Below are 72,089 nucleotides of genomic sequence, written 5' to 3' on the forward strand. Positions count from 1 at the left end.
GTGGAGTCCCAGGTGGACTCCACCTAAGGTGGCCGGCCACCCCCTCCCAAGGGAAGGTGGGAATCCCACCTCTAGTGGGAGTCCTAGCTTGGGTAGGTTTCATGTGATATGGAAGGTTTTAGTTTGGGGTCTTATTCGAAGACTTGTAGACCAACTCTTGGGTGTTCCACCTATATAATGAGGGCCAAGGGGAGGGGGCCGGCCACCACAAAGCCACAAGCTGGCCGCACCCCATAGAGGCCGGCCACCCCCTCTCCCCAAACCCTAGCCGCCCCACTCCTCCTTCTTCCCCGCACGCTTAGCGAAGCTCCGCTGGGATTCTCCACCACCACCGACACCACGCCGTCGTGCTGTCGGATTCAAGAGGAGCTACTACTTCCGCTGCCCGCTGGAACGGGGAGGTGGATGTCGTCTTCATCAACAACCGAACGTGTGACCGAGTACGGAGGTGCTGCCCGTTCGTGGCGCCGTGATCAAGATCTTCTACGCGCTTTTGCAAGCGGCAAGTGAACGTCTACCGCAGCAACAAGAGCCTCATCTTGTAGGCTTTGGAATCTCTTCAAGGGTGAGACTCGACAATCCCCTCGTTGCTACCGTCTTCTAGATTGCATCTTGGCTTGGATTTCGTGTTCGCGGTAGGAAAATTTTTGTTTTCTATGCTACGTTATCCTACAGTGGTATCAGAGCCGTGTCTATGCATAGATGGTTGCACGAGTAGAACACAATGGTTTTGTGGGCGTTGATGCTTTTGTTATCTTTAGTTTGAGTACTTTGCATCTTTGTGGCATAGTGGGATGAAGCGGCTCGGGCTAACTTTACATGACCGCGTTCATGAGATTTGCTCCACGCTCGACATGCAACTTGTATTGCATAAGTGGCTTTGCGGGTGTCTGTCTCTCCTACTATAGTGAAGATTCAATTTACTCTTCTATTGACAACACTAGTATCACCGTTGTGGTTCATGTTCGTAGGTAGATTGGATCTTACTCGAAAACCCTAAACCACGTAAAATATGCAAACCAAATTAGAGAACGTCTAACTTGTTTTTGCAGGGTTTGGTGATGTGATATGGCCATAATGTGATGATGACTATGTATGAGATGATCATTATTGTATTGTGGCAACCGGCAGGAGCCTTATGGTTGTCTTTAATTTCATGTTGAGTAGTATTTCAAAGTAGTTGTAATAGTTGCTACATGAGGTAAACAACCATGAAGACGGCGCCATTGACCTTGACGCTATGCCGACGATGATGGAGATCATGCCCGAAGATGATGGAGATCATGTCCGTGCTTTGGAGATGAAGATCAAAGGCGCAAATACAAAAGGGCCATATCATATCACATATGAACTGCATGTGATGTTAATCCTTTTATGCATCTTATTTTACTTAGATCGCGACGGTAGCATTATAAGATGATCCCTCTCACTAAAATATCAAGATAATAAAGTGTTCATCCTTAGTAGCACCGTTGCCAAGACTTGTCGTTTCGAAGCATCTCGTGATGATCGGGTGTGATAGATTCAACAAGTGCATACAACGGGTGCAAGACAGTTTTGCACATGCGGATACTAAGGTGGCCTTGACGAGCCTAGCATGTACAGACATGGTCTCGGAACACGTGATATCGAAAGGTAGAGCATGAATCATATGATTGATATGATGAACACTTTGAGTGTTCGCCATTGAAGTTACATCTTGTCTCGTGATGATCGGACTTGGTGTGGTGGATTTGGTTCGTGTGATCACTAAGACAATGAGAGGGATATTGTTTTGAGTGGGAGTTCACCTAGTTTTTAATTATGTTGAATTAAAATTTGAACTCAATTTGTCATAAACATTAGTCTAAACTATTGCAAATATGTTGTAGATATGGCGTCCTCAATCAATTTTAACCAGTTCCTAGAGAAAGAAAAGCTTAAGAGCAACGGTAGCAACTTCACCGACTGGTTCCGTCATGTGAGGATCTTCCTCAATGGCGGAAATCTGCAATATGTGCTTGATGCACCGCTAGGTGACCCTCCTGCAGAAACTGAAACCGATGAAGTAAAGAATGTTTACGCGACTCGGAAAACTCGGTACTCTCAAGTTCAGTGTGCCATCCTATGCGATGCAGAAGCCGATCTTCAAAAACGTTTTGAGCACCACGATCCACATGAATTAATCAATGAGTTGAAGACTATCTTTGAAACTCATGCGGCCGTGGAATGCTATGAAGCATCGAAACACTTCTTCAGTTGCATGATGGAAGAAGGCAGCTCCGTTAGTGAGCACATGCTCGCCATGACCGGGCATGCGAAGAAACTCAGTGACTTGGGAATAGTGATTCCTAATAGACTGGGGATTAATCGTGTCCTTCAATCACTCTCACCTAGTTACAAGAACTTTGTGATGAACTACAATATGCAGAACATGAACAAAGAGTTACCTGAACTCTTCTCCATGCTGAAATCTGCTGAGATTGAGATCAAGAAAGAGCACCAAGTGTTGATGGTCAACAAGACCACCAGTTTCAAGAAACAGGGCAAGTCTAAAGGCAAGAACAAGAAGAGTGGCAAGAAAGCTGCCACACCTCCTGTGAAACCTAAGACTGGCCCTAAGCCTGATGCTGAGTGCTATTACTGCAAGGAGAAGGGACACTGGAAGCGTAATTGCTCCAAGTATTTGGCAGATCTGAAGAGCGGCCTTGTCAAGAAGAAGAAAGAAGGTATATATGATATACATGTTATAGATGTTTATCTTACTGGTTCTCGTACTAGTACCTGGGTATTTGATACTGGTTCGGTTGCTCATATTTGTAACTCGAAACAGGAACTAAAGAATAAATGAAGACTACTAAAGGATGAAGTGACCATGCGCGTTGGAAATGGATCCAAAGTCGATGTGATCGCTGTCGGCACACTTCCTCTACATCTACCTTCGGGATTAGTTTTAAGCCTCAATAATTGTTATTTTGTACCCGCGTTGAGCATGAACATTATATCTGGATCTTGTTTAATGCAAGACGGTTATTCATTCAAATCTGAGAATAATGGTTGTTCTATTTTTATGAATAATATCTTTTATGGTCGAGCACCTGAAAAGAATGGCTTATTTCTGTTAGATCTCGATAGTAGTGATACACATATACATAACATTGATGCTAAGCGAATTAAATTGAATGATAATTCTACTTATATGTGGCACTGTTGTCTTGGTCATATTGGAGTGAAACGCATGAAGAAACTCCATACCGATGGATTACTTGAATCACTTGACTTTGAGTCACTTGATAGATGCGAAGCATGTCTAATGGGAAAAAATGACTAAAACTCCATTCTCTGGGATTATGGAGCGAGCTACTGACTTATTGGAAATCATACATACCGATGTGTGCGGACCAATGAGTGTAGCATCGCGCGGTGGTTATCGTTATGTTCTAACCTTCACAGATGATCTGAGTAGATATGGGTATATCTATTTCATGAAACATAAATCCGAAACTTTTGAGAAGTTTAAGGAATTCCAAAGTGAAGTAGAAAATCAACGTAACAAGAAGATTAAATTTCTACGATCTGATCGCGGAGGTGAATATCTGAGTTATGAGTTTGGCATGCATTTAAAGAAATGCGGAATACTTTCAAAATTGACACCGCCGGGAACACCACAACGAAACGGTGTGTCCGAACGTCGTAATCGAACTCTCTTAGATATGGTTCGTTCTATGATGTCTCTTACTGATTTGCCATTATCATTTTGGAGTTATGCATTAGAGACAGCCGCATTCACTTTAAATAGAGCACCATCAAAATCCGCTGAAACGACACCGTATGAATTATGGTTTAATAAGAAACCTAAGCTGTCATTCCTGAAAGTTTGGGGTTGCGAAGCCTATGTAAAAAAGTTACAACCGGACAAGCTAGAACCCAAAGCGGAGAAATGCGTCTTCATAGGATACCCTAAGGAAACTATAGGGTACACTTTCTATCACAGATCCGAAGGCAAGATCTTTGTTGCTAAGAACGGAACCTTTCTTGAGAAAGAATTTCTCACTAAAGAAGTGACTGGAAGAAAAGTAGAACTCGATGAGATTGAAGAATCTCTGCTCGTTGATCAGAGTAGCGCGATGCAGAAGATGTTCTGTACACTTTGCAGAGCAGCAGAGGAAGCTAATGATAATGATCATGAAACTTCAAATGAGATAGCTACTGAACCTCGCAGATCAACAAGGGAACGTGCCACTCCTGATTGGTATGATCCTTGTCTAAATGTCATGATTGTGGACAACAATGATGAAGACCCTGCGACATATGAAGAAGCGATGATGAGCCCAGATTCCAACAAATGGCAAGAAGCCATGAAATCCGAAATGGGATCCATGTATGATAACAAAGTATGGACTTTGGTAGACTTACCTGATAGCCGCAAGGCTGTCGAGAATAAATGGATCTTCAAGAGAAAAACAGATGCTGATGGTAATATTACTGTCTATAAAGCTCGACTTGTCGCAAAGGGTTTCCGACAAATTCAAGGTGTTGACTACGATGAGACTTTCTCACCTGTAGCGAAGCTAAAATCTGTGAGGATTTTGTTAGCAATAGCTGCATTTTTCGATTATGAGATTTGGCAGATGGATGTCAAAACGGCGTTCCTTAATGGAGACATTGAGGAAGAGTTGTATATGGTACAACCCAAAGGTTTTGTCGATCCTAAAAATGCTAACAAAGTATGCAAGCTTCAGCGTTCAATCTATGGACTGAAGAAAGCATCGAGAAGTTGGAACCGACGTTTTGATAAGGTGATCAAAGACTTCGGGTTTATACAGTGTCATGGAGAGGCCTGTATTTACAAGAAAGTGAGTGGGAGCTCTGTAGCATTCCTGATATTATATGTAGATGACATATTATTGATTGGGAATGATATAGAACTATTAAGCAGTGTAAAGGGTTATTTGAATAATAGTTTTTCAATGAAAGACCTTGGTGAAGCATCGTATATATTAGGCATCAAGATTTATAGAGATAGATCAAGACGTCTAATAGGGCTATCACAGAGTACATACCTGGACAAGATTCTAAAGAAGTTTAGAATGGACGAAAGTAAGAAAGGATTCTTACCTATGTTACCAGGCAAGGTCTTGAGTAAGACTCAAGGTCCGGCTACGGCAGAAGAAAGAGAAAGGATGAGTCAGATCCCCTATGCCTCGGCGGTAGGCTCTATCATGTATGCCATGCTATGTACAAGACCGGATATAGCACATGCTGTTAGTTTAACTAGCAGATATCAAAGTGATCCAGGAATGGAACACTGGACAGCGGTCAAGAATATTCTGAAGTACTTGAAAAGAACTAAGGATATGTTTCTTTGTTATGGAGGTGACCAAGAGCTCGTTGTAACAAGTTACACCGATGCAAGTTGGAACACTGATCCCGATGACTCTAAGTCACGATGCGGGTACGTGTTTATATTGAATGGTGTTGCGATGGTGGGCATGCTCGAAGCAGTGCACGGTGGCGAAATCCTCAACAGAATCGGAGTACATAGCGGCTTCAGAGGCTTCATCAGAAGCGGTATGGATGAAAAGGTTCATTGTAGAGCTCGGTGTGGTTCCTAGTGCATTGGACCCATTAGTCATCTACGGTGACAACATGGGTGCCATCGCCAATGCACAAGAACCAAGGTCACACAAGAGGCTGAAGCATATCAAGCTGCGTTATCATTCGATTCGCGAGTACATCGAAGATGGAGAAGTAAAGATTTGCAAAGTACACACTGATCTGAATGTAGCAGATCCGTTGACTAAAGCTCTCCCTAGGGCAAAGCATGACCAACACCAGAATGCCATGGGTGTTAGGTACCTTACAATGTAATCTAGATTATTGACTCTAGTGCAAGTGGGAGACTGTTGGAGATATGCCCAAGAGGCAATAATAAAAGTGGTTATTATATATCTTTATGTTTATGATAAATGTTTATATACCATGCTATAATTGTATTAACCGAAACATTGATACATGTGTGTTATGTAAACAAACAAATGAGTCCCTAGTAAGCCTCTTAACTAGCTTGTTGATTAATAGATGATTAGTTTCATAATCATGAACATTGGATGTTATTAATGACAAGGTTATATCATTATATGAATGATGTAATGGACACACCCAATTAAGCGTAGCATAAGATCACGTCATTAAGTTATTTGCTATAAGCTTTCAATACATAGTTGCCTAGTCCTTATGACCATGAGATCATGTAAATCACTTATGTCGGAAAGGTACTTTGATTACATCAAACGCCACTGCGTAAATGGGTGGTTATAAAGGTGGGATTAAGTATCCGGAAAGTATGAGTTGAGGCATATGGATTAACAGTGGGATTTGTCCATCCCGATGACGGATAGATATACTCTGGGCCCTCTCGGTGGAATGTCGTCTAATGTCTTGCAAGCATATGAATAAGTTCATAAGAGACCACATACCATGGTACGAGTAAAGAGTACTTGTCAGGAGACGAGGTTGAACAAGGTATAGAGTGATACCGATGATCAAACCTCGGACAAGTAGAATATCGCGTGACAAAGGGAATTGGTATCGTATGTGAATGGTTCATTCGATCACTAAGTCATCGTTGAATATGTGGGAGCCATTATGGATCTCCAGATCCCGCTATTGGTTATTGGTCGGAGTGAGTACTCAACCATGTCCGCATAGTTCGCGAACCGTAGGGTGACACACTTAAAGTTGGATGTTGAAATGGTAGAACTTGAATATGGAATGGAGTTCGAATATTTGTTCGAAGTCCCGGATGAGATCCCGGACATCACGAGGAGTTCCGGAATGGTCCGGAGAATAAGATTCATATATAGGATGTCATTTTATGTGTTTGAAAATGATCCGGTGCATTTATGGAAGGTTCTAGAAAAGTCCGGAAGAAAATCACTTTGGAAGGCGGAGTCCCGAAGGGACTCCACCACCATGGCCGGCCAACCCTAGGGGGTGGAGTCCCAGGTGGACTCCACCTAAGGTGGCCGGCCACCCCCTCCCAAGGGAAGGTGGGAATCCCACCTCTAGTGGGAGTCCTAGCTTGGGTAGGTTTCATGTGATATGGAAGGTTTTGGTTTGGGGTCTTATTCGAAGACTTGTAGACCAACTCTTGGGTGTTCCACCTATATAATGAGGGCCAAGGGGAGGGGGCCGGCCACCACAAAGCCACAAGCTGGCCACACCCCATAGAGGCCGGCCACCCCCTCTCCCCAAACCCTAGCCGCCCCACTCCTCCTTCTTCCCCGCACGCTTAGCGAAGCTCCGCCGGGATTCTCCACCACCACCGACACCATGCCGTCGTGCTGTCGGATTCAAGAGGAGCTACTACTTCCGCTGCCCGCTGGAACGGGGAGGTGGACGTCGTCTTCATCAACAACCGAACGTGTGACCGAGTACGGAGGTGCTGCCCGTTCGTGGCGCCGTGATCAAGATCTTCTACGCGCTTTTGCAAGCGGCAAGTGAACGTCTACCGCAGCAACAAGAGCCTCATCTTGTAGGCTTTGGAATCTCTTCAAGGGTGAGACTCGACAATCCCCTCGTTGCTACCGTCTTCTAGATTGCATCTTGGCTTGGATTTCGTGTTCGCGGTAGGAAAATTTTTGTTTTCTATGCTACGTTATCCTACAGTGGTATCAGAGCCGTGTCTATGCATAGATGGTTGCACGAGTAGAACACAATGGTTTTGTGGGCGTTGATGCTTTTGTTATCTTTAGTTTGAGTACTTTGCATCTTTGTGGCATAGTGGGATGAAGCGGCTCGGGCTAACTTTACATGACCGCGTTCATGAGATTTGCTCCACGCTCGACATGCAACTTGTATTGCATAAGTGGCTTTGCGGGTGTCTGTCTCTCCTACTATAGTGAAGATTCAATTTACTCTTCTATTGACAACACTAGTATCACCGTTGTGGTTCATGTTCGTAGGTAGATTGGATCTTACTCGAAAACCCTAAACCACGTAAAATATGCAAACCAAATTAGAGAACGTCTAACTTGTTTTTGCAGGGTTTGGTGATGTGATATGGCTATAATGTGATGATGACTATGTATGAGATGATCATTATTGTATTGTGGCAACCGGCAGGAGCCTTATGGTTGTCTTTAAATTTCATGTTGAGTAGTATTTCAAAGTAGTTGTAATAGTTGCTACATGGAGGACAATCATGAAGACGGCGCCATTGACCTTGGTGCTTCGCCGACGATGATGGAGATCATGCCCGTTGATGATGGAGATCATGTCCGTGCTTTGGAGATGAAGATCAAAGGCGCAAAGACAAAAGGGCCATATCATATCACATATGAACTGCATGTGATGTTAATCCTTTTATGCATCTTATTTTACTTAGATCGCGACGGTAACATTATAAGATGATCCCTCTCACTAAAATATCAAGATAATAAAGTGTTCATCCTTAGTAGCACCATTGCCAAGACTTGTCGTTTCGAAGCATCTCGTGATGATCGGGTGTGATAGATTCAACAAGTGCATACAACGGGTGCAAGACAGTTTTGCACATGCGGATACTAAGGTGGCCTTGACGAGCCTAGCATGTACAGACATGGTCTCGGAACACGTGATATCGAAAGGTAGAGCATGAATCATATGATTGATATGATGAACACTTTGAGTGTTCGCCATTGAAGTTACATCTTGTCTCGTGATGATCGGACTTGGTGTGGTGGATTTGGTTCGTGTGATCACTAAGACAATGAGAGGGATATTGTTTTGAGTGGGAGTTCACCTAGTTTTTAATTATGTTGAATTAAAATTTGAACTCAATTTGTCATAAACATTAGTCTAAACTATTGCAAATATGTTGTAGATATGGCGTCCTCAATCAATTTTAACCAGTTCCTAGAGAAAGAAAAGCTTAAGAGCAACGGTAGCAACTTCACCGACTGGTTCCGTCATGTGAGGATCTTCCTCAATGGCGGAAATCTGCAATATGTGCTTGATGCACCGCTAGGTGACCCTCCTATGAGAAACTGAAACCGATGAAGTAAAGAATGTTTACGCGACTCGGAAAACTCGGTACTCTCAAGTTCAGTGTGCCATCCTATGCAGTCTGGAAGCCGATCTTCAAAAACGTTTTGAGCACCACGATCCACATGAGTTAATCAATGAGTTGAAGACTATCTTTGAAACTCATGCGGCCGTGGAATGCTATGAAGCATCGAAACACTTCTTCAGTTGCATGATGGAAGAAGGCAGCTCCGTTAGTGAGCACATGCTCGCCATGACCGGGCATGCGAAGAAACTCAGTGACTTGGGAATAGTGATTCCTAATAGACTGGGGATTAATCGTGTCCTTCAATCACTCTCACCTAGTTACAAGAACTTTGTGATGAACTACAATATGCAGAACATGAACAAAGAGTTACCTGAACTCTTCTCCATGCTGAAATCTGCTGAGATTGAGATCAAGAAAGAGCACCAAGTGTTGATGGTCAACAAGACCACCAGTTTCAAGAAACAGGGCAAGTCTAAAGGCAAGAACAAGAAGAGTGGCAAGAAAGCTGCCACACCTCCTGTGAAACCTAAGGCGGCCCTAAGCCCGATCTTGAGTGCTATTACTGCAAGGAGAAGGGACACTGGAAGCGTAATTGCTCCAAGTATTTGGCAGATCTGAAGAGCGGCCTTGTCAAGAAGAAGAAAGAAGGTATATATGATATACATGTTATAGATGTTTATCTTACTGGTTCTCGTACTAGTACACAGGTATTTGATCTTTGGTTCGGTTGCTCATATTTGTAACTCGAAACAGGAACTAAAGAATAAACGAAGACTACTAAAGGATGAAGTGACCATGCGCGTTGGAAATGGATCCAAAGTCGATGTGATCGCTGTCGGCACACTTCCTCTACATCTACCTTCGGGATTAGTTTTAAGCCTCAATAATTGTTATTTTGTACCCGCGTTGAGCATGAACATTATATCTGGATCTTGTTTAATGCAAGACGGTTATTCATTCAAGTCTGAGAATAATGGTTGTTCTATTTTTATGAATAATATCTTTTATGGTCGAGCACCTGAAAAGAATGGCTTATTTCTGTTAGATCTCGATAGTAGTGATACACATATACATAACATTGATGCTAAGCGAATTAAATTGAATGATAATTCTACTTATATGTGGCACTGTTGTCTTGGTCATATTGGAGTGAAACGCATGAAGAAACTCCATACCGATGGATTACTTGAATCACTTGACTTTGAGTCACTTGATAGATGCGAAGCATGTCTAATGGGAAAAAATGACTAAAACTCCATTCTCTGGGATTATGGAGCGAGCTACTGACTTATTGGAAATCATACATACCGATGTGTGCGGACCAATGAGTGTAGCATCGCGCGGTGGTTATCGTTATGTTCTAACCTTCACAGATGATCTGAGTAGATATGGGTATATCTATTTCATGAAACATAAATCCGAAACTTTTGAGAAGTTTAAGGAATTCCAAAGTGAAGTAGAAAATCAACGTAACAAGAAGATTAAATTTCTACGATCTGATCGCGGAGGTGAATATCTGAGTTATGAGTTTGGCATGCATTTAAAGAAATGCGGAATACTTTCACAATTGACACCACCGGGAACACCACAACGAAACGGTGTGTCCGAACGTCGTAATCGAACTCTCTTAGATATGGTTCGTTCTATGATGTCTCTTACTGATTTGCCATTATCATTTTGGAGTTATGCATTAGAGACAGCCGCATTCACTTTAAATAGAGCACCATCAAAATCCGTTGAAACGACACCGTATGAATTATGGTTTAATAAGAAACCTAAACTGTCATTCCTGAAAGTTTGGGGTTGCGAAGCCTATGTAAAAAAGTTACACCGGACAAGCTAGAACCCAAAGCGGAGAAATGCGTCTTCATAGGATACCCTAAGGAAACTATAGGGTACACTTTCTATCACAGATCCGAAGGCAAGATCTTTGTTGCTAAGAACGGAACCTTTCTTGAGAAAGAATTTCTCACTAAAGAAGTGACTGGAAGAAAAGTAGAACTCGATGAGATTGAAGAATCTCTCGCTCGTTGATCGAGTAGCGCGATGCAGAAGATGTTCTGTGCCGCACCGGCAACAGAGGAAGCTAATGATAATGATCATGGAACTTCAAATGAGATAGCTACTGAACCTCGCAGATCAACAAGGGGACGTGCCACTCCTGATTGGTATGATCCTTGTCTAAATGTCATGATTGTGGACAACAATGATGAAGACCCTGCGACGTATGAAGAAGCGATGATGAGCCCAGATTCCAACAAATGGCAAGAAGCCATGAAATCCGAAATGGGATCCATGTATGATAACAAAGTATGGACTTTGGTAGACTTACCTGATAGCCGCAAGGCTGTCGAGAATAAATGGATCTTCAAGAGAAAAAAAGATGCTGATGGTAATATTACTGTCTATAAAGCTCGACTTGTCGCAAAGGGTTTCCGACAAATTCAAGGTGTTGACTACGATGAGACTTTCTCACCTGTAGCGAAGCTAAAATCTGTGAGGATTTTGTTAGCAATAGCTGCATTTTTTGATTATGAGATTTGGCAGATGGATGTCAAAACGGTGTTCCTTAATGGAGACATTGAGGAAGAGTTGTATATGGTACAACCCAAAGGTTTTGTCGATCCTAAAAATGCTAACAAAGTATGCAAGCTTCAGCGTTCAATCTATGGACTGAGGAAAGCATCGAGAAGTTGGAACCGACATTTTGATAAGGTGATCAAAGACTTCGGGTTTATACAGTGTCATGGAGAGGCCTGTATTTACAAGAAAGTGAGTGGGAGCTCTGTAGCATTCCTGATATTATATGTAGATGACATATTATTGATTGGGAATGATATAGAACTATTAAGCAGTGTAAAGGGTTATTTGAATAATAGTTTTTCAATGAAAGACCTTGGTGAAGCATCGTATATATTAGGCATCAAGATTTATAGAGATAGATCAAGACGTCTAATAGGGCTATCATGAGTACATACTGGACAAGATTCTAAAGAAGTTTAGAATGGACGAAAGTAAGAAAGGATTCTTACCTATGTTACCAGGCAAGGTCTTGAGTAAGACTCAAGGTCCGGCTACGGCAGAAGAAAGAGAAAGGATGAGTCAGATCCCCTATGCCTCGGCAGTAGGCTCTATCATGTATGCCATGCTATGTACAAGACCGGATATAGCACATGCTGTTAGTTTAACTAGCAGATATCAAAGTGATCCAGGAATGGAACACTGGACAGCGGTCAAGAATATCCTGAAGTACTTGAAAAGAACGAAGGATATGTTTCTTTGTTATGGAGGTGACCAAGAGCTTGTTGTAACAAGTTACACCGATGCAAGTTGGAACACTGATCCTGATGACTCTAAGTCACAGTCTGGGTACGTGTTTATATTGAATGGTGTTGCAGTAAGCTGGGCATGCTCGAAGCAGTGCACGGTGGCGAAATCCTCAACAGAATCGGAGTACATAGCGGCTTCAGAGGCTTCATCAGAAGCGGTATGGATGAAAAGGTTCATTGTAGAGCTCGGTGTGGTTCCTAGTGCATTGGACCCATTAGTCATCTACGGTGACAACATGGGTGCCATCGCCAATGCACAAGAACCAAGGTCACACAAGAGGCTGAAGCATATCAAGCTGCGTTATCATTCGATTTGCGAGTACATCGAAGATGGAGAAGTAAAGATTTGCAAAGTACACACTGATCTGAATGTAGCAGATACGTTGACTAAAGCTCTCCCTAGGGCAAAGCATGACCAACACCAGAATGCCATGGGTGTTAGGTACCTTACAATGTAATCTAGATTATTGACTCTAGTGCAAGTGGGAGACTGTTGGAGATATGCCCAAGAGGCAATAATAAAAGTGGTTATTATATATCTTTATGTTTATGATAAATGTTTATATACCATGCTATAATTGTATTAACCGAAACATTGATACATGTGTGTTATGTAAACAAACAAATGAGTCCCTAGTAAGCCTCTTAACTAGCTTGTTGATTAATAGATGATTAGTTTCATAATCATGAACATTGGATGTTATTAATGACAAGGTTATATCATTATATGAATGATGTAATGGACACACCCAATTAAGCGTAGCATAAGATCACGTCATTAAGTTATTTGCTATAAGCTTTCAATACATAGTTGCCTAGTCCTTATGACCATGAGATCATGTAAATCACTTATGCCGGAAAGGTACTTTGATTACATCAAACGCCACTGCGTAAATGGGTGGTTATAAAGGTGGGATTAAGTATCCGGAAAGTATGAGTTGAGGCATATGGATCAACAGTGGGATTTGTCCATCCCGATGACGGATAGATATACTCTGGGCCCTCTCGGTGGAATGTCGTCTAATGTCTTGCAAGCATATGAATAAGTTCATAAGAGACCACATACCACGGTACGAGTAAAGAGTACTTGTCAGGAGACGAGGTTGAACAAGGTATAGAGTGATACCGATGATCAAACCTCGGACAAGTAGAATATCGCGTGACAAAGGGAATTGGTATCGTATGTGAATGGTTCATTCGATCACTAAGTCATCGTTGAATATGTGGGAGCCATTATGGATCTCCAGATCCCGCTATTGGTTATTGGTCGGAGTGAGTACTCAACCATGTCCGCATAGTTCACGAACCGTAGGGTGACACACTTAAAGTTGGATGTTGAAATGGTAGAACTTGAATATGGAATGGAGTTCGAATATTTGTTCGAAGTCCCGGATGAGATCCCGGACATCACGAGGAGTTCCGGAATGGTCCGGAGAATAAGATTCATATATAGGATGTCATTTTATGTGTTTGAAAATGATCCGGTGCATTTATGGAAGGTTCTAGAAGGTTCTAGAAAAGTCCGGAAGAAAGTCACTTTGGAAGGCGGAGTCCCGAAGGGACTCCACCACCATGGCCGGCCAACCCTAGGGGGTGGAGTCCCAGGTGGACTCCACCTAAGGTGGCCGGCCACCCCCTCCCAAGGGAAGGTGGGAATCCCACCTCTAGTGGGAGTCCTAGCTTGGGTAGGTTTCATGTGATATGGAAGGTTTTGGTTTGGGGTCTTATTCGAAGACTTGTAGACCAACTCTTGGGTGTTCCACCTATATAATGAGGGCCAAGGGGAGGGGGCCGGCCACCACAAAGCCACAAGCTGGCCGCACCCCATAGAGGCCGGCCACCCCCTCTCCCCAAACCCTAGCCGCCCCACTCCTCCTTCTTCCCCGCACGCTTAGCGAAGCTCCGCCGGGATTCTCCACCACCACCGACACCACGCCGTCGTGCTGTCGGATTTAAGAGGAGCTACTACTTCCGCTGCCCGCTGGAACGGGGAGGTTGACGTCGTCTTCATCAACAACCGAACGTGTGACCGAGTACGGAGGTGCTGCCCGTTCGTGGCGCCGTGATCAAGATCTTCTACGTGCTTTTGCAAGCGGCAAGTGAACGTCTACCGCAGCAACAAGAGCCTCATCTTGTAGGCTTTGGAATCTCTTCAAGGGTGAGACTCGACAATCCCCTCGTTGCTACCGTCTTCTAGATTGCATCTTGGCTTGGATTTCGTGTTCGCGGTAGGAAATTTTTTGTTTTCTATGCTACGTTATCCTACAATGCACCCGTCTCAAAACAACGGGCCAGGCTCCACAGCAACGACCGATTTGGCCGTTCCTCCCGGGCCTGGCCCGGAGGTGCTTTAAATACCCGGTTCATGTAACAACAAGGGAGAGTCCAGAAAACCAAACGGCCCATTTTTCGTACCACCACATGCAAAAAAAGAGAACCACAGGCTGCCAAACGCGCCCTAAGTTTTCCGAGGACCTAAAATGTGCGGCGGCAACAAGCGCGGTGCAAGAATTGATGAAGAAATAACGATGTTAAAGTGGTATCAAATGGAAAGAGATGGGACATGAGAGAGAGAGAGATGAGCTCTTCAAGAGCTTCATGGACATGCAAAAGGAGAAGCTTCCAATTGAAGCAGAAATTGCAGCATCCACCAAGACAGATGCAACAACAAGGGCAAAATTACTTAGCTTTTCACCGAGGAGGTCTGGGTTTTGATAGCCAGCCTAACCCTTATGGACACATGATGAGGGGATGGTATGAAGAAAATGAAGAAAATCATCTTGTCTCGATAAGATTGTCACTTGATGGCATGTGTGTTTGTATGAACCATATGCGATTTGTGATCGTTTTGATAGATGACCAGCGCCTGTTAATTTGAATTTCTAAGTTTGGTGTTTATTTTAACATTGTGCTAAAATATTTGTTATTTTGCGGCTGGAGAGTTGTGGTAAAGTGGCGGTAGTGGTATGCATGCACCCAGTACAAGATTTTAGCGGCCAAAATTTGAGCGATAACTGTTCGTACAAGCTTCGCCGATGATCAAACTTCAATAAGAAAACCACCTGGGGGTAACACTGCTACTGATGCTAATATAAACTGGATCAACCATCAATCACAATAATCAGCCTTGAAATTGCACTTTTATAGCTACAAAATTACACATGTGACTGCATGCTTCATCTCCCTAGCTACATGTAACAGGAATTTCGCTAGTGTGGCGGCGGTTGTGCCGCGTTTTCCTTCTCCCCATGTTCCCGCGGCCGCGCGATCGCCGCCGACACCGCGGCGTCGTAGCCATCCGCAGATGCCGCGGCGAACTCGGCCATGGCGCCGGTGACGGCCGCCATGCCGGCGCAGAGCACGCGTCCCGCCATGCCCTCCATGCCCGTGGCGGCGCCCGTGCACACCGACCCGACGCCGGCCACGAAGAAGTCCAGCCCATCCATCACCCGCGCCTCGGACGCCGCGTCCACCGCGAGCCCCCACTCCATGCACACGAGGAACGCCGGCGGCATGGCGCGTGGCGCGGCGGCGCCTGTGCCTATGCCCAGGCAGCGTCGCGCCCAGGCGGCCAGGGCGCGCGCGTACGCGCGCTGTGCCGACAGCCAGGCCTCCATGGCACCGCGCCAGGCTCGGACCTCGCACTCGAGCGCGACAGCGGCCGGAGGCGGCGTATTCGGCTCCGGATGACCGAGAGCTACGGCGGTCGCAGCCGATGCGCGATGGTGGAGGAAGAGAAGCTTGGCGTCGTCGATGGTACGCTTCTGTGCTTTGTGGCGTTCACCCATGGCTCGCCACATCCGTGATAGTCTGCACGATGCAAGAACAGCTGTGTTATTATCGAAAGTTGCAATCCTGTACTAGAACAGTTTTGGACACTTTTTCATTGTGCGAGATGCGATTCTAACCGCAACGTGTTATTATGCTTACACGATATGCTAGGAAAACACTAAAACTACAAGCAATAGTTTTTTTCTCAACGGTAATGATGGCCTTGTACCTGATTTTATCTGAGAGAAGACAACATGATTAAAATTTCAGCCTTTTTGTTGCCACTACAAGTTATGTTCTGAATAATTATTGTGCCTGCTGTTAATGCAAGTATACTGATGGCAGAACAAGTTTTGAAGCCTACTACTATAGTATTGTAAGAATTCGACCTTGAAAAGTTGAGTTTCTATGATACTCCATCCTTCTATGTTTAAGCTTTGATCTAAATGATCTGGAAAACTGTTCTCTGTCCAAGATAACTGAACATTAAAATCAGCCTTGAAACATTTTTCTAGCAGGTTCTCTCGATCAGGTTAACCAGCCAATGAGTTACTCAAGGAACTATATATATGGTCATTATATCATTCAAATATGGCACATCACTTAAATTTACATGCATTCCTTCATCGATATGCCTACTATAATCATTACCCAAACAGATATTTACCTTATGTTTGCTGGAAACCATCAGTAAATTCCAAGTATGTCAACTGTGAAAACTCTAAGTTCTAGCTGGCTATCAACTACTCTTAGTTGATATGCACATTGTTTAACCAATTAACATACTATTTATGAAATCTTGAACTAATGTACAAACTCAATGGTGAGCAGAAGCATACCCTTGGACAAGCTCCATAAGTTGAGGATGCAACTCCTCATCTCTTAGAACTTCTATTCTTCTTGAGATTGACTGAACAGTGTGTATTGAGACCTTCATCCGAGTATGTAGGCTTCTCAATGCTGCACGAGTCTTATCAACAGAGGTAGGCTCCTCCCCTTTCTCATCCTGGCTCCGCAAATGTGCCATCCTCTTTTCATACTCAAGTCTTAACCGCTCACCCGCCTATAAGTGAAAAATGCAGGCATGACTTCCGTTAATCACTTAGATTGCTCTGTTGGTACAAGTTTGTGACTGATGAGAATGATCATACCTTTACTTCTTTGTACAATTTCTTCTCCCATGTATACAGTCTATCCAGAGTTGACTGATGACTTCCAGACATTGTACTGCAGGATTCTTCAGAGTAACAGCTGCTCGTATCATTGTCAAAGAGATCATCTATTGAGCTCGAGGAAGCAAGAAGGAACCGCGAAGATGATGACCGGGATGATGCAGATCGCAAAAGTGCGACTGGGTTTAGCATCTTTACTGCATTACAAATTTCATGGGTAAGTTGAGTGAATGGAATCTGAAATATTTTAAATAACTTCAGTTTTGGTTTGTAAAAGTGGTACCAGAAAGATCATTTGAGGTTGAATATTGAGCTCGACTTGCCTCCAACATCCGTGAGACTTCCTGAGCAGCACTACAGATCCCCAAGAACTGACTGTCAATATCTTTCATAGCCTCGACCAGACTCGCTGGCCTTCGGTTCAGATACACAGTGAAACCGGGTGTTTCTTCTGCATTTGCTACTTTGTTCCTCATCAGTTCTTTCTTATGTGTCTTGATCTCAAGGTCTACTGCATTACGGGGTTCGGACAAGTCTGCACATTGAACACCTTTGGATTGAAATGCCTTTAGATCTTGCTTGACATTGACCTCAGAATTCCCAGGGCGAGCACCTTCATTAGAAGCCATACATCTTTGATCATCTGAATGCTCACATTCGTCTTCTTCATCATCGTCATCATCCTCGTCAGATTCATCATCTTCTTCTTCCTCCTCCTCCTCCCCCTTTTTGTTGTGCATCCGTGCACGTTCTTGACACTCATCATCTTCCTCTTCGAGCTCTGGGATTCCTTCCTCCTCTCTTACCCTCTGTAACCGTGCCAATTCATCATCGGTGACCACATTGTCATAGCCACTCCGAGGCCGCGGATACGGATAGCTGTCCAGCGACGAGAACGGGTTCCAGAAGGAGTCCCACTGTGATGATTCGGGTTCCTGGGGTGACGGAGGCGGGTAGTTTGGCCTATCATGAGATGCGTAATAAGATGTCCTCATTGGCTCCTGGGGTGAAGCAGGTGCATAGCTTGGCCTGCCATAAGGTGGCGTGTAATAAGAATTTCTCACTGGCTCCTGGGGTGTTGAATAGTTTGGCCTGTCATAAGGTGGCGTGTAATAAGAAGAATTCCTCACTGGCTCCTGGGGTGTTGCATAGCTTGGCCTGTCATAAGGTGGCGTGTAATAAGAAGAATTCCTCACTGGCTCCTGGGGTGCTGCATAGCTTGGCCTGTCATAAGGTGGCATGTAATAAGAAGAATTCCTCACTGGTTCCTGGGGTGATGGAGTTACGTAGTTTGGCCTGTCATAAGGTGCATTGTAAGAAGATGGCCTCATCGATGAGGAATTCTCCGCGAAGAATCTATCTGTGCCACCATAGCTATCCATGGGATAATGTGATTCAACACGGATTGTTTCCACAGGCCGTGGAGCCTCTTCAACTGAGACTGATGGGTTTGGACCTGACCTCAGGTACTTTGCAACATGAACAGTCCTCTTCTCATATGAACCATAAGGCAGGCCAAGGATCTCTGGCTTGTGTTTGACAGGAGAGATGAATGGGTCAAACATGAGCTCAAGGTGATCATCTGTGGCAACAAACCTCTGCAGGGCCATCGAAACACATTTCATGGACTCGATGTAGGCAATGTGAGAGGACGCGAAACGGTTGCGCTGCTCCAGTGCCTGCTTGATGAAGTCCCTCCTGTCCCTACACATCTTGACAGCCTCCTCATCTTCTAACCTGGAAGCAGCACATCCCATGTCTCCAGAGTCTTGCAGTTTCAGGACTATGTCATGCCCGGGTCAGAACTTCTGAGTCTAACATGTGAGAAACAAAAAAGGAAGGTAACCGGTAAGTTGCTGCTTCAAGAAACCAGGTATCATGTGTTAGTTCAGGAATTACCTAAGATTGTAGAATGATCGATTGTTGGTAACCTGTGCATTGCAGGCTTGCGGCTGAAGCCAATGACCGGGTAGGCGACTCGTACCAACCGACTATCTGGCAAGTTTCAGAGATTTCAGAAGCAAGCCCGTACTCACTGTATGAAATCAAATTTTGCATCAGAAGGGAATTCAGGCATAGGCTATTCAGAACCAACAGGCGATCAGGAGTGTTAAGATTGACTATTGGGATCTTAAATCAACGACTTAACAAGCAACAAAATCAGGCTGCAACTACCTTATCACAAGCCCCCAAAAAATTCTCTACTGAAAGGGGGGGGGGGGGGGGGGGGGGTGAGAGCTACAAGACTACAGAAAGATGCTCCTTTGCGAATGAAATACCACACTGCAAACCATACCCTACACATTTTTTCTGTTAGAAGAAACATTCTTCCCTCCTAAAAGAGGGCTAAAAAGCAAGAAAGTTATTAGGAATATAATCCTTGGCCCAGCAAGACATGAACGGTCCTACTGTCTCCACCCGCAGAATCATGGTTACAGTAAATCGACTGGGCAACGACACTACATTCAGTTCAGTGCACTGTGAAGATAACAGAGTGAGGACGGTGGTGGGTGAAACCAATGAACCATCCGAGCTCCGAGCAACAGTATTCTTTAAGTGATAGTAGTACAAACAGCAATCTTAATGTCTATAAATCATAAGCAACAACAGCAGAAACAGAAAGTAAAGGGAACTTGGAGGTGAAATGAGGGGTCAGCTTCCGAGGAAGTTGCATAGCTTTACATCACAGGCGAACGAAGCTGTTGGCTTTGGACGGAGTAAATTCCTAGAGCTCTACGGCGGACTAATTTTATGTGTTTAAGCAGCTGGGCAAAGGTAAAATGCAGTGATAAGAACAAAATAGCAGGCGCAGGCTGAAATCTCGGACGATGATAATGGGTAAATCCTGATATAATAACACTAGCTCTTGGCAAACTATCCAGAAGGGGACAAGGAGACACTGGAAGCATAGAACTAGTTCCGGTTCTCCAACCTAATGTTCAACCACTCTTGCTAACCAGAGGCAGGCACAAGAGTGCTCATTGCATCCTGGTTCACCAAGATACGGAAGAAACGGTGGAATTTTGGGCCCCAGCTAAAAATGAACACTCGCAGGCACGGCAATTCCCACTCTGAAATTTTGCAGAACCGACTGAACTGAAACAAGGAGAAATAAAATCATGGGCCAGAAATTGGAAGTGCAGAAACTGAAAGAGGCTAGAACAGAGTATCCGATGCATGAGGAACCAGGGAAGAAAAAAGACAGAACAGTACAACAGGTGCAGTAAAAAAAGGCAGAAAATCACAACGGTCGCGGCAATAATCATCAAGAAACGGCTCAATTCCCATTCTGCCACATTAAAGAAGAGGCAAAAAATCTTATACGGGAAAGATCAGGTGTACAGTACAGGAAAAAAACACATCATTCTGAAGTGTGGAGGAAGCAAAGGCAGGGAAACAGGGGGCAGAGAGATGCAGAGATGGATGCGCGGGGTGCAGAGGGGGAGAGAAGGAACCGTGGCATACATGCGTAGATGTTTTTGGGAACACCCGGAATTCCCTCTCTAGAGATCAAGAACAGCTCCACAAGAACGAACCCTTTCTCTCTCACTCACCGAGGCGCAGACACTTTCTTTCTCTCTCTACTTTCGCCAGAGCAGGAGGAAGAGGAAGAGAACCTCTCATCCAACGAAATCAATTCCAAACATTAAACAAAACGAAACGAAAGGGGGAGGTGGGGACAAAAGGAGGAATGCGAAGTTCGCAGCAGCAGCCTACATACACATACAACCCAAAGTTACCAAACGCAGAATAAAAATTAGGATCAGGGGGCGGCGGCTATACCTGAGAATGAGATTGACTGAAGAACTTCTCTATCCCCTTTTTTTCTCAACCAAACCCCTTGGCGTCTCTCTCGCCTGTTCCAGTGTGTACAGGAACAAGGAGCCGAGGAAAGATTTGTGGGGAGAGAGACTGGGAAGGGGAGGAGTGTGGGTGACTGGGTGGCAGTGGCAGAGAGGGAGGAGAGGGCCAGAGGGGGAGTGAGGCAACAACGGTCAAAAGGCTTGAAGGAGGAGGAGTCACCGAGAGGGGAGAGAGAAAAGCGGAGGGTGAAGAAGGGCCCCGGGTAGGGCGGCCGAATTGAGGTGTGCTACCCTACGCTTGTGGTTATTTCCCAATAATATCCCCTACTCATTTACTACCGAAATTTGTCACGGACAGAGTGTTCTTTTGCTTCAGGAAACCTCCGTCTTCAGGAAAGATTTATTTTTGACACTGTATTTTTTAGAGAGAAAGATTTGTTTTTTATGGTGGATGCAGAAATTGATGGAGTTTGGAGGTATGCAATACGACAGCACTTATTACGTTAGACGATAGAAACCGAAGTATGACCATAACAATAAATCTTGGATGGTTCTGAGAAAGCAGTGGGAAGGGATTTTGTCTGTACCAAATTTGCTTGGTAGAGGGGAATCGGTGGTTCGATCTTGATGAATGACGAGACGGTTCGTGTGAGTTATTTCCATGACTGTCTTATACGGAGTAGATGGATAAAATATGGTGTATAGCCAATCACGTCAAGTTTGTTGTTGTCACCTCAACCCTGCTCTGAACCTAGTAGGCTCTTCTCGCCACGCTCACGCAAGTTCTGCCAGCGCCGGCGTCATGCCTGCCTTGGTGATCGTGCTTCGTGACATGCCCCGTTCTATCGAGAGAAGGTTGCCAACCGAATTCTGCTCGAGCCCCTTTGATTTCTGTGAAATTCTCAGCGAGAACCTGTAAAGATTCTTGCAAATCAAGCCCTCAGAGCATCTCCAGTCGCGTCCCCCAAAGCGTCCCCCAAAGCGGATTCAAAGGCCGGACAAAAAGCTGCCCACGTCCCCCAAAGCCCATTTTTGTCCGACGCGGCCCCATACGGTGTCCGGCGCCTCGAGCCCGTCCCCGTCCCATTGTGGGACGCTCCGGACGCCGACACAACGAAATGAGAGGCGAGGAGGCGCGGGGCCGACGCGTCAGCGGCACAGGGAAAATTCGTCTCACACTCCCGCCAAATCCCGCCGCTCCCGCCAAATCGCGCCTACACCGCCGCGCACAGGCCTCCCAAAACACATCCCGCCGCCGATTCATTTCTCCTATCCCGCCGATTTCTTTCTCCCTCCCGCCGTCCACCCGCCGCCGCTACCCTCTCCCCATTCCATGGCGCCGCCGACAGCCCCCAAAAAGATGGCGAAGAAAGCGGCCAAGAAGCCGCCGGGCAATGCGACGATAGGGGCGAAAGCGCCGTTCGCGAAGCCGCGGAAGGCGCCGCGAAGAAGAAGCTCGAAGGAATGACCGACGATGAATGGCAAGAAGATTGCTCGCGCCGGAAGCTATCGACGGCGGAGCGGAAAGGACGGAGGGCGGTGGAGCTGGAGAAGAAGGCTCGAGCGGCGCGCCGGCCACCGGCACGTAATGGCCGGTGTATCGCCGCCACCAACGCGAGCCCATGGAGTACGTCCATGCCGGTGTACGTTCCCGGAGTGATCTCTCCGTCGCAAGCCGCCTTCTACAACGACGGCCCCTCCGCCACTCCCGGGTGCGTGACGCCTAACTTGTCGCCGCACTACCAGGATGCGCTGCCGCACGGCGGCTTCAACCCCAACAACCTCTACTCCCCGGCGTACGAGCAGCGCGAGCTGTGCCCCGATCCGGACGGCGACCCTTTCACCGGCCGCAGGGTCCGCTCGAATACGACGGCGCCGGTGCCGAGGAGGACGACGGGGTTGAGGAGGACGACGAGGAAGAGGAGGGTGGAGGACGACGAGGAGGACGACGATGAGGACGAAGAGGGCGGCGACGAAGAGGACGACGAGGGTGCCGGTGACGATGATCTCGTGGAGGTAGACGCGGACGGCGTGAGGACGAAGAAGAAGAAGAAGAAGAAGAAGAAGGCGTCGGGCACACGAGGCCCGAAGTGGACGCCTCTGGAAGATCTTTGCCTGTGCGAGTCGTGGGCGACGGTGAGCCATGACTCCATCATCGGCGCCAACCAAAAAGGCGGGAAGTATTGGGCGAGGATCAAGACCGAGTTCGATGAGCGCAAGCTCATCAACAGCGACTACCAGAAAGTGACAATGAAGAGGAGCCAAAAGGCAATGTCGACGCGATGGGCCATCATCCAGGCATCGGTGAACTCCTTCCATGGGTACCATCGGGACTTAGAGACCAGAGGCGACAATGGCGCCGACGTCGCCCAACCGGTACGATCGTTTCTTCCATAATCCGTAGCGCCCACATTGTGTTCGATGAAATGACTCTGCTTCCTTTGGTTAGTTTGATCGGGCCATGGAAATGTACGCCAAGAACTCGGAAGGTCACAAGCCGTTCGCGCTGATGCATTGCTATGGCAAGCTCAAAGTGAATGAGAAATGGCGGCTGACGCGCCTGTCGCTGTCCAAGGGGAAGGACGCCATTGATCTGGACGCGCCGGCCGGCAACTTCGACGGGGCGTCCTATCGGCAACAAGGCTGCCAAGGCCGCCTTGGCCGACGCTGCGTCGTCTGAGAAGACGCAGGCGTCGATCACGAAATGCCTCGCCGACGTCTCCTCGACCTTTATCTCCCGCGACAAGAAGGCCGACCAAAGGTGGGCCGAGCTGCTCAAGAGGCAAGAGGAGAAGCTGGAGCTCAAGAAAAGCATGGACGACATGTCCCCGCCGAGAACGTCGACAGAGGGAATGTCTCCCCGACGCGAGAGGCGCACAACTTCTTCAAAGGCCAGATCCTCGACGAGATCGAAGCCAAAATGGCGGCGGCGGACGCGGCGGCCCCGGCAGCGGCATCGGCATCGGCGGCGGCGGCAGCGAAGAAGAGCGGGCGACGCGTCTTCATCGCTACACCTGCGTCGGCCTCCGCGTCGGCGACGGAGCAGACGCACCATGCACAGGAACAGGCAGATCGCGACGAGGTCGTCGTGCTCGACGGGCCTGCGTCGACTCAGGACACGACGCCGTCGACCAACCCCTTCTTCTAATTTGCATGCACCACCGGTCTGTAATATGATCGCACGCCCAGTACTTTGATCGATCGCCGCTACTCTGATCGCGACGAATCGGCGGGAACGATCTCTTTTGAATGCATCTATTTAAATTTCTGATTGGGGCCGGCGTTTGGGGGACGCGGCTGGGGAGCGACGTCCCCCAAACGCGGCACGAACAAAACACGTCCCCCAAACGCTCGATCCGGCGCCCTTTGGGGGACGGTTTGGGGGACGCGACTGGAGATGCTCTCAGCCCTTGCCCAGAATTCTACTTGTATATGTTTTTTACTCATGTCAAACAAGTGTTTTTACCATTCCCCTTTATCATCCGAACCTTTTGCACAAACTTGTGATGACCAGGTAGGTTAGGCGCTGGCGTTCATGCGTGCGTGCCGCTCTACACGGTCTTCATGCATCTCACGTTCCCCATCTACTAGGGGACAATTCAGTTGAACAAACAAAACCCTTTTCAACGAACCGTAATAGAGCAAAAATTGTGACCGGAGAAAGAAATGTTTAATGGAGGATAGCGTGATCTATCGCGTGTGGCATGCATGCATGCGTAAGGTGTGAACCCCACACAACAATTTCATGCTAGAAAAAAAATACGAGGATTGAAAAGACTCGAGAGAATAGATGCCCCATTATCCTTTGAGGTGTTGCTCAACTTCAGATGAAGGTTCCTCAGATGCCTGTGCACTAACTAAGTAGCTAGTGGCTTGCATTATTTTCCAGCACAAGGAATAATCCATGTGCATAGGTTCATCTTTCGTACGTCTACTACCTTCTACTGTCTTGCATCAACCCATAGGTGTAGAATTTTAATATTTTTCTAAAATATAGGTAAGTTTTTTTTTGCCTCGTCTCATTAATTTAGAAAGAAGGTTTACAGGAAATACAATTCGAACACGAGGCCACCAAACCTACTCTCGCGGCATGATAACCCAAATGTTTCGCACCCGCAACGCTCGAAAGAACCGTCCGTACTTTGATCTTGTCCATAACAATCGTATGTGTGTTAAGTTTATTGCGAAAGACCCTTGCGTTGTGCTCATTCCAAATCTCCCAAGGTGAGCATGATAGGGACACCAATGATTTTCTCTTGGTGCACATGGTGTAGATATATAATTGACTCCCACCACTTCTTTACCGAGTTGTTGTTTTCCCAAAGCGACATGCCCACCATAGTTATCCCAAGCCGTCCGAAAATCTTGTTCCAAATCCGGATTGTGTAACAACAATACAACATTTGAAGAAAAGATGAATCATGAGTTCATCTTCTTGGTTGCAAAGTTTGTACCGTCCGTAATTTGGCCACCCACGTTTTGGAAAGCAATCGGCCGTCCATGCAAACTCTTCGCATGACTCATTCTCCAAGGTCGTGTTTATAATTTAATTTGCAGGAATGTACTGTAGCATTGACGGAATCAGGTGCGAGTCGAACCTGGCGACGGCGACAAGAAAGTTTAGTGCAATCGTGTTGAACGGTAAATGAAGTCGGTCTAGCCTCTAGGAACATGTGTGACATGATATGACACTTCTACAAGGAAGAAGAGAATGTTTTCTATCTTGCTCCAAAGGTACTTCCGAAAGGGCCTCTTCTATCTATTATGGTGTGGACGGAGACGAGCATGCATGGGAATTTTCAAAAAGATAAAGCATGGTTTGTTTAGCATGCATGTCCTCCCTCCCTCTCTTGTCTCTCAGAGACGAAAAAAGCAAAAGAGATAAAAGATTCCTCCGCGTGTCCTTGCCCCTTGATTTTTTTTTTTCCTTGACTCCCTTTTCTCACAACTTTATTTTGCCCTGGATGCTTTTAGATTTCATCCAAAACCCTTGCCCCTACGGTCGAAAATCTATGATCCGTATTTATCTTTAAGTCTTTTATTACAAAAGGAAACTAGGCAGGATAGAAATGCTTCTTGCTAAAAGACTGGCCTTTTCACTCAAGTTATCTTGCTAAAAGACGGTCTTTTGCTCACTTACCTTGCTTAATGATTGCAAAACTGTGCACAAGAATGACTGATTGTGCATTCAGGGGGAAACATATTTCTATTCAAACTGAAATTTGTGTAAAACTCTGAAACTGGAGATTAGGAGGTTACTAAAAGGGGCAATGCTCATGGAAATGTTTGCATGCTCAAGGAAACTGGAAATGTTTGCATCTAGATGAAATTGAGTCACTTATTTATAGACGGATGTGGTATTATTTTGTAATCTTTGCGCCCGTCTACTGCTTGAAAAGAGAACAAGGGAGGAGAGCAGTTCTTTATCTCGTACCAAGAGCACTTGCCTAGATCCTCTAGTTGCAGCCTTGCGGTCAGCTTAGGTAGAGTTTTATACTCTATTATCAGAGCATGAGAAATGACAAGCACAACAAGCCGATGCATGCTTTTTCCCGAAGTCTCACGGATCAGAACAAGACACTATTGCGAAGAAACATGGCCAAATTTGTCTCAGGTTGATTAATTTACTGCTGCTAGATCAGAAGAAGACATTAATTTGTAACTAATTATCCCTGTAGGTTAGATTGGTGCCCGTTCATCCAAAAGCTTGTCCCCGTGGGTTGAGAAACTACGACCCTTGTTTATCTTTTAATCTTTCAATAAGAAAACTTAGGCAAGATGAAAATTTGCTAGCTAACAGATGGCCTTTTCACACAGTTATTATCTCTCTAAAGGGACACACTTTTCGCTAAGTTATCTCGCACAATCACTCAAAATTGTGCACATAAATTCCTTTTCATCTAGTAATAGATACATTTTACAAGAAAACAATGAGAATGGGAAGACCTTGTCGTTCGAAACTGTTTGTCTAAAACTTGGAAGCTCAAGATTTTAGGAGGTTATCAAAAGGAACAATACACAAGGAAAAAAATTCGAATTATGTATTTCCATAGGATATGAACTTCCACCATTTCCTCATCTTTTCGCCCATCACCTTCTTGAGAAGAGAAGAAAGAATGGAGAAGAGCAGTTCTTCACTCCTTTCCGAACAAAAATCTCATATAGCAGCCAGCACTTGGTTACATCCTCTGGCCGTCGCCTTGCAATCTGCTTAGAGTTTGCTAAACTATTATCAGAAGTCAGAGCATGAGAGATGACAAGCACAACATGCCGCTGCATGCTTTCCCCAAAGTCTCTCACGGATCGGAAGAAGACATGATTGCCAGAAACATGGCCAAATTTGTCTCTCAATTAATTAATTAATTAATTACTGCTGCTAGATCCACAGCAGAGTACAAGTCTAACCTTAATCAAATGCCATGCTCTTAGGACGCAGCAAGAATCTCAACTTGCTCTTTTCATCAGTACCATGTGGACCATCAAGGTGAAATATATAAGTAGGAAAAGAAAGACTGGAATTTGTCTAGGGGAGAGAGCAACTATACTGAGCGCTGTCCAATCAAGCACATGCATACTGTACCCTCAGTCTACTAGTGGTCAATTTTTCATCCATTAGAGACTAGACTCCCTTTTCTGCTGAAAATGCAATTAACCAGTACGGTACTGGAGATGCATTTTCCTACAAAGATCAACTGGTTCAAATGATCGGAAATCCTGACATGAGAAAAAAGCTGACATGTTTATTGTTTTACTTCTCTCGTCAGTAAACCAGACTTGCATCTGCACGGGTTTATGATAGCATAGTGTCACTGTGTCTACAAGAAGAGCCATGTACAGAACCTATGGCGAATAGATCTGCCCATGTTGTGCTAGCATTATTTTTCTACCTTCTGATGCATGTACTACTGCATAGTGTCTAGCACTAGCCTAGTTATAGACTGCAAGCTTAGAGTGTACTGTGCACACACACAGCTCACTCACAGCAAGAAGTCCAAGGCTTGAAGTATGACCGCTCATGGGTACAGGAACCAAGATCCAAATGCCCTTTACCTGTACTTCTCCTGCCCGGGCATATTGTGTAGCATTTGATTTACAGTACTCTTTTTCATGCTTTCATTACCTACCAAAACCACCATAGAAAATCAAACCACCTACACTTCTTCACTTGAGGAAAGAGAGACACTATCGTACGTGTTCTGTTCCTGGTGAAACTTCACTGTAGACCAACTAAGAAAGATCCAACCCAATAAAGTATCTCTGCCTTCTCTATCAGTCAGCACTGAAGAATGGCTGCACCTGCCTTCATCACATGACCTGCTGCATCCAATTGGTACATACATGGCAAGTTCTGCATCACACCAAGGAATTCTATCAAGGTTATTACTGCTGCCAGATGCCCATCACTGTCAGATGATGGGGCTCTTGTGATGAGAAAGTCTCAACAAATTTCCAAATCGGCAGGTAAACAAGTATTGCAGTATTGTACTGGTAGGCTAGTTGTAGGAAAATGCTCCACTGTCAATGTCAAAGTGGTCCAAGGAGAGAGGTATAGATGAATCAGCATGCACAGTGAAGTTTTATGGCCCATGAATTGCAGGGCACAGTGAATGATCAGTTTGCTTAGCACTGCATGCATGCAGGCACACAACCACACTTATGACCCCCACCATTGATTGCTGTGGCAGCAGGAATTTAGTGGTGTTCATGAGCTATGGCTGATGCTGGTTGTGATGATGCAGAACATTTGAGCTTCACTTGCAAAAGAAGGCCCACCAACAGTCAGACTATTCAGCTGAGAAACTGGCTTGCAGGGGTACACCACGGCAGACGGCACTGGTCCTAGCCCCAACATGAGACAATTTCTGCAAATCTAGCTGAATTTTCATTCACAGCTTGCAGAGATGTCCATAATTTACCAGCTGTTCTTATTTTTGAGTTTTAGCCAGTGGCTTATAACCATATGCGGCTAATATGCTGCATAAGACCTCAAGCTAATGCAGAGCAACGGAATTGGGATGCAACACCGATCTTTTTTCAGGCATTACACCTTTAGTATAAACATTTTTTGAACCTAGAATGTACATATATGCCATAAGGACGGCAATGCTAGAAGCTCAGAGGACAGCCATGCTCGCTAGCTCTGCAAACTAGACAGATGCCACAGACAATGCGTCAACAGGGGAAAAGAATGGGGGAGCCATCGCGCCTAAGCTTGTTGTCGGAGAGATCCAGCTTGCTCATCTTCTCCTCGCACCACAGCAGCTGCTCCTTGCTGAGCTTTGCCATTCTCAGCACCCTCGACACAACTTTGATGTCGGTCAGGGCAAACAGCAGCTGGACTTCCTCCATTGTGCCTGGCCAGGTCTTGCTATTCCCCTTTTTCTTCTTGAACAGCTCTTTCACCTTCATCTCCTTCTGCAGGGTCAGTGATATGCATCAATTAGCAAGTAAAATCGTAACATGTAAACACTTACAACTGCATATATTTTCAAGGCAACAACTACCATATCCATGCAAATAAGCTTCAAACGTTTTATGTTGTATTCGATGAATACCACAAGCACGTTAGGAAAACTGCGTTCAACTACTAGCTGGGTTTTAATTGTATCATCATTGAAGAAAAAGATAGACATACTGTATCTAAACCAAGACAGCAGATTGAAAAATACTCGGTGATAACACAGAATTGATATTTGCAGCCTTATTACGAGCGAGAGTTACAAAGTCTAACCTTATCCAGAGAGGACTGAACTTGCTGAATCGAACTTCCTGTGTGGCCATTAACACTCATGAGGGCACTACTCTTTTTCTTGTCTTTCTTCAGGAAAAGACGGAAAGTTAAGATGGACTCCTCTAATAATTTGATGAGGTCAGATGCGAAGATTGATGCTTCCATTTGGTCTTCATCATTATCTTTCCTTTCCGCAACTGAACAGACAAAACAGGAACGAGAAGCAATATGACATATCAAAATGAGTATGGCATTGAATAAACACAGACATGCCAAGAAGTACATTACACGAGCAGTGGTAGAAGGGTTCTGTAAAGTTCTAACCCAACAAAGCTAGAAAAAATAGTTCAAATGTATATGCCGAACATAATAGACAAAAGCTTATTTTTCCATAACAAACAAGGAACAGAAGGTAGGGCACAGCAAAAGTAGAAACACTAGGATTTATTGCACTAAGGGCTTGCCTTTACTGGAACCTCAAGTCGAAATTAGATGAAAGGGTTTTTGCTATCAGATCTTACACACTACACATCGCAGATTCAACATTACAGTACATAGGAAAAATCCATCGCTCATTTAACCAAGCATTATAGGAGCAAAATACTTAAGTTTCAAGTTGGTAAAATTTATAACCAAGTCCTACGACCAGGCCAGACTGAAGAAAATCTTGGAAGTTACATACAAAGAATGAGGAAATCATGGGGCATGGCAACTGACATATTTTAAATTTGTTAATAGAATGCTCTTAAAACTTCTGTTCGCCACTTCATTTGCGAGTAGAATGTTCTTACTTCTGTTCACCACTTCAGTCATAGGCTGAGCACATGTGCGGATCTTAAAAGTAGGCAACATGCGGTTCTTAGGGTTCAGGTGTTACCATCTTCAAAGTAATCTGAGTGACGTTATATACTCCTGGCTGCTGCTAATTTTCTTTGGCCAAGATGAATGTAAGAAAACAAGAAAGAAGACAGATTCAACAGCAGTACATATCGACCATAATTGATGCCACACTGTACAGAAGATTTGATTGGCTTGTAGCATGTGCATTGTGTGTACGCCATTGAATGATAATCTTACTGTCCTATTCACCTAGTACAAGCCAAAGAGAACCACACTCAAAATAACCTGGAAGGGACACACTCCGCATCTCATTTAATATGACAAACACAATCCATGTGTGTAAAGTGTAAACAGGACTCCCACGATATACCACCCATTCTCCTACAGCCTAGCTAACCATAACCATTTCCACCATGAATAAGACTGTACAGGAAATAAGACGAACAGAACTTGTTGTCAATTACTCCTGGGCGGCATATTTTCCATGTACAGAACAGCATACACATAACAATTATCAACAGTACGAATCATGCAGCCTCATAATAGCATGAGAGTTCTGTCACCATCCGTATCGTCTTTTACTAGCATGAGCTTTATCACGCAGATTTTCAGATATAACGTCCTGAATATCGCACATGGTTCCCAGCGTAATCTTTGACCATTGAATTCCGATGCACTATATTTATAACACGCAAGAAATTTTGAAAATTATTCTTCGAGACCAAATCTACACGATGACTTGGACTATCTACATGATATATTGATATCATGTATCCAACCTAAATAGTTAACAGATATCGAGCCTAAGTTCAACTGCACTTAACCCGAGATGGCATCGGTTTCTGTTCACTAGTGGGAGTACTAGGAAACAAATAAAACCATATGCACCTGCAGGTTTTAAATACAAGAGGCATTTAAAATAGAAACTATTATGTGTGGCTGAAAATAAAAAATGAACTTGCTGTCATCTAAAATTTCAACCATACCAGTGAATGAAAGCAAGCTTTAACAGTAAGTGAGGTTTGAACTATGAACTATTGACTGAAAGGTCCAAGCTGTTAGTCAAAAGCAGACTATACCAAAAAAAAAATACACGTCAGAATAGTGTCAGATCAAAAAATTATCTTAGATCAGAAATGTCAGTTGTTCTCTGTTTATCCAGAAATGGTTGTAAATTCACTACCAGTATTTTTTAAAATTATCACATTCATGTACTAACAGGGCAATAGCAGTCTACCTTTTTTTGTTTGTTTGAGAGTAGCTTATTACAGTCTACCTGATCAGATACAATATACTACCTCCGTTTATAGATATAAGGTGTATACTTTTTGGCACGGATATTAAAGAATGCAAGTCGAGCAAAAATTACACCAGGTTTAGGCGGGATTGCCCCTGGAAAATTGACGTGAGAAAATAGAGGAGTTTGTAAAAGATAAGGAAACCCAATCACATCCCTAAAAAAATTGTCCAGACAAGTTGTGCAACGCAACTGACCTTATATTCAAAGGATTTTTCTCAAAAAACTATACACCTTATATATAGAAACAGAGGGAGTACTTAACAATGTAATCTAGTTGTATAGGGAAAAGAACGAGTTGACCTGATCGCGTGATATAAGATATACCAGTAATAATAAATGCTCACATTTCAGGTACATTACAAGATTAAAACCACAAAACCAAACAAAAAAATATGCGTGTTTGTCTGTTGTGTGTCATGGGAGCACCCTACAACATCATACTATACAGTACCTTTAGTGCAGCTAAACATAGGCAGTGGTACTTCTAGTTCTGCGAAGTGCTTATACCTTGTGATGTTTTCAATATAAACAATGGTGTAACATGTACAATATATCAGAGCTCAGAAGGCTGACTACAATTTGTTGGTTATCTCTGTGCAATCCATAAGAATTTAGAACAAGATGCTGAAACTTAACCAATCAAACATAACGGCTATTAAAACAAGTTGTGATGTGGCAACACAAATTGATTACAAAATCAAATAATTCACCAAGAGAACTCAAGAGTGAATTGCACTGCCGTCTGTTGTGAATTTCAATGTCAGATGATAGGATACATTTGTGGTAAAAAAACTGTAATAAATATAATCCAAAGCATCATACCTTGAAAAGTGGGGACCTGGAGCAACTTAGACAAGGAACTCCGAGAACGTGCATAGATCTCAACTCTTGATCCTTGCTCAAATGGTTCATTCTCAATAAATCTTTGCAACAGAACCTGGAACTGCTGAAATGCTTGAGCAGCACAGCTATAGGTGGTAGGGTTCTCAGGTTGTGCTGCCAGGATCAGACTCAGGTGCATGTAAGTACAATGAATAGCCTCCCAGCTTAAGGAAACATGAGCAACATATGCGGTCTCGAGTGTTTGGTAAGGGTCATCCTCGGTCTGCTGCTGCTGCAGATGCTCGCAGTCCTCCTGAAGCTCATCCCTCTTTTTGAATGAGAGACTGCGCAAGGTTGATGCCAATTTGGATGCTGATCTAGGTGACTTTTTTGAGATGTTGAATAACCCTGGAAAGTTGTTTTTCAAATATTAGAAAGATGAAAGGGATGGTTTTATGGATTATCTGCACTCTATGAAACAGCAAACAAATCGTCTAATTTGATAAGATATCTACATGCATAAGAGAAGCAGTATTACATAACAAAGAGGAGGAGGAACCCGCAAATCGCAAATAACAATCTAATAAGCAGCAACAACTTTCCTATTTCTAAAGGTTTGAGTTGGTGGTGAGTTCACTCATCCGGCTCTACCCTTACATGTGGGACCTTTTGCACAAAATAGACTGAAATAACTTTTTACCATCTAATCCATACCAAGAGTATGACAGCAATAGACAGAAAAACTACTAAAGTAGCCTGGAATCATTTTCCTGATGATTCTTCCATCAGCCGTCTTTTTTCCCCAGCCAGTCCTATTGCCACCTCTCCCCTCTAATGTCCCAAAATTCTGAACTCCTATGATCCTGCTTCAAATTTCCAATGCTTTTCACGTGGCCCCTTCAATTGCTACAGCACTATGTGGGCGACATGCCCCTCCATCACTCCATGCCTTGTCACTTTTTCCTCCACCGAAAATTGAAAAGTGGTGTGTTTTTATTTTATTTCTTTTGAGAGGATAGTCGTATAGTGGAACATGTAAGAGGACTAAAAGTGGGCGAAACACGACATATTTGTAATTTATATAGCCCAAATCAGGATGAAGCATAAGTAGTTTAACTGGTATAAAATGTTGAATTGTTTCTCATGTTTATGCATATTGGTTTATTTTTTTATCTGGTGCAAAGAACGTGCACTTTGCTAGTATCTTCCCTATTTCTAAAGGTTAAGTTGGTTGTGAGTTCACTCACCCTGTTTTACTTTTACATGTGGGACCCTTTACAAAGAAATAGACTAAAATGACTTTGTACCATCTAACCCATACCAAAACTGACAAAATAGAGAGAAAATCTATTAAAGTAGCCTCAAATCATTTTCTTCACGATTCTTCCATCCACCGTCTTTCTTCCCCAGCCATGGTCCTCTTTCCACCTCTCCTCTAATCGCCGTCTTCTCAAAATTCTGAACTATCATCCTGATTTAAATTTTCCAATGCCTCTCCCATGTCCCCTTCAATTGCTACAGCTCTGTGTCGACGACATACTGCGCCATGCCTTCACTTTTTCCTCAACCGAAAATTGAAAAGTAAGTGGAGTGCTTTTATTTATTTTTTATCTTTTAAAACTTAAGAGGATTGCAACATAGTGGAACATGTAAGAGGACTAAAACTGGGGTGAAACCTGACATAATTGCAATGGTATACAACCCAAACCAGGATGAAGCCTAAGTAGTTCAACTGGTACAAAATGCTGAGCTGTTTTTCATGATTGTGAGCACATATTGGTTTATTATATATCTGGTGCAACGCACGTGCACTTTGCCAGTTTCCAGAAAAACAAACAGTACATGACGTGTGTTTCGAGTGCACGTAGAAAGACGACAAAAGTTTTATGGAGGCAGCCTGCACTCAGCACCAAAAAGTAAAAAAGTTAAATTGCTCAAACAATAGAACTGTCAAAGATGACAACTATTATAATACCAAATCAAACTGCCAGTTAGCATCTACATATGATTGACCATCAAAGCTCATAAGATGAACAACTAACATTCAAGTTTTGGAATTTACCCTATAAAAAATTGATGGTGTGTAGAAAATAATGTTGTTATGTAACAAATGAAGAGCAGTAACTGAAGTGTTGCTTCAGGTCTAGTAAGGCCAACCAGATAGCATGAACAAAGTAAAACACACATTGTGTCGGCGACATACCCCTCCTTGCCTTTTCACTTTTTCCTCTCCACCAGAAATTGAAAAGTGGTGTGTTTTTATTTATTTTTTATTTTGGCAGGATTGTCGTATAGTGGAACATATAGGAGGACTTAAAAGTGGGGTGAAACCCGATAAATTTGTAGTGTTATACAGCACAAATCAGGAATGAAGCCTAAGTAGATCAGCTGGTATAAAATGTTGAATTGTTTTTCATGTTTGCGAGCAAATATTGGTTTGTTTTTTATCCGGTGCAACAAACACGCACTTTGCTAGTATGCAGAAAAGAAACAGCACATGACATATGTTTCAAGCGCAAGGAGAAAGGCGACAAAGGTTTTGTGGCGGCAACCTACACTCAGCACCAAAAGGTGAAAATCATGAAATTCCACAACCAATAGAATTGTCAAACATGACAACTAACATCACACCAAATGAGACCACCAGTTAGCATAAGAATCGACATGTTATTGGTCATCAAAACTCGTAAGATGCTGAATCATCAATATAACAACCTAGTATATACACAAAAACATCCGATGGTGCGTTGACTTGGACAGGTCAAATATAGCAGTTGTGTAGCAGATGAAGAGCAATAACTGAAATGTTGCCTGAATACTAATACAGCCAACCGGGTAGCATGAACAAAGTAAAGCACATTGTGTGGCATTCAACTCAACATGCAAAAACCCTATGCAGACATATAAGACAGACTAGGATCTGCTATAAGTTTTCACCTGAATCCTTCAATGTCTGTGTAATCGTCTTATCAAACGCCAGCATCCTCTGGCAGTACTTGTCATAGAGCGAGTCGAACCCGCACAGCGGGAAGCCTTGGCCGACGTCGGACTCCATCCACTCCCTAGAGCTACTCCCCTCCTCCTCGCCGTCCCCATCCTCCTCCACCTCGGCATTCTCGTCCTCGGGGATTTTTACCATGAAGTTGTTCTTCCTTATCTCCTTGAGCCTCCGCTTCACGTCATTGACGATGTCATCCCCATCCTCCTCCTCCTCCTCCTCCTCTTCCCCATCCTCCACTCCCCCGTTGGCCAAACCAGCCCCTCCCGCCGCCGCCGCCGCCGCCGCCTCGGGGTTCTCCTCGTAGACGTCGCCCTCCGAAGCCACATTCCCGGCGGTGGCATCCTCGTCGGACTCTAGGGTGTCGCGGTCACCCCTGGCGCTCTTCCGGGCCTTCCCGAACTTCTTGAGCTTGAAGAAATCCATGATCCGGGAACTCCCAAAACCGAAACTGCGCTAAAATGTTTCTCCCCCTTTGCCTTTTTCCCCGATCCAGAGGCCGCTCCTTTTCGCCTATCCTGCGAAAAAGAACGCATGGTAATCGCCTAATGGGTAAAAAGGATCGAGATTGACCAGAGAATAATAAGAAAAAAAGGGAAAGGAAATCCACTAGAACCCTAGGAAATACCTCGAGAAATGAAACGGTCCCTCCAGCGGCGCCTCGCGGGACAAACCGATCCTCCCAGAAGCGAGCGGCGTCGGCGAGCAGCCGGGGTGGGCTCCGAAACAAGATCCGGGGACCGAGCCCCGGAGAGCCACAGGAGATCCCCCCTCGCGCCGGCGAGCTCCTCCGCGAATCAAGTTGGCCTTTCGTGTTTGCTGCAGCCGCTTGCTGATTCTGATTCTGATTCTTGTGCTGCTGCTGCTCGTGAGCCTCGTGAGCCGTGACTCACTGCGTCAGGGGGAGTGGAGCGGGGAGGCGGGAGTGAGGTTTGTGATGGACGGCGTCGGACTAGCCCGTCGCCGACCTTGTTTTTGGCCTGGCTCGAGCTGTAACAGCGGGGTTAGGAGGGGTTTAGGCTTTGAATCGGGTGCGGGGTTTACTGCTTTACGACGTGATTGTGATTAGGATTAAGATGGTCAAAGGGGAATGGGAGGCGAGCGAGGTGCGTGGGAGACCGTGCTGACTGCTGAGGCGTAGTACGACGCCTGTCGTCGTCTCCGATTATAATAGTGCTGCTGCTGCCACTCGAAGTGGAGAGACCTGCCACGTGCTTTTTCTTTCAAACGGTCTGATTTTGCTGATCACTCTGTCAAAGAATTGAAATTTGACACGAACAAAATCTTACTTACAAAAAAACGTATGCTAATTTGTAATAGCCTTTAGACATTGTTTGATAACATGACTAGAGCAACAATTGATTTCTAATCCCATGATACAAAACTACATAAATTTGGATCAAAGCAACATAACTTAAGTCATATAGGATCCATCCGTTCACCAATGTATGACCTTTTTTCATATTTTAAAGTGGAGAAGAATTGAATCAAGATGAGTGAACCTACATGCTAAAAAGTTTCTGAATATACATAAAAATGGGTGAACCTACACCAAAGTTAAAACATCTTAAGCTAGTGAATGGAGGGAGTAGAAAAATTCTAGGGGATCTCAAGCATGCGAATAGAAGGACCAACATAGGAAAAGGTATCCAGGATCCAATCTTCCATATATCATATGAAAATCCTTTAAATCGAATGAGCCCTCCAATATCTAAATATTAGCATGATTTGTTTCACCTAAATGTTTATAAGTTTGTATTGTTGGCCACAGTGTGGCGAAAAATTGCGCGAGTTATTGGATCCGAAGTGCTAGGACCCTCCACCAGGTTATTTTTTAGTAAACCGATCCACTTCACTAATCACTTAAAAATAAGAATAAACTGAGTTATTACAACAAGGACTCTTAATGGATTCTAATGTTACATGATGGTATTTCAAAATTGTTATTATAAAAAAATAGCATGATGGTATTTCAAAATTTTATTGTTGGCTTCATTTCTTGTACCTCGACTGTGTTCGGTCCTTCTGTTGACATCTTACTATCTTAGTAATGTCAACTAACCCCAAAGTTTTGAATAGTGCACATTTTGCCACCATAAAAGGTGAGAAGCTTAAACCACTAAGAGCACACCTATTTAACTATAGGCTATCGAACCGCCTTTCATTGACGTGATGTTGGAAGCCTGGGAAAACACTAATATGGCAAAAATACTGGACACAAAAACCGTGGGAGAACTCAAGTCCAAACATCGGGGCAATAATTTCACATGATGGGAAGTTATCAAGGGATACCAATGCACCACAACCTCTTTTGTATCATCCATGGTGATCATGCCGCCACTAGAAGTAATAGGAGCCATCAACTACCTTTTCATGAAAATGTTTTGATTCACTAATGAGGAGAACAAAATTTGCAAATAAACAAACAGTGATAACAATTTTTTTATCAAAACAAATGATGCATCAATATATTCTGAATGTTTCATCTCTATCTTCATTTTTGCACCTTGAGTTTGTTCCATGCGTATGGCTGCACCTGTGTAATCCCTACTAACCTCAAAATTCTTAATAGCCGCATCATTTGTCCACAAAAGTTTAAATCGTTGAGTGGTATGGACATAGACACAAATATTAAGCTACAATTTGTCACACCACCTATTCGGCCTTGTTCAATGAGGGGAGCATGCTAGAATCAAACAACATGTGAAACATGTGCATTATTGAACATAGTAGACTAGACACTGCATGGCCACCGCCACCACTAGGGCTGGAATTGGCATGTTAAGACAATGAGTTAAAAAGCCAAAACTTGGCTCAACTCTTGTAACTTGCAAGTTAGCTCGTTCATACTACCATTATATATTTAAGTAAGTTATCATATGCATGAAATAAAATGTATGAGCATGTGTGGTTCATCAAAATGTTATAACTGGTTCCATAGTGAACAAGCCATAGAGACACACAAATAGACACTACACAATCACCAACAACAATATATAATTGTCTATCTAGATGGGCCAGAGTTGGGACACTCATGTTGACTAAGCTAAATGAGCAACTCGTTAACTCGACTCCTTAAGCTTGGTTAGTAAATTATCACGTATTTTAACCCCAGATCGGCTCCATAATCATCGAGTTCAAGGAAAGTAACGAGTCGTTACTCGTTTAACTTGCGAGTTTGAAGTTTTATTTCGATTCGTAACATCATAGGAATATCCAGCCAATTGGAAGCAATCGGTGATACCAACATAAAATAAACCTCTTTGGTACCTGTCATGACAACTATACCAAGACGTAACTAGAGCCATACAACTTTTATCACGAACAACAAACAACATGATAAATTTTAAATGTACATCAAAGGTAATTTTGAGCTTGCCGATTTCGGCTTCTATAATCTTTCATTGGCACGTAGAAGCTGCAAAAGTCTAATCATGCATAACTTGGAGTCTTCGACTATTTCAGTGTGTTTTGAGCAGTATGGGCCGCGTGCGCACACACACACCTCAACAAATGAAACCACAATGTTAGAGAACAACACAAGGAACGGGAAAGAATGAATCACAAGCACAAAACCAAACTAAACTTGATATTCTTTGTTCTTTCGTCTCTTATTGCGCCGAATAGGAATTGAGCTGATGGAAGCCCGATTGACGGCAAACTAGGACCATTGTTCAAAAAATTGGTCGAGATACCGATTTATCGGCCAATCTATCATGAATAGGGTGGTAACCGATAAGATTTTAGCATATCGGCTAATTTGTCGTTGCACCGATATTTCGACCGATTTTCTGTTTGAGAGCCGATATTTTTCCCGATCTTCACTTTGGTGACCGATATTTCGGCCGATTGTCAGTGAAATTTCGCTGAAATTAGGTATGGCAGTCGATATTTTTGTCATATGGTCTTGGAGAACTGTGCATCAGAGCATCTCCAACAGGCGCACTAAAACGGCCGCGCGGCATAAAAATCGCCGGTATGCAGCGCGCGGGAGGAAAATAGACGCTCCAGCAGGCGCTGCAAACGGCGCGGCGCTGTAAAATTTTTTGGGTGCGGGGCATGTTTGCGCCATTGCGTGCGCTATACTTTGTGCGCCGGCTACAGCGCGCGGCATCGCTCGTCCACGCGCGAAGAAACCCCGCGCTGAATTTTCCCCTTCCGCCTCGCCGCCCGACCGCGCAATCCCTCGTCTCCGCGCGGCCGCCGGCGCAATCCCGACGATGGACGGGCCCTCCGGCAACCCAGCGACCCCTCCCTACTCCATCCCGCCCTCCGCCGCTGATGGCGTGTAACACACACGTTCGTTGGGAACCCCAAGAGGAAGGTATGATGCACACAGTAGCAAGTTTTCCCTCAGAAAGAAACCAAGGTTTATCGAACCAGGAGGAGCCAAGAAGCACGTTGAAGGTTGTTGGTGGCGGGATGTAGTGCGGCGCAACACCAGGGATTCCGGCGCCAACGTGGAACCTGCACAACACAACCAAAGTACTTTGCCCCAACGAAACAGTGAGGTTGTCAATCTCACCGGCTTGCTGTAACAAAGGATTAGATGTATAGTGTGGATGATGATTGTTTGCAGAAAACAGTAGAACAAGTATTGCAGCAGATTGTATTCAATGTAAAAGAATAGGACCGGGGTCCACAGTTCACTAGAGGTGTCTCTCCCATAAGATAAATAGCATGTTGGGTGAACAAATTACAGTCGGGCAATTGACAAATAGAGAGGGCATGACAATGCACATACATGATATGATAAGTATAGTGAGATTTAATTGGGCATTACGACAAAGTACATAGACCGCTATCCAGCATGCATCTATGCCTAAAAAGTCCACCTTCAGGTTATCATCCGAACCACTTCCAGTATTAAGTTGCAAACAACAGACAATTGCATTAAATATGGTGCGTAATGTAATCAATAACTACATCCTCGGACATAGCATCAATGTTTTATCCCTAGTGGCAACAGCACATCCACAACCTTAGAACTTTCTGTCACTGTCATGTCCCTGCATTTAATGGAGGCATGAACCCACTATCGAGCATAAATACTCCCTCTTGGAGTTAAGAGTAAAAACTTGGCCAGACCCTCTACTAATAACGGAGAGCATGCAAGATCATAAACAACACATAGGTAATAGATTGATAATCAACATAACATAGTATTCTCTATCCATCGGATCCCGACAAACACAACATATAGTATTACAGATAGATGATCTTGATCATGTTAGGCATCTCACAAGATCCAACAATGAAGCACATAAGGAGAAGACGATGATGACGCGTAAAGCACACGCTCGTTGGGAACCCCAAGTGGAAGGTGTGATGCGTACAGCAGCAAGTTTCTCTCAGTAAGAAACCAAGGTTTATCGAACCAGTAGGAGTCAAGAAGCACGTTGAAGGTTGATGGCGGCGGGATGTAGTGCGGCGCAACACCAGGGATTCCGGCGCCAACGTGGAACCTGCACAACACAACCAAAGTACTTTGCCCCAACGAAACAGTGAGGTTGTCAATCTCACCGGCTTGCTGTAACAAAGGATTAACCGTATTGTGTGGAAGATGATTGTTTGCAGAAAACAGTAGAACAAGTATTGCAGTAGATTGTATTTCAGTAAAGAGAATTGGACCGGGGTCCACAGTTCACTAGAGGTGTCTCTCCCATAAGACAAACAGCATGTTGGGTGAACAAATTACAGTTGGGCAATTGACAAATAAAGAGAGCATAACCATGCACATACATATCATGATGAGTATAGTGAGATTTAATTAGGCATTACGATAAAGTACATAGACCGCCATCCAACTGCATCTATGCCTAAAAAGTCCACCTTCAGGTTATCATCCGAACCCCCTCCAGTATTAAGTTGCAAAGCAACAGACAATTGCATTAAGTATGGTGCGTAATGTAATCAACAACTACATCCTTAGACATAGCATCAATGTTTTATCCCTAGTGGCAACAGCACAACACAACCTTAGAACTTTCATCCATCGTCCTGTGTCAATGCAGGCATGAACCCACTATCGAGCATAAGTACTTCCTCTTGGAGTTACAAGCATCTACTTGGCCAGAGCATCTACTAGTAACGGAAAGCATGCAAGATCATAAACAACACGTAGATATAACTTTGATAATCAACATAACAAGTATTCTCTATTCATCGGATCCCAACAAACGCAACATATAGAATTACAGATAGATGATCTTGATCATGTTAGGCAGCTCACAAGATCCGACAATGATAGCACAATGGGGAGAAGACAACCATCTAGCTACTGCTATGGACCCATAGTCCAGGGGTAGGCTACTCACACATCACACCGGAGGCGACCATGGCGGCGTAGAGTCCTCCGGGAGATGATTCCCCTCTCCGGCAGGGTGCCGGAGGCGATCTCCTGGATCCCCCGAGATGGGATCGGTGTTGGCGGCGTCTCTGGAAGGTTTTCCGTATCGTGGCTCTCGTGCTGGGGTTTCGTCACGGAGGCTTTAAGTAGGCGGAAGGGCAAGTCGGGAGGGGGCACAGGGGCCCCAGATGACAGGGCGGCGCGGCCAAGGGGGCGCGCCGCCCTAGGGTTTGGGCACCACTGTGGCCCCACTTCGTTTCGTCTTCGGACACGGAAGCTTCGTGGAAAAATAGGCCCCCGGGCGTTGATTTCGTCCAATTCCGAGAATATTTCCTTACTAGGATTTCTGAAACCAAAAACAGCAGAAAACAAAGAATCGGCACTTCGGCATCTTGTTAATAGGTTAGTTCCAGAAAATGCACGAATATGACATAAAGTGTGCATAAAACATGTAGATAACATCAATAATGTGGCATGGAACATAAGAAATTATCGATACGTCGGAGACGTATCAGCATCCCCAAGCTTAGTTCTGCTCGTCCCGAGCAGGTAAAACGATAACACAGATAATTTCTGGAGTGACATGCCATCATAACCTTGATCATACTATTTGTAAAGCATATGTAGTGAATGCAGCGATCAAAACAATGTATATGACATGAGTAAACAAGTGAATCATAAAGCAAAGACTTTTCATGAATAGCACTTCAAGACAAGCATCAATAAGTCTGGCATAAGAGTTAACTCATAAAGCAATAATTCGAAGTAAAAGCATTGAAGCAACACAAAAGAAGATTAAGTTTCAGCGGTTGCTTTCAACTTGTAACATGTATATCTCATGGATATTGTCAACATAGAGTAATATAATAAGTGCAATAAGCAAATATGTAGGAATCAATGCATAGTTCACACAAGTGTTTGCTTCTTGAGGTGGAGAGAAATAGGTGAACTGACTCAACATTGAAAGTAAAAGAATGGTCCTCCATAGAGGAAAAGCATCGATTGCTATATTTGTGCTAGAGCTTTGATTTTGAAAACATGAAACAATTTTGTCAACGGTAGTAATAAAGCATATGCATCATGTAAATTATATCTTACAAGTTGCAAGCCTCATGCATAGTGTACTAATAGTGCCCGCACCTTGTCCTAATTAGCTTGGACTACCGGATCATCACTATGCACATGTTTTTACCAAGTGTCACAAAGGGGTACCTCTATGCCGCCTGTACAAAGGTCTAAGGAGAAAGCTCGCATTGGATTTCTCGCTATTGATTATTCTTCAACTTAGACATCCATACCAGGACAACATAGACAACAGATAATGGACTCCTCTTTTATGCATAAGCATGTAACAACAATTAATAATTTTCTCATTTGAGATTGAGGATATATGTCCAAAACTGAAACTTCCACCATGGATCATGGCTTTAGTTAGCGGCCCAATGTTCTTCTCTAACATTATGCATGCTTAACCATAAGGTGGTAGATCTCTCTTACTTCAGACAAGACGGACATGCATAGCAACTCACATGAAATTCAACAATGAATAGTTGATGGCGTCCCCGATGAACATGGTTATCGCACAACAAGCAACTTAATAAGAGATAAAGTGCATAATTACATATTCAATACCACAATAGTTTTTAAGCTATTTGTCCCATGAGCTATATATTGCAAAGGTGAATGATGGAATTTTAAAGGTAGCACTCAAGCAATTTACTTTGGAATGGCGGAAAATACCATGTAGTAGGTAGGTATGGTGGACACAAATGGCATAGTGGTTGGCTCAAGTATTTTGGATGCATGAGAAGTATTCCCTCTCGATACAAGGTTTAGGCTAGCAAGGCTTATTTGAAACAAACACAAGGATGAACCGGTGCAGCAAAACTCACATAAAAGACATATTGAAAACATTATAAGACTCTACACCGTCTTCCTTGTTGTTCAAACTCAATACTAGAAATTATCTAGACCTTAGAGAAACCAAATATGCAAACCAAATTTTAGCATGCTCTATGTATTTCTTCATTAATGGGTGCAAAGCATATGATGCAAGAGCTTAATCATGAGCACAACAATTGCCAAGTATCACATTACCCAAGACATTAATAGCAATTACTACATGTATCATTTTCCAATTCCAACCATATAACAATTTAACGAAGAAGAAACTTCGCCATGAATACTATGAGTAGAAACCAAGGACATACTTGTCCATATGCTACAGCGGAGCGTGTCTCTCTCCCATAAAGTGAATGCTAGGATCCATTTTATTCAAACAAAACAAAAACAAAAACAAACCGACGCTCCAAGAAAAAGCACATAAGATGTGATGGAATAAAAATATAGTTTCGGGGAGGAACACGATAATGTTGTCGATGAAGAAGGGGATGCCTTGGGCATCCCCAAGCTTAGACGCTTGAGTCTTCTTAATATATGCAGGGGTGAACCACCGGGGCATCCCCAAGCTTAGAGCTTTCACTCTCCTTGATCATGTTGCATCATACTCCTCTCTTGATCCTTGAAAACTTCCTCCACACCAAACTCGAAACAACTCATTAGAGGGTTAGTGCACAATAAAAATTAACATGTTCAGAGGTGACACAATCATTCTTAACACTTCTGGACATTGCATAATGCTACTGGACATTAGTGGATCGAAGAAATTCATCCAACATAGCAAAAGAGGCAATGCGAAATAAAAGGCAGAATCTGTCAAAACAGAACAGCTCGTATTGACGAATTTTAAAATGGCACCAGACTTGCTCAAATGAAAATGCTCAAATTGAATGAAAGTTGCGTACATATCTGAGGATCATGCACGTAAATTGGCTTAATTTTCTGAGCTACCTACAGGGAGGTAGACCCAGATTCGTGACAGCAAAGAAATCTGGAACTGCGCAGTAATCCAAATCTAGTACTTACTTTTCTATCAACGGCTTAACTTGGCACAACAAAACACAAAACTAAGATAAGGAGAGGTTGCTACAGTAGTAAACAACTTCCAAGACAGAAAATAAAAACAAAGTACTGTAGGTAAAAACATGGGTTGTCTCCCATAAGCGCTTTTCTTTAACGCCTTTCAGCTAGGCGCAGAAAGTGTGTATCAAGTATTATCAAGAGACGAAGTGTCAACATCATAATTTGTTCTCATAATAGAATCAAAAGGTAACTTCATTCTCTTTCTAGGGAAGTGTTCCATACCTTTCTTAAGAGGAAATTGATATTTTATATTACCTTCCTTCATATCAATAATAGCACCAACAGTTCGAAGAAAAGGTCTTCCCAATATAATGGGACAAGATGCATTGCATTCAATATCCAAGACAACAAAATCAACGGGAACAAGGTTATTGTTAACGGTAATGCGAACATTATCAACTTTACCCAAAGGTTTCTTTGTAGAATGATCAGCAAGATTAACATCCAAATAACAATTTTTCAGCGGTGGCAAGTCAAGCATATTATAAATTTTCTTAGGCATACGAAATACTTGCACCAAGATCACATAAAGCATTACAATCAAAATCTTTAACCTTCATCTTAATGATGGGCTCCCAACCATCCTCTAGCTTTTTAGGAATAGAGGCTTCACGCTCTAGTTTCTCTTCTCTAGCTTTTATGAGAGCATTTGTAATATGATGCGTGAAAGCCAAATTTATAGCACTAGCATTAGGACTTTTAGCAAGTTTTTGTAAGAACTTTATAACTTCAGAGATGTGGCAATCATCAAAATTCAAACCATTATAATCTAAAGCAATGGGATCATCATCCCCAATGTTGGAAAAAATTTCAGCAGACTTTATCACAGTTTCAATGATTTTAGCGATTTCGGGCAGTTTTTCGCGCTTTGCATTAGAAGTGGAAACATTGCTAACACCAATTCTTTTATTAGTATTAGTAGGAGGTGCAGCAACATGTGTAGCATTAGCATTACTAGTGGTGGTAATAGTCCAAACTTTAGCTACATTCTTCTCTTTAGCTAGTTTTTCATTTTCTTCTCTATCCCACCTAGCACGCAGTTCAGCCATTAATCTTATATTCTCATTAATTCTAACTTGAATGGCATTTGCTGTAGTAACAATTTTATTATGATGATTCTCATTAGGCAAAACTTTTGATTTCAAAAGATCAACATCAATGACAAGACTATCGACTTTAGAAGCAAGTATATCAATTTTCCCAAGCTTTTCTTCAACAGATTTGTTAAAAGCAGTTTGTGTACTAATAAATTCTTTAAGCATGGCTTCAAGTCCAGGGGGTGAACTCCTATTATTGTTGTAAGAATTCCCATAGCCGTTGCCATTATTATAAGGATATGGCCTATAGTTGTTACTAGAATTGTTCCGGTAAGCATTGTTGTTGAAATTATTATTTTTAATGAAGTTTACATCAACATGTTCTTCTTGTGCAACCAATGAAGCTAATGGAACATTATTAGGATCAATATTAGTCCTATCATTCACAAGCATAGACATAATAGCATCAATCTTATCACTCAAGGAAGAGGTTTCTTCGACAGAATTTACCTTCTTACCTTGTGGAGCTCTTTCCGTGTGCCATTCAGAGTAGTTGATCATCATATTATCAAGAAGCTTTGTTGCTTCACCAAGAGTGATGGACATAAAGGTACCTCCAGCAGCTGAATCCAATAAATTCCGTGAAGAAAAATTTAGTCCTGCATAGAAGGTTTGGATGATCATCCAAGTAGTCAGTCCATGGGTTGGGCAATTTTTAACCAGAGATTAGCAACAGTAAATAAAGCAAACTAGATAAAGTAATGCAAGTAAACTAATTTTTTTGTGTTTTTTGATATAGCAAACAAGATAGCAAATAAAGTAAAACTAGCAACTAATTTTTTTGTATTTTGATGTAGTGCAGCAAACAAAGTAGTAAATAAAACTAAGCAAGACAAAAACAAAGTAAAGAGATTGAGAAGTGGAGACTCCCCTTGCAGCGTGTCTTGATCTCCCCGGCAACGGCGCCAGAAATTTAGCTTGATGACGCGTAAAGCACACGCTCGTTGGGAACCCCAAGTGGAAGGTGTGATGCGTACAAAGAAGCAAGTTTCCCTCGGTAAGAAACCAAGGTTTATCGAACCGTAGGGAGTCAAGAAGCACGTTGAAGGTTGATGGCGGCGGGATGTAGTGCGGCGCAACACCAGGGATTCCGGCGCCAACGTGGAACCTGCACAACACAACCAAAGTACTTTGCCCCAACGAAACAGTGAGGTTGTCAATCTCACCGGCTTGCTGTAACAAAGGATTAACCGTATTGTGTGGAAGATGATTGTTTGCAGAAAACAGTAGAACAAGTATTGCAGTAGATTGTATTTCAGTAAAGAGAATTGGACCGGGGTCCACAGTTCACTAGAGGTGTCTCTCCCATAAGACAAACAGCATGTTGGGTGAACAAATTACAGTTGGGCAATTGACAAATAAAGAGAGCATGACCATGCACATACATATCATGATGAGTATAGTGAGATTTAATTGGGCATTACGACAAAGTACATAGACCGCCATCCAACTGCATCTATGCCTAAAAAGTCCACCTTCAGGTTATCATCCGAACCCCCTCCAGTATTAAGTTGCAAAGCAACAGACAATTGCATTAAGTATGGTGCGTAATGTAATCAACAACTACATCCTTAGACATAGCATCAATGTTTTATCCCTAGTGGCAACAGCACAACACAACCTTAGAACTTTCTCACATCGTCCCAGGTGTCAATGCAGGCATGAACCCACTATCGAGCATAAGTACTTCCTCTTGGAGTTACAAGCATCTACTTGGCCAGAGCATCTACTAGTAACGGAAAGCATGCAAGATCATAAACAACACGTAGATATAACTTTGATAATCAACATAACAAGTATTCTCTATTCATCGGATCCCAACAAACGCAACATATAGAATTACAGATAGATGATCTTTGATCATGTTAGGCAGCTCACAAGATCTACCAATAAAAGCATCCTTGCATTTAGTCCATGAATCAATACTATTCTTAGGCAGAGATAGCAACCAATCTTTAGCTCTTCCTCTTAATGAGAAAGGGAACAATTTTAGTTTAATAATATCACCATCTACATCTTTATATTTTTGCATTTCACATAGTTCAACAAAATTATTAAGATGGGCAGCAGCATCATCAGAACTAACACCAGAAAATTGCTCTCGCATAACAAGATTCAGTAAAGCAGGTTTAATTTCAAAGAATTCTGCTGTAGTAGCAGGTGGAGGAATAGGTGTGCATAAGATAGCACAATGGGGAGAAGACAACCATCTAGCTACTGCTATGGACCCATAGTCCAGGGGTAGACTACTCACACATCACACCGGAGGCGACCATGGCGGCGTAGAGTCCTCCGGGAGATGATTCCCCTCTCCGGCAGGGTGCCAGAGGCGATCTCCTGGATCCCCCGAGATGGGATCGGCGTTGGCGGCGTCTCTGGAAGGTTTTCCGTATCGTGGCTCTCGTGACCGGGGTTTCGTCACGGAGGCTTTAAGTAGGCGGAAGGGCAAGTCAGGAGGGGGCACAGGGGCCCCAGATGACAGGGCGGCGCGGCCAAGGGGGGGGCCGCGCCGCCCTAGGGTTTGGGCACCCTGTGGCCCCACTTCGTTTCGTCTTCGGACTTCTGGAAGCTTCGTGGAAAAATAGGCCCCTGGGCGTTGATTTCGTCCAATTCCGAGAATATTTCCTTACTAGGATTTCTGAAACCAAAAACAGCAGAAAACAGCAACTGGCACTTCGGCATCTTGTTAATAGGTTAGTTCCAGAAAATGCACGAATATGACATAAAGTGTGCATAAAACATGTAGATAACATCAATAATGTGGCATGGAACATAAGAAATTATCGATACGTCGGAGACGTATCAGACGACCATCTAGCTACTGCTATGGACCCATAGTCCAGGGGTGAACTACTCACTCATCACTTCGGAGGCGACCATGGCGGTGAAGAGTCCTCCGGGAGATGATTCCCCTCTCCGGCAGGGTGCCGGAGGCGATCTCCTGAATCCCCCGAGATGGGATTGGCGGCGGCGGCGTCTCAGTAAGGTTTTCCGTATCGTGGCTCTCGGTACTGGGGGTTTCGCGACGGAGGCTTTAAGTAGGCGGAAGGGCGGAGTCGGGAGAGTCACGGGGGCCCCACACGCTAGGGCCGCGCGGGCCCCCTCTAGGCCGCGCCGCCCTAGTGTGGCGGCGCCCCGTGGCCCCACTTCGTCTCCCCTCCGGTCTTCTGGAAGCTTCGTGTAAAAATAGGCCCCTGGGCGTTGATTTCGTCCAATTCCGAGAATATTTCCTTTGTAGGATTTCTGAAACCAAAAACAGCAGAAAACAACAACTGGCTCTTCGGCATCTCGTTAATAGGTTAGTGCCGGGAAATGCATAAATATGACATAAAGTATGCATAAAACATGTCGATATCATCAATAATGTGGCATGGAACATAAGAAATTATCGATACGTCGGAGACGTATCAGCCGCCGCCGCCCACGGCAAACCCTAGCGGTGGCGGCGACGCCGGCAACACAACGGCTGCTGCTCGTGCGTTGTTCGTTCCGCCGCGTGGGACGCGGCACACAGGCGCCGCCGCCGCGCAGATGGCAGTCGCGCAGGCCGCCGACAATGCGCGGGCGGCGCCGAGGAGGAAGGCGCCGTCAAACAAACGATCGTACATCGCCGCCGCCTCCGTCGCGCCGCAGAAGAAACCGAAGGCGCCCACCTCTCGCCGGCCGCAGCCTCCGCCGCCTCCTCCACCGAGAAACCAGACGCCGCCAGCGCCTCCGTCCGGCTACCCCGCGGGGCGCACATACGGTGCATGATGAAATTCCCGAGAGGTAAAAACACTACTTTTCATCCAAATTTTAGTTTAGATGCATACATAGCCGGAGAATAATGAATTTCATTGCAATGTAGAGTCGATGATGACACATTCATGGAGACAATGAATGTTGGATCTTCGTTTATGCATGATGAGGCCGTTGAGGGATATGAGGAATATGAGGATGTAGATGAGGAAGGAGAAGGGTTGATCAAACCTCGCCATCCCGGTCGGTCGGCGAACTACACCATAGCGCGGGACAAGTTGCTTTGCAAGACGTGGTTGACAATTGGAATGGATCCAACAACCGGTACCGATCAAACAAGAGAAACATATTGGGTGAGGATGATGGAGTACTTCAACACACACAACACAAGTGGGAACGAGCGAACCATGCGCTCACTTCGGTCCCGTTGGTCCGGCATCAACATCGATTGCCAAAAATGGGCGTGCAAGCCAACGTCGATGTTCTTAATCCAAGTGGCACAAATGAGAATGATAGGGTAAGCCATTCTACTACTATGTTGACCATATGGCTCATATGTGAAGAATACGGTTGTAGTTCATATAGCTCATCTATTCTATTTTGCTTGCTTTGTATAACTCTATGGCTCAAGGATTGTTTAGGGATGTGGGAAAGAAGAACAAGAAAGGCAACAAGATTCTTGGCAAGCCATTCACCTTGCATCATTGCTATGAAGTGCTAGGGAATGAAGAGAAGTGGAAGACCCGCGGCAAGTTGGATGCAGCAACTATGGCGGCCAATGCTACCGGTGATGCAACAATCATCGATGATGATGATTCAAGTGACGAAGGCAAGAAGAGAAGCTCCACTCCTCACTCGGTCAACAATGGGCGGAGGAGTGTGCTTGGTAGGAAGACCGCCAAAGATATGAAGGGAAAGAAGGCCGGAGATGATGATATTGCAATGGCTATGGAAAGGATTGCAAATGCACGGTTGCAAGCAAATGAAGATAGGAAGATGGCAAGAAACTTGGAGAAAGAGGCTATGGATGCTATTGAAGCTCGGAGAGCCGCTTTGGAGGAGAGGATTGCCGCCAACAAGGAGAGGAAGTTGGCTTTGGAGGAGAAAAGGCAAGCCACCGAGGAGCATCTACGCCTAGCGGAGGAGGAGAGGAAGCTTTTCTTCAGGATACTTCTCAAATGGATGAGAGGCAAAAGGAGTACATCAACCTTGCTCGCGATGAAGTGTTGGCCAAGAAGAGATTGTTGATGGCTGATACGTCTCAAACGTATCTATAATTTCTTATGTTCCATGCTACTTTTATGATGATACTCACAAGTTTTATACACACTTTATGTCATTATTATGCATTTTCTGGCACTAACCTATTGACGAGATGCCGAAGAGCCAGTTGTTGTTTACTGCTGTTTTTGGTTTCAGAAATCCTACAAAGGAAATATTCTCGGAATTGGACGAAATCAACGCCCAGGGTCTTATTTTTCCACGAAGCTTCCAGAAGACCGAAGGGGATACGAAGTGGGGCGACGAGGCGCCGACACCACAGGGCCGCACGGCCTGGGTGGGGCCCGCGCCGCCCTATGGTGTGGGCCCCCCGCGCCGCCTCCAACCCTACCCTTCCGCCTACTTATAGCCTTCATCGCGAAAACCCCTGTACCGAGAGCCACGATACGGAAATACTTCCAGAGACGCCGCCGCCGCCAATCCCATCTCGGGAGATTCAGGAGATCACCTCCGGCACCCTGCCGGAGAGGGGAATCATCTTCCGGAGGACTCTTCATCACCATGATCGCCTCCGGATTGATGTGTGAGTAGTTCACCCCTGGACTATGGGTCCATAGCAGTAGCTAGATGGTTGTCTTCTCCTCATTGTGCTATCATGTTAGATCTTGTGAGCTGCCTATCATGATCAAGATCATCTATTTGTAATGCTACATGTTGTGTTTGTTGGGATCCGATGAATATGGAATACTATGTCAAGTTGATTATCAATCTATCATATATGTGTTGTTTATGTTCTTGCATGCTCTCCGTTGCTAGTAGAGGCTCTGGCCAAGTTGATACGTGTAACTCCAAGAGGGAGTATTTATGCTCGATAGTGGGTTCATGCCTCCATTGAATGCAGGACAAGGATGTGAGAAAGTTCTAAGGTTGTGGATGTGTTGTTGCCACTAGGGATAAAACATCGATGCTTTGTCTAAGGATATTTGTGTTGATTACATTACGCACCATACTTAATGCAATTGTCTGTTGTTTGCAACTTAATACTGGAAGGGGTGCGGATGCTAACCCGAAGGTGGACTTTTTAGGCATAGATGCATGCTGGATAGCGGTCTATGTACTTTGTCGTAATGGCCTGATTAAATCTTATAGTAGTCATCGTGATATGTATGTGCATTGTTAGCCCTCTCTATTTGTCAATTGCCCAACTGTAATTTGTTCACCCAACATGCTATTTATTTTATGGGAGAGACACCGCTAGTGAACTGTGGACCCCGGTCCATTCTTTTACATCTGAAATACAATCTACTACAAACTCTGTTCTTTACTGTTCTTCGCAAACAAACATCATTTTCCGCACCATACGTTTAATCCTTTGTTTACAGCAAGGCGGTGAGATTGACAACCTCACTGTCACGTTGGGGCAAAGTACTTTGATTGTGTTGTGCAGGTTTCACGTTGGCGCCGGAATCCCTGGTGTTGCGCCGCACTACACTCTGTCACCAACAACCTTCACGTGTTCCTTGACTCCTACTGGTTCGATAACCTTGGTTTCACACTGAGGGAAAACTCACTGTTGTACGCATCACACCTTCCTCTTGGGGTTCCCAACGGACGTGTGCCAACTGCACACATCAAGGATTTTTCCGGCGCCATTGCCGGGGAGATCAAGACACGCTGCAAGGGGAGTCTCCCACATCCAATCTATTTATTTTGTTTTTGTCTTGCTTTACTTTATTTTATTTACTGCTTTGTTTGTTCTCTATATCAAAAATACAAAAAAATAGTTACTAGTTTTACTTTATTTACTATCTTGTTTGCGTTCTCTATATTAAAAACACAAAAAAATTAGTTACTTGCATCTACTCTATTTAGTTTGCTTTATTTATTACTGTTAAAATGAATACTCCTGAAAACACTAAGTTGTGTGACTTCACTAGCACAAATAATAATGATTTCCTATGCACACCTATTGCTCCACCTGCTACTACAGCAGAATTTTTTGAAATTAAACCTGCTTTACTAAATCTTGTTATGCGAGAGCAATTTTCTGGTGTTAATTCTGATGATGCTGCTGCCCATCTTAATAATTTTGTTGAACTTTGTGAAATGCAAAAGTATAAGGATGTAGATGGTGACATTATAAAATTGAAATTGTTTCCTTTCTCCTTAAGAGGAAGAGCTAAAGATTGGTTGCTATCTTTGCCTAAGAATAGTATTGATTCATGGACTAAATGTAAAGATGCTTTCATTGGTAGATATTATCCTCCTGCTAAAATTATATCTTTGAGAAGTAGCATAATGAATTTTAAGCAATTGGATAATGAGCATGTCACCCAAGCATGGGAAAGAATGAAATCTTTGGTAAAGAATTTCCCTACCCATGGACTAACTACTTGGATGATCATACAAACCTTCTATGCAGGATTAAATTTTTCTTCGCGGAACCTATTGGATTCAGCTGCTGGAGGTACTTTTATGTCCATCACTTTGGGGGCGGCAACAAAGCTTCTTGATAATATGATGATCAACTACTCTGAATGGCACACTGAAAGGGCTCCACAAGGTAAGAAGGTAAATTCTATTGAAGAAACCTCCTCCTTGAGTGATAAGATTGATGTGATTATGTCTATGCTTGTGAATGGTAGATCTAATGTTGATCCTAACAATGTTCCTTTAGCTTCATTGGTTGCTCAAGAAGAGAATGTTGATGTGAACTTCATTAAAAGTAATAATTTCAACAACAATGCTTATAGGAATAATTCTGGTAACAACTATAGGCCATATCCTTCTAATAATGGTAATGGTTATGGTAATTCTTATGGTAATTCTTACAACAATAATAGGAGTGTACCCTCTGGTCTTGAAGTCATGCTTAAAGAATTTATTAGTACACAAACTGCTTTCAACAAATCTGTTGAGGAAAAGCTTGGTAAAATTGATATTCTTGCTTCTAAGGTTGATAGTCTTGCTGCTGATGTTGATCTTTTAAAATTGAAAGTTATGCCTAATGAAGATAAAGATATTAAGTCATTTGCTACAGCAAACGCCATACAAGTTCGAATTAATGAAAATATTAGATTGATGGCTGAATTGCATGCTAGGTGGGAAAGAGAAGAAAACGAAAAACTTGCTAAAGAGAGTAATGTAGCTAAAGTTTGGACTATTACCACCACTAGTAATGTTGATGCTTTACATGTTGCTACACCTCCTACTATAAATGATAAAACAATTGGTGTTGGCAATGTTTCTACTCCTAGTGCAAAGCGTGCAAAACTGCCTGAAACTGTTAAAACTGCTGAGACTGTTTGTGATAAAACTGCTGAAATTTTTCAAAATATTGGGGACAATGGTCCCATTGCTGTAGATCATAATGGTTTAGATTTTGATGATTGTCACATCTCTGAAGTTATAAAGTTCTTACAAAATCTTGCTAGAAGTACTAATGCTAGTGCTATAAATTTGGCCTTTACAAAACATATTACAAATGCTCTCATAAAAGCTAGAGAAGATAAACTAAAACTTGAAACTTCTATTCCTAGGAAGTTAGAAGATGGTTGGGAGCTGACAAGGGATTAACTTGTCAATGCCTATGGATTGTAGGCTAGGGTTTAGTTAGAAGTAGAGGGTAAGTAGATCTCGAAGGTTTCAGCCGAAAAGTACTCGACGATTGTGAAAACTAGGATTTGCAGACAATGATTCGGTCGTTTCTTTTGTCCCTCGACTCCCCCTTATATATGAGGTGAAGCCGAGGGATTCGTGCTATACAAGTTTACAGAGTCCGGGACGGTTTCTAACTCGTCCCGCCAGATTACAAACAACACTTCCTATTACAACTCTATCTTTCCTTAGTAAATCTTGGGCTCCCGAATCTTCTTATTCTTCGGGTATTGGGCCTCCAGTAAACCCCGGGTACCATCTTCGGCAGGCCCATTTGGGATGCCTATGTCAGTAGCCCCCGAGATTTTGCTTGAATCGTAGAGTCAGGGAAAATCTCCATTGTTTATTTTTACTCAAAAGCTTTAACCTTTTATATTTCTTCACATAAAATTCTATATTGTACAGGGATACTGGTAATTGGGGCTAGTTCATCTGACGGATCAGGTACTAGTTAACTGCTCTAGTGGCAATCCGCAAAAACCTACTTCAAAATCACGTCCCCGGACATGATCTCGGGATACTGGTGTAAACGTCGACAGGTGCCGCTTAAGGTCTTACCATTCTGTCGAGTCCCAGTCAAATTTATCGGGTACCTAACGCGTCCGTTAGGATTTTTCTTCGTATCTGTTGATACGGATAAAAGTAGCAGAGCGCAGTCTTTGGCGATGCCACGCCCAGCAGAACGGATCTGGGGTCTTACCTTCGCAAATTTGCGGCATTCAGAAATTGATCGCAACTTCGGCGTTCTGAGAATATATTGTCGAGTGCTTTTCCGGCTGTTGGAATGGCACATTTTATCGAGTCATATATGACTTATATTGTTCTCCCGATGGGAGTATATGTAGAGTTAATTATAACTCGAAATATACTCTCTTGTTTTTCTATTTTTGTTAATTTCATCGGGCACGCGAACAGCGTTCCCGATGGGAGTAACCTCGAGGCTACAACCAAGAACTTGTGCTTGGTTGTAGGCTCAACATTTTAGTCCACCTTGTCGCTATATTTTCATTACTTCCCAATATGATCTCTTTCTTCTTCTCTCTTTTTTTATCTCTCGGGTGCGCGAACAGCGTTCTTGATGGGAGTAGCCCCGAGGCTACAGCCAAGGACTTGTGCTTGGTTGTAGGCTCCCGCAATTTCTATATTTATCATACTCGAAAATTTACTTTTTCTCAAGTAGCCCCCGAGCATTTGGGCAAAAACTTGTATTTGACCAAAGGTTCCCGAGGTATTGAATAATTCTTTACGTCGCCGTTTTTCTTGTCGCCACACATCCCTTACTCAAATTTACTTCAACCTCCTCGAATAGACGAGAATTAACAGCCCGGAGCCTCCATTGCTTCGACTACGTTGACCCGTCGTGCAAGTAGTCGACACACGTCCACCGCTTTCTGGCGCACGTACGGTAACGCCTATTTCGGTTAAAATACTCTTTTGCCCTTGTGTCTAGAAGATCCATCCTCACCACACGATTTCTTCATCCAACGGCACACTGCTTCACCCGAATCTTATATAAACCCTTCTTCAACCTTCGTTCATCCCCTCGCTTGCGCCGCTCACCTGTTCCTCTTCGCAAAACTTCCCCTGCGCCCAACTCTCTCCAATCTTCCGTACGCACATACATTGCTCTGCCCACCGCCGTTGATGCCACCACGCACGCGTCTCGACTCGCCACAAGCACGCCGGAATCCAAGATGGCCGCCGAGGATCTTGAGTGGGAGAGATCCAAAATCTCCAATCAAGACATCAACACGCTGAAGAGGCTCGGCCTCATGACGAAGGAGGACGCCATCCGCTTTCCTAGCGAAGAAAGCTACCCCAAGCCTCCAATGGAGTATCGGGTTAGTTTTGTTGATCACCTGATCCGCGGCCTTTCAACCCCAATCCACGATTTCCTCCGCGGCCTTCTTTTTGTTTATGGGATTCAACCGCACCAGTTGACTCCCAATTCCATCCTTCACATTTCTATTTTTATCACACTTTGCGAATGCTTCCTCGGAATCACTCCCAATTGGGCTCGTGGAAGCGCATTTTCTGCCTCCGCCGTAATGGCTCCCACAACGTCACTTATAACATAGGTGGCGTTGTTATCTGTGTTCGAACCGATGTCGAGTATTTCGACGTCAAGTTTCCTGATTCTGTCCAAGGATGGCGCATAAAGTGGCTCAAAATCCACGAAGAAAGCGCCAATTCTGTGGAGCACAACATAGTTCCTTTTGACGGAAGTGCCAGGATTCAGCGTCGCCGTTCCTGGGATGCCGAAGCTTCTGAAGAAGAGAAAAAGGCGACAGAGGCGCTCATGGCTCGTATCCGACATCTTCAAAACACTCGAGGCAAAGAGCTATCTGGTGTTCAAATTCATCGCCTACTTCCTTAGGATTAGAGTGCAGCCTCTTCGAGCTCGCAAAAATCCCCTTTGGACGTATTCTCGGTGAAAATGACGCCAACAGAATTTCCAAAGTGATCTTCCGTAAAGGACTTGGAAAAATTGGTTCGAAGAATTTCTCGATTAGGCAAGAAGGATCCTATTCCCTCCTCCCGTCGAGTGGAACCATACAAAGGTGCTTCCAATCCTCCTCCCGAGGTATTTTCTCTTCTCGAAGTTTTATCTTGTTTTGAACTGTTCCTCGTATCTTATTTTATAAAGTGGTATCTCACTTTTTCTCTTTTTTCAATATTTCTTGGTATTTTCATCATACTATGGCTTCCCTTCCTCCTCTTCCTGAGGTTGGTGTGGTGGTAGAAAGAGCCGTTGTCGATGATTTCATCCTGGAGACCCCCTCTTTTGTGATTGAACCCGCAGATTCTCGAAAATCTGCGGGATCTACCGAGAAGGATGCTGCCTCACGAAGATACAACATCAGCACAATCTCCTCCTCCTGCTGTTTCTCCGAAGAGCAAAAGGAAAAGGAGCAATGCCGAAGATTCCGGGACCTCGAAACCCGAAGAAAGCTGCTCCGCACCTCGAAAAGCAGCTTATGATCCATACATCGAGAGTATCATCAGCTCGTAGGTTCCTTGCTCTTTTCCTTTTTTATTTGAAGAATTTTATTTTGCCTTGCTTTTATGCTGCCACTATTTTGTCACGGTGATGATGAAGAAACACCAACTTTAGATGTGGCTGCTCGAACGAGCACGTCACATACTTTAGTTATTTGAGAAAAACCGGTTGAAGGGGAGGAATCGTCGCCTCCTCGGCAAAATGTTGATACATCTACTCCTTCGAGCCCCCGTGCCCCTTCACCAAAAAGGGCACGGATTGAAAAATATTGTTGATCCTGCCCCTCGGTTGGGCAGTTCGTCGCCCCTCTCCTAGATGATGTAAGTTTGTCGACATCTATATTTTCTTTATTTTGTTTCTTCACATCTTTTTTTTTTTTTTTTTATACCGATGTTTCTCTTCGTGTTCACGTTGAACAGCCTATGATCAAGGATCTTCTCCGCATCGGTTCCCAATTTATTGGGTACCGTGAATATGCTAATAGAGCCGAAGGTAACGACTTTCATACTTGTCGTTTTTCCTTAATTTGTCACTCCCGTTACTTGCCGCGATTTTTTGATCTTTCTTCTCTCTTTTTTCCATATCTCGACAGAGAAACTTGCAGAGGCTAACGAACGCGCCGACGCACCGGCTCAAAAACTTGAGCAAAGTGAGGCGGCTCGCAAGAAAGCTGAACTCGCCGCTAGCAAAGCCAAGGTCGAAGCCGATGAAGCTAAGGCGAAAGCTGGTGTCGAGGAACCTGCAAGAAACTTGAGGATGCGACAGCTGCCTTGGATGAGCACAAAGCTGCACAAGCTTCTCGTGACGAAGGAATCCTCAAGCGTTTGAAGTCGCAAAGTCGACGTACTACGAGTAATATTATCAATCCCTTTTATTTTACCGCACTTCTGTTTCTTGGTTGTTGATCGATGTCTTGTCTCGTGTGGCAGCCCAAACAAACCAGGATTTTGATCTGGATAATCCTGTCAACGATCCTCTCCTTGACGCACTTTCTCTTACGGAGTTTCACGGGCGCGAAATTCGTGAAGGCGTGGCAAATGCTAATGCAGGATTGTCGGCGTTGTTCCCTTATTTCTTCCCGAAGAAAGAAGAACCCGCAACTTTCCTTAACCTCGCCAAGATGTTTAATGCTTCGGAAGACCTGGGATTGAAGATGCGTCAGAGAATATGAAGGTTGCTTGTCGAGAGTATCTTGTTGCCCTGGTTGCGACAGCCAACGACGCTTGATTGGATGAAGGTTGGCGACACCCGATCGGATAGAGCGATCAAGATGGAGGTCGCTGATCAAGGCGGCCAAGCCCAACACGAAGAAGATATTGGCGTATACGGGGATCAAGCCGACTTCAACTCCTAGCTCCTCGAGGCCGGAGGTCTAGTTGCATGCCTCTCGTTTTTCTTCTGTTTCTTTTGCTTCGTCGCCAAAGTAGTCATTTGGCGACACGTACTTTCTTAACTCCACTGTAATGCCCTTGTAATTATTCCCAGAGATTAATGAAGACTTCTATCTTTGCTTGTTATTTGATGTTGTCTTGTTTATTTTTCAGTTGATATTTGATAACTATACTCCATCTTCTGCTCCTTCCAATGTTTCGCCTTCTTCTTCCCGCGAGGAAAGCTTTTGGTGATACCGCTCCTGTCGACGATACCTTGTCGCAAGAACTGGATGAACTTCGGCAACAACTTCAGTATGCGAAGAAGCAAACACTTGTGATGATGGAGCAATCTCGTAAGTCATCTGAAGCCGAAAAAATTGCTCTTCAACAAGCTCGCGAGGCCGTAGCTGCTAAGGAAATTGCTGCTTCCGAGGCTGAAAAGGCGACTATTCGAGAAAATTTCATGCTCGAATTAATGAATGAAGCCAGTGCAGATATGTCGGGTATGCCTGTTTCATCCGCTGATATCCTTTATTTGCATACTATTGTTTCTTTGAAGGTTTCCGCTTTTTGTTTTGATAGGTGCCTTTGCGATGTCACGCCGAGGAAGAGAGGGTGAATGCTAGGACAACCCTCCTTGTTAATCTCTCCTTGGACCATGGTTCTTTGTTTTGGGCTACCCCGGAAAGGACCCGCCAAATTGTCAGATTTCAAGATCGCGCCTCTCAAACTCGCGATTTCCTCGACTTCTGTACCAAGACCTTGTCCATGGTTTACAACTCCATGTTTCCTCGCAACGTCCAACCAAAAACTCTTCCTGAATTGATGGAAAGGTTCAAGGATGCTCGCAGATATCCATGATTTTGTCAAAGCTCAACTAGTAGCTGGTGCAGATTTGCTCTTATCATGCTCCAAATCGCCACTCGAAGCTTGACCTTACCCAGGTTGTCGAGAAGGTTCACCAAAAAGTAAAACGGCGGAGAGTTGGAGTTGACAGGATTAACACGAAGGTTACGCCTATAGCCGAAGAAATGATTGAGGACCTACTTCGGATGGATGCCGACTTTTTTGCCGATGGCCATTATGCCGATTTTCTTGGTGCTGCTCCTGAGGAAAACAGGGTTACTCTTGATGACATATTGAATCAAGACTAGTTAGTTTCTTCTTGTAGATATTTCTTCTTTGTAATCCATGACTATATTGTAAAGCAATCATTATATTTCTCTGTTTGTTTAGCCCCCGAGTGTTTCGGTGACTCTTTACTATATTTGTATACTTGCGAGGTTTTGAACCAAGACATTTATATATTTAAGGCGAATATGAGCCCCCAAGCTTTTTATTGAGCACTATTTTGTATTTTTGTTGACTCACGAGGTATTTGAATACCAAGGCAAGTTTTTCCTTTTGTCGATGAACTATATTGAAATTCGTCGGAGCGAAGACTTTGGTCATGTCGATAAGGAAGAAAAGTTATATTGTCACTATCTTTATTATATTGCAGCACCGCGAGCCCGCCTCATTAAAAACCTTCTCCGGCCCCACTCGGTGCCCCGAAAAAGGAAAAGAGTGCGTCTGAAAACTCGCGGGCGTTTCAGTACATTGAAGCTTTACAAAGACTATATTTTGACTCTAGGCGTAAAAACGCCTAAGTTGCGCCACGTTCCAGGGGTTTGGCTCCTCCACCCTGTCTTCTTGTCCTTTATTCTCGTATGCTCCTCCTCCAATTACTTCCGTGACAATGTAAGGGCCAAGCCATGGTGACTCGAGTTTTTCATGACTTTTTGCGTGAGCCGAAGAACTAGGTCTCCCACCTGAAAAGATCTTGGCCGCAAACGTCCGACCGTGGTAATTCTTCAAGTCTGTTGATATTTGGTTACCCGAGATAATACTTCATCTCGAGCTTCATCAAGTGCGTCGACGTCGTCTTCTAGCACTCTTCTCGACGTTTCTTCATCATATTCAGCGACACGTGGAGAGTTGTGCTCTATCTCGATTGGTAGTACTTGCCTCTGCTCCATGAACCGGGAAAAACGGAGTTTCCTGCGTTCTTTGTGTTTGGTGTTGTTCGGATGCTCCACAACACGCTTGGTAGTTCTTACGGCCAGGTATGTCGAGCTTTTTCCGAGTGGTCCTAACAAGCGTTTCTTAATACCATTGCAGATGATGCCATTGGCTTTCTCGACTTGCCCATTGGTTTGAGGATGTGCGATCGACGCAAAGTTCAGCTTAATACCCACCTCTTCGCAATAATCTTTAAATTCATGGGATGTGAAGTTCTTTGCCGTTGTACGTGACGATCTTTGTGGGGCACTCCAAATCTGAAGACGAGGCCTTTTACGAATTTTACTGCCGGATGCTCCATCTGGTGAATTTATCGGCTTCGCTTCTATCCACTTTGTAAACTTATCGACTACTAGCATGTACTCCTTTCCTCCTGGCCAGATTTGTGTAACTTACCCACCATATCAAGTCCCCATTGAGCAAAGGGCCAAGACAATGGTATTGGTGCTAGCTCTGCTTCTTTGGAGAGTGAGGTTTTGCGGCGAACCTTTGACATGCGTCGCAAGTTCTTACTATGTCCTTGGCGTCCTCGATTGCTTGTCAACCAAGAGAATCCTGCCCGAAAAACCTTGGCTGCGATAGCTCGACTACTTGCGTGGTGGCCACATATTCCTTCGTGTACATCCTTCGGGATTATTCTTCCTTCTTCGGGTGTAACGCACCTTTGCAAAACGCACTGAAATACTTCGCTTATACAATTCTCCCTTGACCACCGTAAAAGCTTTGGAGCGTCGAATTACTCGCCTTGCTTCAACCGGATCATCGGGTATTTCTTTCCTCATGATGTATGATATGTACGGCTGCATCCACGGTATCTGTATCACCATGACCAAGTCCTGATCTTCTTCTTCGTCCTCTTGCTTTTCCTTGGCAGCCCCGAGGGTTTCTTCTCCTTCTTTTTTGACTTTGTTGGCTTAGTGGATCTCTCTCGTTATCTCTTCCCGAATACACCTGGCGGGATTGGAAGGCACCGTGTGACCCGATGTTTGCAAGAACGTCGGCTTCGTCATTGCTCAACCTGCTAATATGATTTACTTCGCATCCATCGAATAACTTCTCAAGCTCGTTGTACACCTCCTTGTATGCCATCATGCTATCATTGATTGCATCACATTGGTTCATAACTTGTTGAGCCACCAACCGTGAGTCGCCAAAGATTTTTAATCGAGTTGCTCCGCATGTGCTTTTGCCATCTTCATCCCGTGTATGAGAGCCTCATATTCTGCTTCATTGTTAGATGCGTTAAGGAACGTCATCCGGAGGATGTACTTTAATTTGTCGCCTTCGGGTGATATGAGTACTACTCTGCGCTTGACTCCTTCTAGTCTCTTGGACCCATCAAAGTTCATGGTCCAAGTTCTCGATAAATCTGGAGGTCTGTATTTTGCAACTCCATCCATTCTCGCGATGAAGTCCGCAGATTTGCGACTTTATTGCTTTTCTTTTTCATACGTGATGTCCCGAGGGGAAAGTTCTATTCCCCAAAGGGAGACACGACCCGTAGCTTCAGGTTATTCGGTATATTTGATAAGGGAGCTTCATTGACCACTATGATCGGGTGTGCCGAAAAATAGTGGCGCAATTTTCGTCTTTGTCGTGAACACTCCATATGCTAGTTTTTGGTACCGAGGGTACCTTTGTTTTGAAGGTGACAAGACTTCGCTCACGAAGTATCTTGGCCGCACTCCATGGATTTTCCCTTCTTCTTCTCTTTCGACAACTAATACCGTGCTAACCACTTGGGGCGTGGCTGCAATATATAGCAGGAGAGGTTCCTTTTCCTTTGGAGCCACCAGGATTGGTGGTGTCGAGATTTTTCGCTTCAGATCCTCGAAAGCTCGTCGGCCTCTTCGTTCCACCGGAATTTATCTCCTTGTTTTATCAGCGCATAAAATGGTAACGCTTTTTCTCCTAACTGGCGACGAACTCCGCTCAAAGCTGCGACTCGCCAGTTAGCTGCTGTATTTCTTTCAACTTTGTTGGCTTTCTCATTGTTACTATGGCTTGTATTTTGTCGGGATTTGCTTCAATCCCTCTTGCCGAAACTAGAAACCCCGAAGTTCTCTATTTGGGGCCAAAAGAACACTTCGTCGGGTTCGATTTGAGGCAGAATTTGTCGAGGGTGTCAAAAGTTTCTTTGAGATCCTCGATCAACGTTGTCCCCTTTTTTGATGTTATGACGACATCATCGATGTATACTTGCACGTTTTTCCCGATCCGTGTTGCTAAACACTTCGCATCATCCTCGATATGTTGCTCCCGCATTTTTAGACCAAAGGGCATTGTCTTGTAGCAAAACACGCCGTAAGGTGTAATAAACGCTGTCTTGGCTTCATCATCTTCTTTTAATCTGATCTGGTTATAACCAGAGTATGCATCCAAGAAGGAAAGACGTTCGCAACCTGCCGTGGAGTCGATAATTTGATCGATCCTTGGGAGGGGAAAGTGATCCTTAGGACAATGTTTATTGAGACACGTAAAGTCGACGCACATGCGAAGGACTGTCGTGTTTTTCTTCGGCACCATCACCGGGTTAGCTACCCATGTGGCTTACGTAGATATTTCTCCGATAAAACCAGCTTCTTCGAGTCGATTTATTTCGAAAGCATGGCTTTGCGGTTTGGTTCCGAAAAACGCCGCAAAGGTTGTCTCGATTGGTTTCGCTGTTGGATCCAAATTTAGGTGGTGCTCGGCAAGTTCCCTGGGTACTCTGGCATGTCAGCTGGACACCATGCAAAGATTTTCCAGTTCTCACGGAGGAACTTGACGAGCGCGCTTTCCTATGCGATATCCATATCGTTTGCGATAGATGTCGTCTTTTTGGATCTGTCGGGTGAATCTCGCACCTCCTTAGAATTTTTCTCTGTGTTGAAAGTTGATTCTTTATTTGGCCTTCCAACGTCCGGCAAGACGTCGTAATCAGTCATGCTTTTTGACGCCAAGTACTCGCTTGCATCCCGAAAGTTTCGCCAACTTTGTGAAAATCCTTGTCGCACTTATCGGCTAAGGCAAAGCTTCCCTTGACTGTGATTGGTCCTCTTGGTCCGGGCAACCTCCACAACAGGTATGTATAGTGTGGTACTGCCATAAATCTAGCATATGCTGGTCGTCCCAACAGAGCGTGGTATTGTGATGGAAAATCCACGACTTCAAATTCGAGCTTCTCGATTCTATAATTTTCTCGGGTCCCAAATTGAACATCGAGATTGATTTTTCCCAATGGATAACTTGGTTTCTCCGGTGTGATGCCGTGGAACCTTGTGTCTCGTTGGTTTCAAGTTTGCTAAGGATATGTTCATCTTCCTCAATGTATCTGCATACATGAGGTTCAAGCTGCTGCCGCCGTCTATGAACACTCGAGAGACATCAAATCCTGCGATAAGCTGCTTGGCGAGAATAAGTGCTTGACTGCCACGGTCGAGGAACTTCTGCGGATGATCTGCTATTGTGAAGCCGATATCTTGTCCCGACCAATTAAGGTACTCAATCGTTGGTGGAGGCATTTTCTCGCCATAAACACTGTCGTGAGATTACTTTTTGAGCTCTATTGGACGGCCTTCCCTTCGAATCATCAACAACGCTCCGTTGGAGTTAGGATCAACATAGGGTGGTGGTGCAGGTGCTGCCGCTATTCTTAGGCTGGTGTCGATTGTCCTCTGTAATCGCGGGAGGTGGCGGTAGATGAATCTCGCTCCTAGGCTCCCGAGGGTTTCTCTGTGCTGCTCGAGCGTGAGCATTTTCTCGCGTATCCGAACATTGCACGAAAATTTCGACGGTCTTTCTGCAGGTGCCCTGTTGTCTTTTCCCGTTGCTGTCGAGGAAGAAGTGCATCCGGCACGGTCCGTTCAGCATTTCTGGGACACGAAAGGTCTTGGAAACCTCGGCCCACTATTTTGCCCGTTGCGTGAATCATCCCTATTATCACCTCGCTGTTCACCGCTTCTCGGTAATCATCTCTATTGCCTCCGTATTTGTCCGAAAACCTGCCGAAATTTGTCCTGGAGCGTCGTAGTTCGGTACGTCCGAGGAAATCTTCGCCTCGGTTGATAGTTTCGACCACGGTCCTCCTGCGGCGACTGTGTCGTTTGTTGTGGACAGCGTCTTCTCCATCTGCCCATTTATTTGCTATCTCCATTAACGCGGATACTGTCCTTGGATTGGTCCTTCCCAAATCCTCGACAAAGTCTCCACGCCCGACTCTCGCGACAAACGCATCTATTGCTCTCTCGTCGAGATATGTTTTCTCGCCGAGTTTTTGATGATATTCCATCTCTGGATGTACTTTCTCATTGGCTCATCGGCTTTTGTCGACACGCTCTCAACTCCTCTAACGATGCGGGTTTTTTTGCACGTGGATCTGAAGTTCTTGACGAACACGTCCTCGAAACTTTCCCACTGTCGATGGATCCTGGAGCGAGTTTCTTTATCCATGATCGTGCGGCACCACTCGGGTGCACTGGATGCTTTGCATGGCTGTTGCCCTAGTTCCTCTGTCGGCTTCACCGTCTCCGGATAGTCGACTAGCCAATCCTCCGGATCTTGAAGGCCGTCGAATTTCTTGAAATTATCGGGTAACTTGAATCCCGAGGGGACTCGCGTTTTCGGACTCTCCTCGTGAAGCATGGTAAGCCGCACATATCTTCGTCGTTGAGTTCGGGGATTGCCGATGATCCCTTCGTTTTGCCGCGCTACGTCGACTCTTGCTTGTCTTCTTGTGTCTCTTGCTCCACTTGGCCCTTCAGTGCCGGCTGTTGTCTTTGCGGGTCGCGGACTATTTTGCCTTGCCACTCCTTCGGAGGCGTTGATATAAACGCTGTCCCCATAGCTCCAACTCCTGCTACCGCCATATTGTACGGTGTTTCCCTTGGGTCACCCGGAGGTGGTTTAGATGCAAGGATAAAAGCATGTGTCGCCATATACCCAGCCTGCTGGTGTCTTAGGGATGATGTTTCCTCTTGTATCTATCGACATAAAGGACATGTCGAGGTTTTGAACCAAGTGTTCTCTTTCTGCCTCGGGTATGTGTTGCAGCCTTGATCTTGCTCGTTCCGCGCCTCCCGATGGCTATCACCCGTAGTTCTAGATTGTCGACTTAGATCTGCCCTTCTCTCGCTGGATGCGAAGCTGCCTCCTTTCTCTGTTCAACTCATTGTCTGTTTTTCCAATTCCCTGGCAGCTCGTGCGAGCCTATATTGATATGCTTGCAATTCTTCCGGTGTGGCTGTGGTAGCCATTGGTTACGTGCCGTTCATAGCTCTCGCAGCTCTGTCCCACGCTGCTTGTGAAAGTTGAACTCTATCTCGCGGCTCGGCCCGACGTATTTGTTGCCCAAGCCTTGTCGCAGATTGGAGGGATCGACGTATGGATTTCCCAAACGTCGAAAGCCTCGGATGTCTCCTCTTGACCTTCAATGGCGTAAATGCGATGATACCTTGTACTCAGATCTATGTTGGGTTTGGTGACATCATCGTTGAGATTGATGAAGACCTTGCCCACCGTGAGAGATTTGTCGATGAAGTCATGATCTGTCGACATCGCTTGAGCCATCGCTTATATACGAGTCCGCAGATGACTCAAACGATATGTCGTTGAAGATCTTGGCGAGTTTCTCTCTTGCTCGACATCGACGTAGCGTGTCGCCGAGGTTTCTTCTTCTCCTGACTCGTTTGACGATGCATAGCTTGGAAAATCGGAATCGGCCACTGATGATCCCGACGAAATCGGAATTTCGACACGATACGATCCTTCCTTCTCGACGCGAAAGTGGAACCTTCCGAACGTCATCTCCATGGGCTCCGCCAGATACGCATATGCATCCAAACGGGAGGGTGGGTGAGGAACAAAATCGACAAGACCAGTAGCGATCTGTTTACCTCGATCCATTGTGTTGCTTGCGGTTGACGATGTCGAAGATCTTGAGCGTGCCATCGAGATCAGCTCCTTACGCCTCTAATTCCCACAGACGGCGCCAATTGACAAGGGATTAACTTGTCAATGCCTATGGATTGTAGGCTAGGGTTTAGTTAGAAGTAGAGGGTAAGTAGATCTCGAAGGTTTCAGCCGAAAAGTACTCGACGATTGTGAAAACTAGGATTTGCAGACAATGATTCGGTCGTTTCTTTTGTCCCTCGACTCCCCCTTATATATGAGGTGAAGCCGAGGGATTCGTGCTATACAAGTTTACAGAGTCCGGGACGGTTTCTAACTCGTCCCGCCAGATTACAAACAACACTTCCTATTACAACTCTATCTTTCCTTAGTAAATCTTGGGCTCCCGAATCTTCTTATTCTTCGGGTATTGGGCCTCCAGTAAACCCCGGGTACCATCTTCGGCAGGCCCATTTGGGATGCCTATGTCAGGAGCCCATCATTAAAATGAGGGTCAATGATTTTGATTGTAATGCTTTATGTGATCTTGGTGCAAGTATTTCTGTTATGCCTAAGAATATCTATGATATGCTTGACTTGCCACCATTGAAAAATTGTTATTTGAATGTTAATCTTGCTGATAATGCTATAAAGAAACCTTTGGGGAGGATTGATAATTTTCGCATTATGGTTAACAATAACCTTGTCCCCGTTGATTTTGTTGTCTTGGATATTGAATGCAATGCATCTTGTCCCATTATATTGGGAAGACCTTTTCTTCGAACCGTTGGTGCTACTATTGATATGAAGGAAGGTAATATTAAGTATCAATTTCCTCTCAAGAAAGGTATGTAACACTTCCCTAGAAAGAGAATGAAGTTACCTTATGATTCTATTATTAGAACAAATTATGATGTTGATGCTTCATCTCTTGATGTTACTTGATTCACACTTTCTGCGCCTAGCTGAAAGGCGTTAAAGAAAAGCGCTTATGAGAGACAACCCATTATTTTACTACAACACTTTTATTTTATATTTGAGTTTTGGAAGTTGTTACTATTGTAGCAAACTATCCTTATCTTTATTTTATTGCATTGTTGTGCCAAGTAAAGTCTTTGATAGTAATGTTGATACTAGATTTGGATTACTGCGCAGAAACAGATTTCTTACTGTCACGAAATTTAGCAGCCCCGTCTGTAGGTAACTCAGAAAATTCTGCCAATTTACATGCGTGATCCTCAGATATGTACGCAACTTTCATTCAATTTGAGCTTTTTCATCTGAGCAAGTTAAGTGCCCCAGAAAAATTCGTCTTTACGGACTGTTCTGTTTTGACAGATTCTGCCTTTTATTTCGCATTGCCTGTTTTGCTATGTTTGATGGATTTCTTTGTTCCATTAACTATCAGTAGCTTTGTGCAATATCCAGAAGTGTTAAGAATGATTATGTCACCTCTGAATATATGAATTTTCAATTATGCACTAACCCTCTAATGAGTTTGTTTCGAGTTTGGTGTGGAGGAAGTTTTCAAGGATCAAGAGAGGAGGATGATACAATATGATCAAGAAGAGTGAAAAGTCTAAGCTTGGGGATGCCCCCGTGGTTCATCCCTGCATATTTCAAGAAGACTCAAGCATCTAAGCTTGGGGATGCCCAAGGCATCCCCATCTTCATCGACAACTTATCAGGTCACCTCTAGTGAAACTATATTTTTATTCAGTCACATCTTATGTGCTTTACTTGGAGCGTCTGTTTGTTTTTGTTTTTGTTTGAATAAAATCGGATCCTAGCATTCTTTGTATGGGAGAGAGACACGCTCCGCTGTTGCATATGAACACATGTGTTCTTAGTGTTACTTTTAATGTTCATGGCGAAGGTTGAAACTGCTTCGTTCATCGTTATATGGTTGGAAACAGAAAATGCTTCATGTGGTAATTGGTATAATGTCTTGAATAATTTGATACTTGGCAATTGTTGTGCTCATATAGATCATGTTTAAGCTCTTGCATCATGTACTTTGCACCTATTAATGAAGAACTACATAGAGCTTGTTAAAATTTGGTTTGCATGATTGGTCTCTCTAAGTCTAGATATTTTCTGGTTAAGGTGTTTGAACAACAAGGAAGACAGTGTAGAGTCTTATAATGCTTGCAATATGTTCTTATGTAAGTTTTGCTGTACCGGTTTATACTTGAGTTAGCTTCAAACAACCTTGCTAGCCTAAGCCTTGTATTGAGAGGGATTACTTCTCGTGCATCCAAATCCTTGAGCCAAAAACTATGCCATTTGTGTCCACCATACCTACCTACTACATGGTATTTCTCTGCCATTCCAAAGTACATTACTTGAGTGCTACCTTTAAAAATTCTATTCCTTGTCTTTGCAATATATAGCTCATGGGAAAATAGCCTTAAAAACTATTCTGGTATTGAATATGTAGCTTATGTATCTTATTTCTTATAAGTTGCTTGTTGAGCAGTAACCATGTTTCTGGGGACGCCATCAACTTTTACACCTTTGTTGGATATCATGTGAGTTGCTATGCATGTTCGTCTTGTCTGAAGTAAGGGCGATTTTCATGATCAATGGTTTGAGTATGCATATTGTTAGAGAAGAACATTGGGCCGCTAACTAAAGCCATGAATCATGGTGGAAGTTTCAGTTTGGACACTAATCCTCAATCTCTTATGAGAATATTATCTGTTGTTGAATGCTTAAGCATTAAAAGAGGAGTCCATTATCTGTTTTCTATGTTGTCCCGGTATGGATGTCTAAGTTGAGAATAATCAAAAGCGAGAAATCCAATGCGAACTTTCTCCTTAGACCTCTGTACAGGCGGCATAGAGGTACCCCTTTGTGACACTTGGTTGAAACATATGTTATGCAATGATAATCCGTGTTAATCCAAGCTAATTAGGACAAGGTGCGAGCACTATTGGTATTCTATGCATGAGGCTTGCAACTTATAGGATGTCTTATACATAACACATATGAATTATTACTACCGTTGACAAAATTGTTTCTATGATTTCAAAATGAAAAGCTCTAGCACAAAAATAGTAATCCATGCTTCCCTCTGCGAAGGGCCATTCTTCTACTTTATGTTGAGTCAGTTTACCTACTTCTTTCTATCTTAGAAGCAAACACTTGTGTCAACTTTTTTTTTTTTTGAAGCTTTCACCGGGGGGGAGAGGATCCCCACCTGAATATATTGCTTGCCATAGAGTTCAAAGGTTACATGTGGAAAGGTGGGCACGCCACAGATCGGCGTCCACCCTAATTTCCGCTTGCTTGAAGCGGTGTGACCAGAGCGTGAAGTCTGAAATAATGTTTCTAACCGTCAAGGCTGGAGTGAGGTCTACATCTCGGAATACTTTGGCGTTCCTTGTGTCCCAGATCTTCCAAAGAATGGTTAGTGCAACCGAGCTCCAGACTGACCGAGGTAGGTTATTAGGTAACGGGGTTTCCCATATGTCTTGGAATTCTGAGGCATTTGGTAGGATTCTGAGCTGTCTCCATATTGCTGCTGAGTATGGGCAATGGAAGAATAGGTGTGCTCGGTCCTCCACCTGTGCCAGGCATCTCGGGCATGCTGCAGAGTCAATGATGTGTTTGTGCAACAAGTTGGCCCTAGTGTTGAGTCTGTTTAGGTGAAGTAGCCACCCAAACACCTTTACCTTCCTGGGAACTCTTGACTTCCAAATTGGAGTGACATCTGGGTCTTCGAGCTGGGACTGGAGGTGCAGGTATGCGCCCTTGGTGGAGAAAGGAGATCCATCTAGCAGTGATCTCGTGTCCTGTGCCTCCGACAGCCTAACATCCTGCAAAAGATTAGAGAGAGAGACAAGTTGCTGTGACGCAGCATTAGTAAGTCTACACCGCAGGCCGTTAGAAATTCCATTTTGCATAATATCACATACCAATGCATGGGTTTGGGTATGGTGGGAGTATAGAGCTGGGAAAGCAGTGGCGAGGGGTTCTGGAAGTAGCCAAGTATCATGCCAAAAGAAAACAGACTTTCCATTGTGGATGGTGCAAGTGGTAATCTGTAGAAGCATATGAATATGTTTTGTTATGAGTCTACTAAGGTATGAGTGGTTGGAGGCTGTAAATGGGTTGGGTGATTGTGATTGGATCCATTGCTTCCAGGGTAGGTTTTCTGCATGCAAGAATTTGAAACAAAATTTCAGAAGAAGGCAAATATTCTGTGCATTTAAGTTTTTGGCGCCAAGACCACCTCGGTTTGTCGGAATACAAAGTTTATCCCACGCAACTAGACACTGTGCACCTGTGCACGTTTCCTCGGTGGCCCAAAAAAAAGCTCTACGGCGAGCGTCAATTGCTTTTATTACGGAGATGGGTATGAGGAAAGAGGACATGAAATATGTGGGTAGAGAATCGAGCACTGCTGAGAGGAGCACCAGCCTGCCCCCTTTAGTGAGGAGGGAGGCACACCATCCAGCAAGGTATCTATCGCAGCTGTCGATGATTGGCTGAAAAGCTGACGCTGGGAGTTTGGTAGATGATAGCGGCAGGCCTAGGTAAGTTTGAGGAAAAGAGGAGATGGAGGTGCCGAGGGTGTGTGCTGCTGCGTCGGCTGTGTTGTTGTCAACATTCATAGGAACTAGGGTGGTCTTATGGAAATTTATGGAGAGGCCTGTGGCGTTTGCAAAATTATCTAGGATTGTTTTCAGGTTTTCTGCCGCTTGTGGTGTAGCTCTTATGATGATTAGCGTGTCGTCAGCATATTGGAGGACCGGGCAAGGGATGTCGTCAGATAGCGGGTGTGCTAGTAGGCCATCACGACATGCGTTGGAGATCAGTTTTTGTAGTAAGTCGGCTACTGTAATGAATAGGTATGGTGAGAGGGGGTCCCCCTGCCGTAGTCCCCGCTACAGTTGATCCAGTTACCTGGCACTCCGTTTACTAGGACCGCAGTTTT

At 44.2% G+C, this 72,089-nt stretch overlaps 2 protein-coding genes across 5 annotated transcripts; both read right to left on the reverse strand.

The window, feature by feature from the left end:
• Window positions 1-15,444: 15,444 nt before the first annotated feature.
• Window positions 15,445-21,321, reverse strand: LOC127316718 (uncharacterized). 3 transcript variants are annotated; one of them, XM_051347178.2, is made up of 6 exons: window positions 21,090-21,321; window positions 19,206-19,301; window positions 17,590-19,120; window positions 17,286-17,503; window positions 16,974-17,197; window positions 15,445-16,173 (listed from the first exon to the last, which is right to left on the reverse strand). In XM_051347178.2, exons 3-6 carry the CDS (start codon window positions 19,061-19,063, stop codon window positions 15,573-15,575), a joined length of 2,517 nt encoding a protein of 838 aa, XP_051203138.1. In that variant the 5' UTR covers window positions 19,064-19,120; window positions 19,206-19,301; window positions 21,090-21,321; the 3' UTR covers window positions 15,445-15,572. The 3 variants fall into 3 exon arrangements, with proteins under 3 accessions (XP_051203138.1, XP_051203136.1, XP_051203137.1); XM_051347176.2 differs by having other exon boundaries at window positions 19,206-19,341; XM_051347177.2 differs by lacking the exon at window positions 21,090-21,321 and adding an exon at window positions 20,772-21,019 and having other exon boundaries at window positions 19,206-19,341.
• A 7,798-nt stretch (window positions 21,322-29,119) lies between these two features.
• On the reverse strand, window positions 29,120-36,911 carry LOC127316717 (uncharacterized). Of its 2 annotated transcripts, none has more exons than XM_051347175.2 (5): window positions 36,429-36,911; window positions 35,740-36,313; window positions 32,803-33,210; window positions 29,841-30,037; window positions 29,120-29,524 (listed from the first exon to the last, which is right to left on the reverse strand). In XM_051347175.2, the coding sequence occupies exons 2-5, from the start codon at window positions 36,224-36,226 to the stop codon at window positions 29,282-29,284; spliced, it is 1,335 nt and encodes a 444-aa protein (XP_051203135.1). In that variant the 5' UTR covers window positions 36,227-36,313; window positions 36,429-36,911; the 3' UTR covers window positions 29,120-29,281. The 2 variants fall into 2 exon arrangements, with proteins under 2 accessions (XP_051203135.1, XP_051203134.1); XM_051347174.2 differs by having other exon boundaries at window positions 35,740-36,318.
• Window positions 36,912-72,089: the final 35,178 nt, after the last annotated feature.

This window comes from Lolium perenne, chromosome 7, assembly GCF_019359855.2.
Source record: "Lolium perenne isolate Kyuss_39 chromosome 7, Kyuss_2.0, whole genome shotgun sequence".
NCBI lineage: Eukaryota > Viridiplantae > Streptophyta > Magnoliopsida > Poales > Poaceae > Lolium > Lolium perenne.

Coding starts and splice junctions, on each gene's coding strand:
- LOC127316718 (XM_051347178.2), bottom strand. CDS start 19,063: ATGGGATGTGCTGCTTCCAGGTTAGAAGATGAGGAGGCTGTCAAGATG. Junction 17,198..17,285: donor AATTGTACAAAGAAGTAAAG/GTATGATCATTC, acceptor TTTCACTTATAG/GCGGGTGAGCGGTTAAGACT. Junction 16,174..16,973: donor CTTATGGAGCTTGTCCAAGG/GTATGCTTCTGC, acceptor TGCATCGTGCAG/ACTATCACGGATGTGGCGAG.
- LOC127316717 (XM_051347175.2), bottom strand. CDS start 36,226: ATGGATTTCTTCAAGCTCAAGAAGTTCGGGAAGGCCCGGAAGAGCGCC. Junction 33,211..35,739: donor ACAGACATTGAAGGATTCAG/GTGAAAACTTAT, acceptor ACAACTTTCCAG/GGTTATTCAACATCTCAAAA. Junction 29,525..29,840: donor TTCAGTCCTCTCTGGATAAG/GTTAGACTTTGT, acceptor CTGACCCTGCAG/AAGGAGATGAAGGTGAAAGA.